The following is a 64,256-nucleotide window of genomic DNA, read 5'->3' as shown; positions in this document are numbered from 1 at the left end:
GGTCGTACTATCATTCATTCTACATATGATTTTTTTTGTTATTGATGTATTAGTTAAATTATTATAACGATCGCTTGTGATCTATTTATTATATTATTGTAGGTATTTACCGTGGTCGGGTGTGACCATATTATTACTAACATAGGTTAAGGCCTCGTATGTATTATTTTCAATTATTTTCAATATTATTCAATTATTTGTCATATTATTCGCTTGTTATTTATCATCCATATTTTAGTCCTATACTGTTGGTAATCTCCTTGAGCAATACTTTGTCGGGCGTACCAGCCGTAACAATTGGATATAATTAAAGAATTGAAAGAAGGCGAAGAGTTAATTTCTACTCTTAAAGGAAAATATAGAAAAATAAAACATAGTTTGATCATGTTTTTTCAATTGGTTATTTGATTGACGTAGTATAATTTAATTTGGCATAGAAATATCAAAATCAACAAAACTGCAGCCATAAGGAAAATATTGAGTAGTATTCGAAATATTTACAAAATATGATCTATTTAGTTCCTTACCAAATAATATTTAGTTAACAATATATTTTTTTATTCAACCCAATTTTGATATGCATGTTACTCATTAATTGTTTGAGTAGCTTTTCACTTACAGTTTTCCTGAACACATATTTACAGAAAATATAATTATACAAGTATTATTGTAAAATCAATGCGTTCCTTTATTTTGTCTAAAGGTAACAATACTGTAGTAAGTTCGGTGTTATGAGTTTTATAGACTTAAATGCTCCAAATAATATTCTGTTTCGGAATCTGAAATAAAAAATGTACCTATCGTTGCATCCAAAGAAGTAAAAAACTCGAAAACTGATGATGACATTATTGTTTATTATTAGTGCTCGGAAGTTGTAGGAGCTAAAAAAGGTAAAATATGCACGAAAAAATTGCAAAATATGCATTAAAAATGTTAAATATGCAAAAATATTATTCTGAATTCCAAAAATTAAAAAGGTACATTAGATATTGACGATATTGCTTACAAATTAATCATATACATAAAAATTATTTATAACTAAAAAAAAAGTATAACTGGTTGGCATTTTGACATCTTATTGAGCTGAAAATAAAATTAATAATATTTTTTCAGTATTTTTTAAATTGTGAAAAAAATACATGTTTTCTAGTACCTGTTGAGGAATTGCATCAAACCACCAATATTTTCTTAAGATTTTCTATTTCAAATGAACGACGATTATTCGATAGAAGATTTTTATATCGAGAAAACGATATTTCAACGTCAGTTGAAGTCATCGGAGCATATTTATAAAATTGACTATGGCGATGATAATATATACCTTCGTTGGTCATTTGGAGTTTTATATTCAATATTAGTTGAAATATACAGGTTAAGAAAGAAAAAAATTAATTTTTTTAGAAAAATATGAAATATGCATAATATGTGTATAAAATCAATGAAATATGCACTTTTTAGCTAAAATTGGCAAAATATGCAAAATATGCATTTTCAATTTTCAATTTTTTAACTCGCAATTGTATATTTCAAATTTCCAGCTAGGTCTACTATAAATTGAGATCATACAGAACAATATGCAATTCCTACAATTTCCGAGCCCAATTTATTATCTTATAATATCTATAATCCATGGCAAAAGCCGATCGCCGTCACTCATAGTAGACGATTCACAATTATTCTTTTTTTCATAATTTACACACATAGTTCATTCTGCTCAAGTAATTTGTATAAATTATATCGATCCTTTCAGTTCGGAGTTAGATGAAGAAAGCAGTTCCTCGATATGATGTCTCCATTTTAGATATGGCCAAGCTATATCTAACCCGAATAGTCGCTGTATAGGTACCTGCGTAAGTTTGATTACTTATTCTTTTGGGGCTTGTATATTTTAGTTTTTAGTTTTAAAATTTAAATGAATTGCCACGGACAATTTGTTGCCCGGGTGATGTAGACGCATATTTTATTCGCGAGCTCTCAACTCAAAAAATACCCTAGCTCAAACTACGACGGCATATACAGGTCGCAGAACGGCAGAACAATAACATATTTATGCAATTAAATAACTATGAATAGTGTTGTACATACTACTATACTAGTATTACTAGCCACACATAACAGTAGTATAAGTAATGTGTACCTATGTAAACAGAAGTTCTTATGTTCCGCCAAAATTCAACAATTTTATTTTTTGTATATTTTAATATTTCATTATGCATTGATGTTTTATGTTTTTATACTAGTTCTCTTAAAATCTCTCTAAAATGTTATTACTACAGGTATAATAGGTATATACTAATAAAATTATACAATATAGTAGGTACATGATTTTATTATACATATTATTATAGCCTATAGGTATTGTTTCCTTTATGTTTATTTAAGTGTAAGTGAACCACATAACAGAGCATACAACCTAAGAACAGTTGAACGTTGCTCATTGAATGTACATTATACAATTCAGTATTATCCTGGATTTATAATTTACGTCAGTCAGCCTAAAATATATATTATATATTATACTTTAATTATTATATACTCGGTTTGAATTAATTCAGTTAAAGTTAGTATAAAAAGTAATGAAAATCAAAACATGCAGGTCGGAATATCAGTTTTTTTCAAAATATTTTTTTAAACTATAAGACAAGTCGTAATAAAATTAATGTACTGGAAAATATATTCAGAAAGATATTTTAAAATAAATAAATATTTAAATTTAATATAATAAACAAGTACAATATTGATGTCCTGAACCACTTTAAAGATTTCATCGATTGACATTACACAGTAAAGTAGTTAATATTAGGAAAATACAAGTAAATGATAATTATTTTCAGCCACTTAAAATTGTAATTTAAATTTATTAAATGAAGAATACAAATTAATTGTACTATTTTACCTATTAAAGATACCATAAATATTTTTATTTTATTTTTTAGACAATTGTGGAGAAAGCTTTATTTTTTTTTAGGTATTTAGTTACTTTTTTACATAAATATGTAGTCCATCTGAAATTTATAAGACAACTTTTTGTTATAATGAAATATTGAAATCTAATGATCAGGTGTTAACAGTCTCTAGGTTGGGATTATTTATTATTGCGATGAACAATAGTATACATGCACAATAATATACACGTGTGTTACTAAGATAGTATACAATAAATAGAAGCACAGAATCCATGTAAAAAAAAAAATGTATGAATTATCATGATCTATCATATCTTTCTCCGCTTCAGATGTATATTTCATAAATAAAAATATTTAGGATTGAAAAAGGAAGTGAAATTAATACTAAGGAATAAGAATATAATGTATTTATGTTATCTTGGTGACATGGATTTAACTTAGATTTATTAAAATGTTATATTGTCATACAACATTGTAAGTATAAATAATATAGGTGTATCATTATAATAATAATGTATGCACGTATTGATAATAGATAAAGTATGCCATTATGCTGGAATTATATCTTATTTAGAACTTTGAACTGGACTGCCAGCTCTGCATGCACCAATCAAACATAAACTCGAAGATCAAATATATTATACAATATATTAAGTATGTACAATGTACTTAACTTAACAAAGACAAAGATTTTTGACTAACCTACGACAAAAAAATTGTCTTTGGTAGAAGTAGACGGTGAGCTGTACTGAGCTCCGATATGTTTTATCTACACATTATGTATATTTTTATTTATTCTTCAAGATGATAAAAAGGTATATAGATAAGAAATATATATATAATAATATTGTACACATAAATAATATAGGTATATTAATATAATAATAATAATAATAATAACAATATGCAATTATATCAAAGCACTTGTTGATAAAAGTTAAAATAGGCCATTGTGCTGGAATTATGTGTTAGAACTGGCCTGGCATGGACTGGTCAGACGTAAACTCGAAGAGCTAATAAACTTTTAACGGTAATTCGGGCTAAGTTTATTTTTATAATTATTACAAGACTTAGTACTTATATTTTTCAATGTACGTCTCATGTATGTACCGCTAACTGTTTGTAATTCATTCAATCCTTTCTGTTTCAACGACTTGTGCCAACTGGTCTTTTAATATAGTTTAGATGTGATTTTTGCAACGAATAAATAACACGACCAAACTATACATACAATTGGTATCAGTAAAATAAATACTATGTCAAACAAAAAATATTGCACATCATTTAATCCCACGGAGTCACTTTTAAGATGTCCAGCTCCTCCATTCCGAATAACATACTCGACCCAATAGATAGCTCGTTCTAAAGGTTTCATCGGTTGATCTCTATAGATACGACTCTGGATTTCGACGTTATTTTTAAACCTAATTCAAGAATATTTAAATTTGTGAGCATATGCAGTGTGGTATAATATATAATAAATTAATTGTGCATACGTTGGATTCGATAATACTTCTTTGATGGCATTTCCAAATGATTCTTCAGTAATATTAAAATAATATACCAGTTTACCATAGCCTTTTCTTTCCACTAATTTGATGTTTAAATGCTGATCGCCAAAACATGGAATAGCAACTACAGGTTTTGCGTGATAAACGGTTTCCTCTAAACTATGTAATCCTCCGTGAGTTATGAAAAGTCTGACTTTTGGATGAGCTGTGTAGTGTACATAAATATTACAATATGTGGAGAAATAAAATCCTAGTATTTTGCATGAGGTATTTTCTGTAGGTATAAGACAAGAACGTCTTTAGAACATAATTAAGGAAATTCAGCGAATGCGATCTTATAAGAACCATTACTTACAAAATTATAAACAATAAATAAAAAGTACCTATGAGTAAATCACACAAAAAAAGGTTGATTGGATCACTCCCCTCAAATACGTTCCAAAGTCGCAGCGAAGGTTATACATATAATATATATGACATATATTTACCTAAAATATCACTTTGAGGAAACCACGAACCAGTCATAACATTTTGAGGTAACTTTACACTAGCATTTGGTGTCCATTTTAGTATTACGTTTTGTTTTAATTTTGCAATAGTGCCAAGAAAAATATTTAATTTTTCTTGAGGTAAGTGATTTAAGTTAACCACCGAACCAAGACTGAAATAAATTACTCCATGTTCCGCTGAATCTACAAAAGTTTGAAGATCCTAAAACAAAAAATAATACAACACATTCTGTAAATATTTTTTTCTTTCATGAAGATGGTATATTTTATTTTAACATGGGCATAGATGCTAGATTGTATACATGCAGTTATACTGTTTTTATATTACCAGCTAAGCTACAAAATGTTAAATACAACTTTATAGATAGGTATATAAAATAATATGACATCACATCATAGTACAAATAGGTATCAGGTATTCAGGTATGCTATTTTCATGTTTTCATTTTATTATCTACTAACTATGTATAATCCGACTTCGCTCGGAAAAAAAATAAAATATGGGGTTATATCGGTTTATCTCGGTCATACTGGTCATAGTGTACTTCAGTTAAACTCTCTTGGTATATATTCAATTAATTCAGTTTTTTCTACCTTTGTAACATCTCTAAGAATAACCTATGAAGTTTTCATCCAAATCGTTCACGTAATTTTTAAGTCTATAGGCTTCAACCATATCGAATAAATAAGAATAATAGTTTTATAAATATACTTAGGTACATACATATTTTGTTATAAGAGAAAATAAACTCATCGATTTGACGCGTGCTTTTATCTCATCTCATACTTAGTAGTAACTATTTATATACAACTACAATTCATAGTGAATCTCAAAATCCTTGTGTGATTATCACCTCTTTAAAATTCTAACTTTGGAAAATCATCTCTTATTGCACCACTTATGGTGCTGGTGTGCTACGAAGGTAACATAAAAATGTTAATATCTCTAGTTATCATAAGAGTTTAGTCTCTAAGTTGATCAGTCAGTCAATCAGAACATGTACGATCAGGGTCGTGCCGTTGAGGGGGGGGGGGGGCTATTGGGCATATGCCCCGGACGCCAAAATTTTTTTTTATAATATTTTAAACTTTACATAAATAAAATATATTAGAAAGATTATTGTTTTTGAATTATTTTGGACCGTTACAAATTTTTTCTGAACACATTTTCCGACTATGTTCGAGTAATAACAATTAATCAACCGCAACATTTTATTCTTGTATCATTTGGTTTTGTAATAAATTATTGTATTCTTTATCTCAAAATCAAATAGGTACAACGAAGATATTGACCAGGAAATAATTAACGAAATCGAATTTTTTAAATATCAAGTAAAAGCAATTTTACCAGACTTAAATGCAACTGCTTTAAATATTTTAAATGCAATTAAAAAATATGAACTTGATTCAACTTGTCCAAACTTAATGATTGCATACCTATAGATTCTTTCTTACCATGCCTGTTACCAAGGCCGTAGCCAGGGTGAGTTTTAGGGTTCAACCCCAGAATTTTTTTTGAAATAAGATTTAATTATTTTTTAAATAAAGATTAATTGAATTTAAATTATATTTTTATATTTTCATATTTTATTATATAATAAAACATATTTATACTCTGACCCCCCTCCCCCCTAAATATTTTTCTGGCTACGGCCTTACATGTTACCGTCGTTTTCGAGGAACGCTCTTTTAGTAAATTGAAATTAACTAAGACGTATTAACGATTAACCATGTTGCAAGAGAGATTAATCAGTTCAGCAATATTGTCAATTGAAAATTAAATAACGAAAAACATCGATTTTGAAGATTTTGCTTCAACAAAGTCCAGGAAAATTATCTTTTAAACTAAGTACCTATATGATACCGTATATGATACCCTCTTATGATACGTTTGATGGCGGAGTGATGCGGAGGGGTGCGCAGAATAGGCGCGTTCTCTCACTGGACAGAGTATGGGTATCATACTATTGTACCTATAGTCTGTCTCACGAGATAAAGGTACCATTTTGCGCATACAGACTGAGCTCCATACCGCTGCTATGCCATCGAATCCCTTCTACATGTAATCTACTTATATAAACATGCATGTGCTTACTTACTAATCTGCTCATGTGTACCAGATAGTGGTGTTGGAAAGGCGATGCAAGGTGTAGGGGATGCGCAATAATGACTGGATTTCGTACAGATGCGGTACCTTTCTATTGTGAGACGGACTATACGTACGCTATACTAAAATAATGAAACGTACCCCAGATAGAGACTTGGACTCTTTTATGTGCATACCACCTACATCAATAACACCTGGAAGATATGGTCTGGATACACCGACCGCATAATGAGAGTTGACTAGTGTTAAGGACACGTTATTCAACATATCTTCAAGCGAAGGCCTGGATTCCCACCCTTTGTATGTGAAGTGTGTATCCATTACTTCCTTCATTTTTGGTAAATATAAGTAATTTTCTACATACAACTGCAACACTCCAGTAATGGTGTTTTTTAAACGTTGCGTGAAACTCATATCGCTTGTTGTTTCCAAAAAGGTGTTTGGTATGTACGAGAATGTGGAAGGAACGTGTATCCATTTGCTAATACTGCTCCAGAGCATGGTTGGTTGCAGCTTAATGATTGGTGCGCTGAATTTATGGCCCAAGACCACCGTATATTCTTGACAACACGATTCTATCATAACTAAATCGAACGAGTCGGAATTTGTTTGGAGGAAGTCTACCATTGATTTATGTTTCAAGACTTTGGTAAATGTTACGCCAAGTTTCCATACTGTCAGAGTCGACGTCAAAAAATTCTTGCCCATCATATCCATAGCATTTCTTTCTAAAACAAATCAGTTATATGTATATACTTATACACAGTATTACTGCATTGGTGTCATTTCAACTTTATTTTTGGTTAAAAATCAAGCAGGCTAATATAAATTGTATCATCTAGTTGGATATGACAAACAATTTTTTAATTTATTTTTAGAATTTGAACCTTTATATTATTTTCTATTTAATAATCTAATATACTATAAATACAGTTTATCTAATAATACTAAGTTTGTATAATGTTTTAAATATTTTAAAAAATGAAAATCCGCACGGTACCTCAGTATCCACAATAAATGTACTTTTCATACCTAACATTATAATTCCTTTAGCAAAAAAATAATTTACTGGTAAGTTACTGGTAAATTACTCTATTTATAAAGCTATTTTCGATTTTTATTAAATTTTGTTTTTAGTTATTAAATTTGATTATTTATAAAACGCCACGTTTTTCGAAAATCGTTCAGACTAATTTTTTGTATGCAATGATTTATGATTGAATTCAAATATCAGACATCCATTATAATAAGTAATGGCATAGTCGACAACAACTGTATAGCACAACTGTTTTAATTTTATATTCCAAAGAATATTATTCGGAGTATTTTGCCATAAAAAAATGGTAAAATGTACCCATTTTTTTTTTAATGTTGTTTTTAACGACTTAAATATTATTATTATGTAAGAAAAATATTTTTAAAAACGTAAGAGTTTCAATTCAGAATTATGATGAAAGCCTAGATTTGAATTAAACACCTGGTAGGTATATATTACACAGGTAACATAAGAGGTATAAATAGGTATTTCCATTTCAAAAATTGTTTCAGCATTATTTTATAAAAATAAGAAAACCACTTTTGTGCTTTTCAAGCAAAAGGCTGATGATTGCCTAATAATGACCTAATAATATGAATACCTAATCAGAAAAAATTACAATTTCAAGTCAGATTAGACTAAATTATAGAATTCAAATATGTATATGTACAGTATACACACGACTAAACGAGTCCTGCAATAAGTTATATGCAAGGCCTAGCTGAGCCTAGGTTTATTTTGATATAATATCTTTATTGTGTTACATATGATATACTTATATTTTAACGGTTTACAAACCATGTTCTTTGGAAACAAATGGTCCTATATCCGTGTAGTTGGCTATCTGACGATTTTGAGGGAACGAACTGACAACGGTCACGTTGTGCCCTCTATGTGACAGCTCTTCGAACAACGGTTGAAATCCATGAAAATGGCTTCTAAACGGTATCGGCATAAACACTAAAATATTCGATGCCTTTACAACAGCGATTATAGCACATGCAATTGTACAAAAAAACATGCTTGGCAACATGTTGTACTAAAAAATGCCAAAACTCAATTTTAAACGAGTAATATTATTTTATTATATAAAATAGTACGATTAATGGAAGGAAAAATTTTGATTTTTTTTATACCTGTATAATATATATTACAGGTTGCACGTTGCATAACACATTTGGCATCTATGGTCGATGTATTATAGTATTATATACTTATATATGTATAATATAACTTAAATAATATAAATGGAATATATTATCTCAACTACGAGATAATAAATGAAGTGCTGCTACAGACGGTCGTCGAGATAGCAAATATGACCTCCCCCACCTGGCATTACGTTCAACTGAAATTATATTGGTCCGTATCTCTTCCTCACCTGTAATAATATTATTCAGGAATAGTTTCGATATGAAATAGTTTAATTTTGTGACTATTGCTTATAGACCTTAGAGCTAGGTACAATAGATTTTAGGCAGACCTATTACCTATGTACTATATAAAGTGAGGCTCGTTCAATAATAATATGTTATCTTCATCAGAACTTCATATTTTATCGCAGTAGGGTTCAGGACCTAAGTAACAATAGTCATTAAAATTTAAAATATAGTCTTATATATATAGAGTGATTCATTAAGCATGATCATGCTCACCCCTATTTTTTCCTTTAGTGAAAAAGTGATTTAAATTCAGATTTAAAGAATTTTTAAATGTTCACCTACAATAAGACCACATTTTCAAATCCTTGTGATTTTTTGTACTATTTAAGGAGTGTTCTATGGTGATAACAAATAATTTTAAAAAAATTAGATCATGCACTTCGCTAGGCACTAAACTACTTTATAAGATGTTTTTATTGCTTACAACATATTTTTACAATCTGAGTAGAGCGATATTGAAGCTATTTTCTATTCAAATTTGTAAGCCCGGGCGTAAACGACTTAAAAAGTTATAGTTAGACTAATTTTAACTTTTTTAAATTTAATTTTCATTCGCTAAAATAATTTTTATTGATGTAAGCTTCATAAATAACGAATTACTTTTAATCAAATTCAAGTTTCGTTAGTTTGTTTTGTAATACTGTTAACTGTTTGAGTTTGACTATAACTGTTAACTTTAAACTGTTTAAAATATTGTTTTCGCCGTTGCCCATCCTACGACTACGGTGGTTTTCGGCAACGACTCACGATCTGTGTTGTGGACGGGAGCGGGAGGGGTTACTCACACAAGTGCACAAAGTATAAGATTATAATAGTAATACAATAATAAGTATTACTATAATATGCGATACAATGAATAATAAAGATAATAATAATAATAGCTAATTCTGAAAACAAAACATGTGTTTTTTACATTAAGTATATAAAATTTCGAACAATATGACCTGACCTCGAGAAGATGGATTGGCTCCAGCTCCACGCTGCAACGGCGACAGTGGCACTTTATTTTTCACACGACAGCTGCGAAACGCGTCAGGCACTCAGGCCTCAACTATCTCGGGGCTTGCGACAATCGTAAAGTTAAGGCTCTGTCAAACAGAGCACGTCATTCACGAGCGTGAAAGCGTTATTGACCGCCGCGTTGTATTCAATTACAAATCATATCGAAACATGGCTCATCGGCGTGATGAACGCGGCGGTATAATTCCATTCAGAATCCTAAATAATTAAAAATTATATTGTTTTATTAACAGACGAAATGCTAAAAAAAAACGGAAAAGCCTATAAGAGACAACTATTTACAATACAAAAAAGAAATAAAAGGTACAACAGGACAAGCCACTAAAAAGTATCAAAATTGGCCGTGGGCAAGTCGGTTACAATTTTTAGACAAAACTTTAGCTCCGAGACAAACGATTTCCAATATTATAACTGAAATTGCATTAGAGATTAAGACACAAGAATTAACATCTCCTACACCGGCTACACGGCTACACATATGACATATAACTTCTCCAAAGGCATCAACATAATTTGTTGACGTCGAAGAATCGGATGATCCAGAATTCTACACGCGTACTGATTCTACTTTACCAGCACGGAAGTTTAATTTTAGTACTTTGTATATGTGCTATGTACTTTGTTTTTAATTAGTTATTTTTATTGCATACTTGAGACAAATTGCAAGTCTTTCCCTTGAGGTTATTGGTTTCCTCCAGTTTGTAATTCTTTTTTTTAATCCTTGGTAAAATTCGTAAAATTCTTCAAAACTATCTTGGGATATCCGGAAGTACAAATAATAACGGTCTTCATGTAATCATGTGACTCCAGTTCACGGCATAAACGGTGGTATTCTCCATAATTTTCTCATTTTTTATTTATTTCATGAACCCAAATTCGCTTCTTTTTGTCGACTTTTAGCTATTGTATATAAAAGTAAAAGTTCTTCTTCGTCTGAACTACTGAACATATTTTTAATTTTTTAATGTAAACTATATCATCTATGATCTATACCTTGCAAATGTACTAGCAACACTGACCACTGCTATAATATCAACTACTATCAACATACAACCTACCTATTTTAACGCGACGCTTTGGTTTCTGTGCGACGTACCTATGTAACGTCCTAGGTTGAGTTAATGACGCATTCTGTTTGACAGAGCCTTTAAGGTTTAAATTGTAGACCGTAAATACCGCACGGAACGATGACTCATCTCCAATCGTTTTGCACACGCGGTTTCTGCTCACAGAGCACATGGAGGCGGCAAGAGCGGACGCACGTTGCGTCTAGCTCGACCGCTGGAAAAAGACAATAACCTTCGCGGACGCCGGGCTGGCTGGTGCCCTGGCGGCTCGGCCATCGGTTGACGAACTGTCACCGGACAGTGGAGGGGGGAGCTTGCCGGACACTTTATCTTCACCACGCCTGTGTTGTCCTGAGCGAATATAGATAGGCGGCAAAAAAAAAAACCGTTCAGCGATCGAACAATATTTTCTAACAACTTACATCAACTCAATAAAAAATTATCATTAATTTGGCCTGCAGGCTTGCAAATTTGAGATTATTAAGAAATGGTTTTTATTTTTTTCAACGGAACTTATCACTTTTCAATATTACATTTTAAAATAAATGTAAACAATTAAACAATTACAAGTAGGTAACAATAATATTAAACTAAGGCTTACACACTTTCACAGTTATAAATATTGTAATAAAATAAATTATTACAATAATATATTATACTATATAGGTATCTATCAACCTACCTACCTAACTTCCTATATATTATTATCATAGCATTATTTATTAGCATTAGTTTAGTTGACCATGTATAGTAGGAAATCGGTGATTGTATTTATACTCATGGATTATAAATAGGTACCTTTAGTCTTAACCTATTTTTTTCATAGACATATATAGACTTATAGAATTCCAACTGCATGAATTTGTTTTTTATTATTAAGTATCCCGGCATAGGAAATTAGTGCTATTAGCTATTATAAGGAGTTACGGTAGGGTTGATAAGGTCGTTGGAAACTTGTGTATGTGTTGCAAGGTTTTTGCCACTAAGAACCCGAGTGATCACCCATCCGGGATTTAGTGTCAGTGGACGGCTGCGTGCCTACTCTCAATCAGTCAATCACATCGTGTGACTGACGACTGATATTGCTCAAAAACCTCACCACGCCAAGCCACACTATTAATGCTACGCATAGATACCCGTAAATATAATATTGTACATAATTTATGGTACCTACACATATACCAAGCAATGAAGCCGTGATGGGAAATGCCGAATTATTGAAATAGAATGTGAATTCATGTGACTTTTAATATAATAATTGATTTAGATATTTAATGTCATATCTATGAACCATTTCTATTCTGAATTCTGACAATCTGACCATTCTGTTCGAAAATCGAATTGCGACTGATGCGATAAATTACAAGACAGTGCTAATGTTCATATTTATTTTGTAATCGCGGCAGGAACGCAGCGTTAAAGATATTAATGTAATAACAAATATTATAATAGACATTTTAAAATAAGGTTTAACTTTGTTTGAGCCTTGGGTATTTCAACAATATAATTGGGTGGCTACCGGCAATGTTACCCCTCTTAGATAGGTACGTGTTTGTATTAGAATATTTATATATATATATATATATTGATTAGGTACTTACCTAGTAATTATAATGCGCACTAACATTAATAAATGAACATAGCCCTCGTATTTTCCAAACCCATTAGGTATCATGAACCGTCCTTAGTACCCTAAGTTAAGAGGACTCTAGTAGGTACGCTACACAGGCATTTCTCGTCTCGGTCTTAGAAGTGTGTAACAAAGCAAATTTACACTCAGCACCTAGATCACGTTTAGCACCGTTAGCTTAAAAATTAGAGTAAATTGACCTAACATGGATCTTGATAGTAAGAACATAATTTGTTTGTATCTGGGCTTTCTTAGGATGATTAAATATTTTAGCAAGTTTTGCGTACATAGTTTAAATTTAATGTTCATAACTCACTTAAAACTGAATTATACTTTTAAAAGACGGAGCCAACAAAATGCGTCCTCTTGAATAACTCAAGAACTAGGATTTCGATACTCCAAAATGTTCAGCTGATTAATTAATAATAGAAATAAAGTTATCTTAATCTTTTAAGTCAATCATAAATGCATAAACCATTGCACACGAAAAACGATTCTAGGCAAATTTTAAGTCAATCATAAATTCATAATTTATTGCATACGAAAAACGATTCTAGGCAAATACGGCCTGTCAGCCTATTTTACTAAGTTATAAGAAGGCATTATTTATGATACAGGTTTTTATTATTAAAGACATCCATTGCATTTGAAAATACTATTCTGTGAAAATATAAAAGTTTCTAATATCTACTCAAAAGTAATGTGACTAACCTACAACAGAGCAACTAAAATGGTTATTCTTGTCGTTTAAATTGTACAGATACCTATCTATTTAATATTTCGTTTTTTTTTTTAATATTAATAGGAATATATTTTAACTAAGGATTAAAACTATTTTAAAATATTACGGTTTCGTTTGTATTTTAAGGTTTTTGTTATTATTTTCATAAAATAGCATAGATATATAATATGTAGGGCGGGGTCCGTTAAATGACTTAGATTTTTTTCAAACTATAAGATAATTTGATTTAGAACTGGAGATTCTTAGGTTTTACACTTTTACGTGTCAGACCGTTGTCACCGTGACAACATTTTAGTTACCTACATATTACTTAATAGTTATTTATCCTAAGTGGCGTGGTGTGACGGTTGCGTACGTGCTCTAAGTTAACGGCGTCGGCACCGGCCGGTGTTACTAGTTTCTGGATGGATGACCGCCCTAGATTTTTAGAAACAAATCCTTGCCACACATATACAAAACGTGTTAAAACCAACCACCCGATATCTAGGCTCAAACAATTAATTGAGTTGACAATCAGAAGTATTTTGTTATTCATTGATAGAGGAGGACAGATTTTAGGACGCAACGTCACAGTGATGATGATTTATTTTTATTTTCCATAGGTTACACCCAACTTGTAGATAATTTAAGTGATTTTAAAAGTAGTTCATAGCAATATCAATATCCGCATCAGAGAAACATATGCAAGTATCGTTGGCAAAGGTCTATTTTTGTTAAGTCAAAATGTGGGATGTCAGCAATGTAAAGATTGAAGAGTGAGTATACTTAAAAACTTTTTCTTACATCTGTCACCTGATTACCTTTTTTTAAGAATGGCTAAACTGCAAACTTCATTTTTCTGTATTTATTTGTAATATTTGCCTATTTATAAATATTTATAATTTATAAATTATAACATATAAAATATTATTGCTTTAATATTAACATTTAAATACTATACACTTGATTAAAATATCCAATTTATGGTATTTAACTTATGTGTATGTTAAATGGTTATTGTTTCTCCTAGTCCTTCAAACAATTAGCAAATTTGAAATCAGTACACATGGAATTTTAAGGTTTAAAATATGGCTAGAAATAAGGTAAGGTATTGCCTCTACCAACTAAGAAGTTGGAGACATTTATTATACACTTCAGACCGGTGTGAGAGTTTACATCTGAAATAACACTAAAAAATACGAAAATAAAAATCTAAAAATTGAATATTATCACCATTATTTAAGTCAATACATAATCAAGTCAATAATAACAAACTTATTTTATCTTAAACAATTTCTAAAAAAATCTTTGTAAAGGCCAACAAAAAAATAAGACGGTGCATTAAAAATGTATGCAATTTTTGTACAGGCTTACATTTAAACCCGATGAATAAATAGTTATTATTATGTACAAAGTAATAATTATTAATATTGATATCTAATCAAATGCAAAACTGTTTTAAATATTTGAAACTGAGATGGAAAAATGCTTGTGTGTAGACTTATCAGGTAATAAATTGTGCGCAACCAAAACTTCTATTGGCATTTGTATAGCGCAAAATGGCTTTGTTCACTTGTCGACCAATTAAAAATAGAAAACAAAATTAAAAAAATTCTCCTAGTTATATTGTTCTGGTAAGACATAAGAAATGTCGTCCCATGGATGACGGTAAAGCCCTTGTTTTAATCTCTTTTGATCCATAAAATGTCCTAAAACAAAACAATTTATATTAATTGAAAATATGTTTTAGTACTTCTTAAGGGGATATCAGAGCACTGATTATTTTCACTCTCTGGCCTTACAAAACAAACCAAACACAATCACATAAAATTATTTTATTTTTGAGTAATTTGAAAGTAATTTATTACCCATTACAAATATGATAAAATTATAGAAATTAATATTTTTGAGAGTGTGACATATCAATTCGTCTAAATACTGTTTCAAAACTATTTAATATCAATTTCAATTTACAAATTTTTCAAATTCTAAAGCCTAATATAAAGTCAATCAATGATAAGATAAAATATAAATTGTCAAACCTTCAAAAACATTACCCCCTACAATTTTTATAGTAGGTGATTTTACTCATGAAAAAATTTAAAAGTGCTCATTTTATTTATGTTTAGCATTGGTATGAAAGAAAAAACAAACATTGCACTGACACCCTCTTAAAAATATCTTTCATATTATGGTATATTACTAACCAATAAATCCAATACTTCTTCCAAGTACAAACAAACTGTTGATTGAGCCCATATCAATGTACTCTTGGGCTTCTTCACGAGTGAAACTTCCACTATTTCTCAACAAATCACAGAATGATACAGCTATACATCCATCAACATTCAATATAAGATTGGGTTTTTTGGATGTGGTGATTTTTTCAACTTCTAAAGCATAGTTCAATAGTGGTGTGGCAGGGAAGTTTTCCAAAACAAAGTCTTTTATGATTTTTACTCTCATATCAGGATTGTTGATCTAAAAAAAAATTATTTTTTAGTACACAATTACCACCATTCATTTTATCATTTATATTTATTAGAAAATTAATGACTCACCGATTTTACACGATGACCAATACCCATAATGAGTGATCCCTTCTTACGCATTTGGTTCACAAATTCCATTGGAATCAATCCAGAGTCATATGCTTCAGTAAATTGTTTAGCGGCTCCATCCAAGGCCCCACCAAATCTGTCTCCAATAGTCAACAATCCAGAAACCAGAGATGAAACTAAATCTTTACCTGCTCTTGCACAGACAATAGTATTGTGTGCGCCAGATACAGCAGGTCCATGATCAGCAGTTACCATAAGACACATTTCAAAGAATTTGCACACATATGGTGGCAAAGAACGTTGGAACCACAAAAGCGATATAACTCCTCCAATACCCATGTCTGCTTTTAGAACATCACTGATTGGCATACCAGCATACAATAACTCTTGTCCACGTTCATCACAAATACTTGTCATAAATGAAGCTGGTTTACGAATTAGGCCAAGTTCACGAGCCCAAGAGTAGTCCATGGGAACAGTTGGCGGTGGTAATTCAGCTTGAGGAATGATAGCACCTTCTTTCACCAATTTCTTGTAAACATCATGAATAATATCACCCAAAAAGTCAAATGAAGTTGGTACAAACGCACCAGCCTCTCGAAGGCTGACATTTTTGGTAGTAGCGGTTTCTTGATCTGAGTTGGCACATGAACCAGCATGACCAAATTGAACTTCAGACGTAAACATACCTGGTAAAAACACATTGTTTTTAACTATATTTTTATTTTGTAGTCTGGTAATGATACGCATGCATGATGTGGTCAAGCAACTGAGAAAATGAAGAAAAATAGTAAAGAAAATATTTGAACTGGTATAAAACAATGACTTGGAAAGTTACCAAAGAAGAACTGATGAAAACCTACGGCAACTGTATAATAAGCCAAGCGTATTATGGTTTTAAGTTAGAAAGAAGTTGGAATGGACAAGACACGTCTCGCAATGAGAAGGCTTACCCATCAAGAAAGTCACGGAAATCAAATGAATGGGAAAAATATCAAGAGACAAACCTAAGAAAAGATGGTATGATACAGTAGAAAAAGATCTAGATAATTAATTCATCGTAGAATATGGAAGCTGGGTATGATAGAGAGAAGAGGAAGGTTATAATAATATAACATCCCCAGGGAAGGACAAGAATGGGCACTTGCCCTCCTTCCTAGAATTTTCAAGCTATTTGCTCTTTGCTCAAATATATTATCTACTCTGTCCACTGTCCATTTTAAATTATCTTTGCTCCCCCCCCTCCCCCATAGAAAAATGTCTAGGGATATAGTTGTGGTGCATAACAGTACGTTTAATGCCTATGAAGAATTGTACTTACTGGCACAAGTTCCAATACACCAGGCAACAAGTGGTTTTGTGATTTTCTTTTGAGTCAAAGCTTCACAAACCTCATACTCTTCAGTTCCCCCAACTTCACCTAACAGTACAATCATTTTAACTTCTGGGTCTGCTTGGTATCGCATAATGTGATCCATAAATGTAGTGCCCGGATAACGGTCACCGCCAATAGCTACTCCTTCATAAACACCATCAGTTGTTCTCGAAATTATGTTATTTAACTCATTAGACATACCACCAGACCGAGAAACATATGCAATACTATAAACACAATTTAAACAAAATATTTAATTTAAGTTTTATAGTCCTTAAGAATTGCCATATAAGTTTGAATATTACCTTCCTGCTCTATATAATTTGGAATGTAAAATATTGTCCATCATACCACCAGTGTTACCAATCTTAAAACCGCCTGGTTTTAATCCACCAACAGTCGCAGGTCCAATAACTGTAACTTTCTTTTCATTGGCCAACAATATTAATTTTCTGGTCATATTTTCAGGAATGCCCTCAGCAATAATAGCAATAGTTCTTATCTATAAAATTTGTAATAATATTAAATTATGCGAAGGTAGAAAAACAGAACGTTTCAGTCTTACTTGAGGATAGTTCAGAGTTTCAATTGTACTGTCATAAGCAGATCGCAAAGATGCAAAGTTTACTAAGACATCAGCATTTTGATGTTTCAACATTGCATCTTCCATTCTTTTGTACACTAGAAATTAGATAGAAATTGTTTACTTAGAGATTTCAAATTTATACAGGTTTAACTTACCAGGAATTAAGACTTCTTTATGTCCCCAGTAAAATTTCAATTTATGGTCACCAGTGAACGGATATACAAGGCATGCAACAGATGGTTCATGTCTTCGGCAAACAAAATCAAAATCAAGCATACTCTGAAAAATAAAATAGTCATATCTTAATTAGGTAAGGCTTCTTTTAAACAAAACATTAAAAATAATGAGCAAAAATAAAATATGATATTTGTTATTTACCTGTACAGCTCTAGTTTGCATTCCCCAAACAATAGCTCTAGTGTTACTTCCAAACAAAGGTTTAACGGAAGGAGCCGTCGAAGTTATCTTAGGTCGTACAGTTGATGTTACTGTTGGACTAGTCGCACCACTTTTAGAACCATCAACAACTTCTTGTTGTGCATTCACAGAATTTGAGTCCTAAACATTTTGTTTTTTTTTAATACTAACAATTAACTTAATTGTATGCCAAGTGTATTATCTTACCTGTCCACCAGGCAACAGAAAATTGGCTGTTACAGATTCCTGTTCAGTTTCTTTTGGTATTGGTTTTTTACCCAGAGCATACCCAACAATAGCTGTCATGTGGGTTTCTGGTCCAAATACATAAATGGGAATACGTAAAGTCTTTCCTACTTCCCTAATAATTCTAAGACCTTCTTGGTAGTTAGGACCAGCACGACGAACGTATATTGTGATATTGTGATCTAAAATTTTAGTCTGGTATTCTGTCAAAGCTGTGACGATACCTTTGAATGTTGCTGCTACATTGGTGAAATTTGCAATACCACCTCCAGTTATTAAAACTTTGCCGTCAGGATGTTTTTCTTGAGTCATTAAACTTAAAATGGTTTTGGCATATTCATAAGTTTGTTGTTCTGATGGAGCACCACTGTATTCTCCATAATTGGCTAATTCGCTAGCACCACCGTAATCACAAATGGTATCAGCATAAATAACAGAGGCACCACCACCAGCAACCATTGTCCAGATACGTCCTTTTTTGTTTAAAATTGTTAACTAAATAAAATGAAAAACAATTTGAAATTATTTGAAAAATCTTTATAAGCTTAGATGAAAACAATCAAAAATATTTAATACTACATTTTTGCTTTATTGTTTACCTTAAGTGAAGCTCCACTTTTAGCATCTAAATCTGCAATGTATGCTTCTTCTGGGAAAGCATCCCGCCCAAATGGTGGTGGGTATTCAATTTCACCCCAAGAAGCACGACAAATAAAATCGGCAGTAGAATCAATTTTTGCAGCCAAATCCAAGATGTATATAGCACTATCTGTTACTACTAATGGATTGATTTCCAAATATGTGAAGTAAAGGTTAACATACATTTTGTATAAAGCAACTATAAATGTTGCAATGGTTCTAAAATATATAAATTTTTATGAATTATAAAAATGTATTAGTTTTTATTTTACAATGATTTTACTTTTGTTTGGCTGGGCTGACTTTGGTCAATAGCTTTTCCAAGATTTGCTCCTCAGTTACATTTTGACCAATTGGTACTTCAAGTTTTAATGCTTTAGCATCAACATCTCCAATGTCTACACCACCCTCATGATGGAAGAGAATTGTATCAGCATGACGATGAGAGTAGATGCATACATATGCTTCTTCTTCCTATACATGACATTTTTTTTAGAGATGTTAATTTATTTTAAACAAGCAAGTTTAAATAAAACATACAGCCTTGTGAGGAATGAATGGTTCAATAATAAAATTTTTCAATTTTCCATTTGCTCGACCAATTTGTTGGTCTTTTCCCAAACGCTCTAGAATCCATTGTTTAGCTCCAGAATAATCAGTCTTTACTTTGATCAAGCCTAGTTTACCACGACGTTTGATCAATTGATCAGGTTTTGCAACTAAACTCTAAAAAATGTAAAAATGTTTATTAAAAATATTAAAATAAATTTAAAATAAAATATTAAAAATGAATACTTCAGCTTTAAGCCATGGGTTATCCAGCACGAGGTCTTCCCATTTTGTGCTTTCATTAACTGAAGCAAATCTGCATTTGACAGCAGACGTTAATGGAGCTAAATTTCTGTTTATGATATCTTTTCCGGTTGCTTCACTTATTGCTTTGGCTGACATAATGAATTAACTGAAAAATAAAATTTAGGTTATTAGAAAAATTACATAAATAATTATAATAATATGGATAGAAACATCCCATATACCCAAGGTTTTTTTTAAATTTTAGGTGTAATACCTATACAATTTGCATTGTTTGATGCAACACAAATATATCGTCTAAAAGTAACAAAAATGACAATATAATGATAAACATTTTTTATGAGCCACATACCAAAGACACTTATTAATTTGCTAGTTTTTTAGATTCTGATGAATGTACTGGAATTTATCGAAATAATACTATGATTTTATACTTCAGTATTTCCTCTAAGGGGAGGGGGGGGGAGTGAATCTAGTTGGTATTTTGGAGAGGTAAAAATGGAAAATTCCTAAGAGTTTTAGTTTTCAAAAGCATAGACAAAAAAAAAATAGGGGTCTTACGCAAACCCAGTTCTTAACAAAATTGATTAGTTTTTTTCAGTGTTAGTGTGTAACTAAAAAACTATTAACTGGAAATGCTTTAAATGTTGATAGATTTTCAGCCATAAATTAACGAATTGTCATCGAAAGATTTTCTAATTTTGTTGTACTTCAAAAACAAATAACTGTAAGTATATTTTCACCAAATTTTTATTTTACCATTTTCTGTACAGGTACAATTTTCAAAATATTTTGAGTTATTTATAGTAATTTTCAATTTTTTTCCTATAAACGTCAAATTTTTTCAGGGTGAATAAGCATGAAAATTGGATGTTGATTCTTGGTAAATTGTTATACTAACAATTAAATATCATTTAATATCAATCCTCATTAATTTCAAACACAATGACCAATTTATTGTAACCTACTGTACAGTAAAGCTGCGTATCCACCCTTTTATTATAGATTTCTTTTCAACTTTATAACAGATAATGAAAAAACCACTTGGGCTTTAAGTCCTTAGGAGAATTACTTGGTATAGTAATAGAAGCAACATTTTTGATTTACATAGAAGTTAAATTAAAAAATTGTTTAAAACATCAAATATAAATAGGCACAATATTTAAATAAAAAATGCCTGATTAACTGACTATTGAGCAATTTATTCTATCAATTTTTATAGTATTAAAAAAATATAGGCGTACATAAAAAATGTAGATAACACAGGGGTCATTAAAGGTCAACTTCATTTATAAGTAAACTTGAACGACCTTAAATATTATATATTGTTCTTAAAAATATATATCAGGCTTCTATATATATATAAGATCCTTATTGAGAATAATTTAATAAAAACAGTTTTTATTATTAAAATATATAGTATTATATGTTATGTTAGGCAAGAGTGAATATCAACAATTTGTTATTTGTCATTGATTCTTCATATTTATTTTATATCCCACTATTCTAATATTATATTTTGAATTCATACATAAAATTACATAATGACTTTGAGGTTTGGAACAAGGATAAATTATGTATGACGTAGAAGTATATTGCACAAATTAATGAACATAATATATTAGATTATTCTAAATACATCAATTTAATCCATGCGTAATTGATTAATTAACAACTCGTTAAAAGCAGTAAGAATGGAACGTGCTTTAAAAATGAATATTAAAACAAAATGTATGTAGTATCCATGATTTTCTATTATTCTTTAATACATTTAATATAGCCCTTCAAATAAGTGGATATACAATATATGTAATGGCACAATAATGTTTTATATTTTTAATATTATTAAAGTAATGTATTATATGAAACTCTTGCTTAAGTAATTGATTATGACACTTATTATGTGATCCTCATATCGATATTGATTGCAATAATTTTATCATTACAAAAAAAATAATATATATATATTATAAATAAACATATTCAGATAAAGATCATATTTTTTTGTTTACTTCAATTACTTAAGTATGTACTTATAATAATTTATAATTTGCCTTATTTTGGTATTGAAAAATTAAATCATTTAAACAATTATTATATTTTCTTATTAAAGATTTAATAAAAAAATATATATTTTGTTAGATTTTAATATTTTAGAAATAAATCAGTTTTTACCTAATATAAGATTCGCTCACCCTTGCGAGACTCACTTTGATACCAGAACAAAATAAGTAGTAATTAAAACCAAATGAACCATAAGCAAAGTAGGAAACGAAAGCAACATTTTTAAAAATTAACTATTAACTTTATTTTGCTATTTTAATTTTACATATTATTATTCATTATTTTAATTTTAGATACATATTTACCTTACACTACAATTACAATATTTGCGATAAATGTGAAGTGTGATAAAGATTGTTGTACATATAATTAATGAATTCAAACCATTACAACACATATAGGTTTTTTGAAACAAATTTATTAAAAAGTTTTACCAAACGTGTCTTTTAAACAATTTCTATCCAACCCCCTCCCCCCTTGAAAGTTCGTGGTTTACACAAAAGTAAAGTCTTCTAACTTCTAACTGTTTTTCAATGATTTTAGATATTTCCGTTCCAGTCAATTTCGAGTCTTATATATAAACGAATGAACCCAGTAGCTGTGAGTCTTATACAAGGCCATACAATGAACTTTCATAATTTGAAATTCTATGGTATTTTCTTAATTACTCGAATATTCCTTATACTAGTAAAAACAACCCATACTAAATTAATTATTGTTTTGTTAGAGATGTTAAAAATAAATTTGAAACTAATTTTTTTAATTAAATTTGTGAATATATTATGCTTTAAGCCATTTAAAAAATAACAATTAGTTTAAAAATGATTATGTTGAATAAAAATAATATAATAAAATAGTATAATATAATAATGATGAAAATATGAAGCTGTCATCAATGACAATTAAGTTCGAGAAAATATTATCAACAGAAAATTACACATAATAAACAAAACGTCAACATTGTAGGCTGTATTTAGGATTATTATTCCACTAAAATGTTTACTAATTATAATCAGTCACTACTTTTGGTTTGTTCTTAGAGGGCGGGCCCACTCAGGAGCTTGACTAAGATCTCAAATCCATAGATCACCAGTCTTGAAAGCACTTGCAAATTGTTTGCTTCAATATTAATTAAATTTTTTCAATTACTACGCCAATATAATTTTTCGAAAATTATAGAATATTAGGATGAGCAACTAGCCTAACTATGGGTAGTATTGTTTAATTTTCATACTAACTTAAAATAACTGAAAAAAAAATGTATTAAACATTAATTGTATCAAACAAACTAAATGTTGTATAATCCAAATAATATATCTAAATAAGAAAAAAACGTATAAAAAGTAAATTACCGTCAGTATAATGTTTATGTTGATTAATGGCTGATTCCGATCAGTGAGATCGTTAAAATATATTGACTGTGTTTTTATGAAAACACAGTATTTAGTTAATAATAACGATTCACGACTATGCAGTTAGCAATGAGGCGAACAGTGAACACCGTCGATGGCGCGAACACAACTGACACGATTGGAGAAAGTTATTAAGCTCGCCCTTTCTTACGTGACCAAGGTCGCAACAATATCCAAAGCAATATTATAACCTATTGACTTAGACCGGTATAGATAATAATGATTAAAGAGTGAGAAGCCTGTTTTGTTGGGTCAATTGATCATAAAAAAGCCGTTGATAGCAAATCTTCAGGTAAATAATAAAACATTTATATTCTAATCAAAATGTTCTTAAAATTTGATTTTACAAAATAATGATAAAAGTGCTGTTATTTTTATACACTATTAACTCTTGAAATAAAAAAGGATTTTAATCACAATACAAAGTGACCTAAGTATTAGAAAATTTCTACTTGGAAGGATAAATGTGATACACAACATAAGTTTAAAATATATTTTATCTATAATATTGATACATCGATATATACTGCTATTACAGAATTCGTACGTCAAAAAATATATACTCAAATTGTATTTCCGACTGCCCTCTAACATATTAAGATTTCTAGATTGGCGGAGATATTTTTTTTAATAATATTAGTTTATACGATCTTAATATATGAGCAAGTTTTTAATTTCCATAAGTTTAAGAATAGGTAGGGTTTTATTTGTAGCTATTTATTCTATTCAAAATAGGTCCTGCAGCTGGTACCTACCTAATTAGTTTTATATGAATATTTTATCATACATGCGGAGTATACAGCATACGATAAAAAACGGACGTGAGAGTGAGATCGGAGTAATAGCATTGTAATACATATTGAAACAAATATTCAATGTTTTAATGACATTAAAACATTATACCTAGGGTACTTGGAAAAAAAATTGAAAATGTTAAGCACAGTTGAAAAAACAACTTTTATTCAATTGAGATAACGGGACGGTTACGAGTTGTAGTTAATTATATATAAAATATAAATACGGTTTAAATAGAAACTTAATTAAAAAATATTTTGAATGTATTACCTGAAAGAATAATTTCTTGTAAATAATAGTACTTACTTAATTTGTTAAAATTAATTTAATATTTTATTCAAACAAAACTTCTCTAAAATTGTTTAAATTTTAATCTTTAACTGTTTAGTATTTGTGATGCTGGACGTGTTACGTGTTTATTTATTTAGTTAATAGGTACAAAGGCCAACTACCACTAAGACTAAGAAGTTGCTTGCAATTAATAGCTGAAGGTCGTCATCATAATTCAAAATTAGACTAGAATTCATTAATATAAAACTTTTAAATAGTACCTATATCTACGTTTTACAAAATACAAGTAGGATGTAGGTATATTATTTCGTTATCATCAAACCAAATTTTAAGTCAGCAAAAAACTCGTCATGTTATAATATGTAGTATTACAAGTTTTTCTACGAGTAAGAATCTGGTTAGACTTAACTTATAAATAAGCAGGAAACCAATGACACGCATGTACTAGATACTTTTCTTTCGACCTTGTTGAAAGACAAGGTCATATTTTTCATAAAAGTTATTAAAATACGAAATTTTTAAATATGACTTTTAGAAGAAACGCAATAATATTAGGCGCTAAAAACATGAATGCCACGATGTATATTACTTGTACCTAACCTACCCCAAATACCTCACGTAAACATTTTAAAAATATTTTACATTTATTATATTCGCATTAAAAACAGAAAATCAAATAACTTTATATTTTCAATATTAACGACTTATTTACAACATATTTGAAGCAGTTTTGGTAAAATGAAGTAAGCTAACTTAATCAAATATAATATTATAATACATTTCTTTTTCATACACTTATGCATTTTTACCGATTTAAGACATATATCATCACAAAATTTTAATTAAAATTAAAATAATGGATATCTAACTAATGGATAATTTTTATTTAAGTTATTATTTCCTAAGAACTAAAATAAATCTTATAACTCTTGCCGATTTCACTTAAGTTATATTATATTATACAACGATAGAAGTGAAAGTAAAACGAGTCAACACGATAAAGTAAACAATATGATGTAAGGACATAGAGAAAACACGGATTAACGAATTATCTATTTTTGTATCATATTTGTCGCTATACAGCTGACATCGAATACTTTTAGACATATAAACTGTTCAGAAGTACAATTAAGTAGGTATACGAGTATTTCATGCGAAAAGCTAACAAATGTATTTAGACTGAATCAATAATAAGGTCAACACACATAAACGAGTGCAAACATACCATTTTACCATTGATGTTATTATAGTTTCACTCTACTATTCAAAACTCAAAATAATAAAACTATATAAAAATATAAAATATAATAAATAATAAGTAATAACCAATTCAAAAATACATAAATATATAGTTAGTCGATAGCAAAAAGTTTATTTAATTTAAAATGTTGATGTGTTTAAAGTACAAGTGTGAGAAATAGATACTAAAATAAATGAACTAAAGTTACTCCAAGGACTCCTTGACATTGATAAACCCTAACCCTGCTGGTATCAATTCGTATTTATAATGTATAGACGCATTACTATCTGACGTATTATTAATACTAAACCCAATAATTAAAGCATTTACGAATCTCAACGTAAGCGAGTAACATCTGTAGTAGATAATACAAGAGGTGTGATTGACTACGGTCGACTTTTTTTCCCATATTACAATAGTCAATGTTATAAATAGTAAATCAGTTCATATGTATGTTTTGTTGTAGCAATTAGTAATAACCAAATCAATTAGTACACAATAGAATACAAATAGTATTGTAATTAATTTAATAATTTACATCGAACACCAAAAAGTATACATAGTTAAGTAAGTCGAAGTAATGCGAAATAGTTTCGTCCCCGGTTATTGGTACAAAATAAAATGTATTTATAAATCAATTATACTTTAATATAAATTACAAGTACCCACAATTATTATTAAAATTACAAATTAAAAAAAAATTATTCTAACTAATTAATCTTTTATGTTTAAAAAAATCATAGTTTATTACTAACATTATTACAAAGCTAATGACTATGTACACACTACACACATATAATATGATATAGATTAATACATTTGATACAATACATTAATAACCAATAAGAGATAACAATACACTTTTGTTAAGAAGGACGACATAAATATTAAGGATAGCCAAATCAAATATTGGATTTAAATAAAATAATTACAGAAAAGACATTAAATATGTCTCTACGGGACAAGCAGAATGTAATGTTATAAATTATAATACGTAAATCATAACATTTGATGAGTTAAAAACAGCCTGTGTTATGTGGGCTCGCTCGGGCCGTAGTATATATTAGTATTATAGTATTTATCGGAGTATTTGTTAAAATGTATACAATTTTCTTTAATTTATAAAATAATAACTAAATCATACAATTTTAAATTTTAAGATTGGTTGAAAATAGCAATGATTACCTTATTCGACTATAGTTTTATGAATTACAATAAGCGATAAGAATTCTAAAAATAGATTTGAATTTGTCATCATGTCTACTTGAGATTAACTTTCCCAAATTTGTAAATCCCCCTATATGCTAAAAATATCGTACTAAAAAAGGAAATGGAATATTACAATTTTCAGAGAAGTTAGTCTATACCTTATTACAGTGATTTGCGATAGGAGAAGCTGAAAAAATATTTCCAGTAGCATTATACTGGGGATTGACTGGCACGTTCAATTTAATTAAATATAAATAATGTATACGAATTATTATCTTTACTTATTTGGATTAAGGCTTCAACTACTAAGGTCATTGGCCTGAAATTGTGCGGGGGAGGGGGAAACGGTTGGTTGGAACACGTTTGTATGTGTGGCAAGGATGTGTTGCTAAAAACCTGGGTGGTCACCCATCTGAGTGCTAGCAACGACGGCCCGGTACGTTCAGGGATAACCGCAGATTGAGCGTACGACCGCACTTCACCAAACCACAAGAATTATTTTATAAATTATATATTCGAAATACGATTAATAATTACCTATATGTTAAAAAATGTTAATTTTTTAAATTATCTTATACCCCAAAAATATAACTACACATTATTTAGATGAATAAACAGATTAAAACAAATGTCACGATGCCACGATATCGAGGGTTATAATAATAATGATTGTATATGTCAATTGAAATGAAATTATTACAATATTACCGAAAATATTAACTAGTTTTTACAGCATTTTCTGATGTTACGAGAAATTGCTTTTAGGAAGTCTTCAACACTTATTTTATTATTTTATACTATCGAATAAAGTTGATTACGTTTATTTCGATTCACGATAGTTGGGAACATAATCTTGAAATATGATTATGATACATACATTTAAAATTGCATTTATTTGATTTTTATATAATTTTAATTATAATTAGTTTGTTGACGGAAACAAAAAAATGTGAAATTAAAAAGATGCCCCACTGGAAACCAGAACATTGAAATACAATCTGTGCCCAGACCATAAATGAAAGAAAGAGTGATGTTGTGACACCTTAGGAGGTGTGTTAAAATGTGGAAAAATTCGTGAAACTATTCACAATGTTTGTTGGATAAGTGGAAATATAATATGTAGGTAGTAGGTACCTCTCCTGGCAAAAAACGAAAAAAAAATGAATCTATGAAGTGTATTTGGAACAACTTTGCTATACATAGTATAAATAAGGTTTCTTTTATAAAGATAAGAATAGACGGTATAATATACGCTGTCAAGTGTGTTTTTGATGTTTCATGGATACCTTTTTAAATTACAAGCAACTTAATTATAATTAATATTATTAATTATGAATTGCGTTGAAAAATTAGTTTATTATTGAACGAGCTTATGGCTTTATAGCCGAGAAATTCTAATTGTATAACAAATAAATAAAACACTTAAATTGAATAAGATTATTATAATTTAATTGATGAATGTAAAACTGTTTAATTTATCCTTATATATAAATACTTGTAAATTCATAAATATTTTATTTAGGTAACAACTTCCAATTCCGAAAAGTTAAAAGGTAATTGCCAAATTGAATAAAATCACGATTGTAATATGCGAGGAGGATCACACAAGGGATACCAATTTTACAATTCAAATTAGTAACCTCTATAATTATATACTGTAATTTTAATACAGTCAAGAATTGGTGAAGAATTTGCAATATTTTTATGTTGCAAGTTACTTACATTGTCTTAGATCGATAAAATTAAAATAAATTAATAGTAAAACTCATTCTATTTGTATAAACAAGATAAAATAACAATAACATTTAAGGGGTCGCTACACGGACATATGTTGTCTCCGTCTTCCAAATGCGCAACATTGCAAATTTTACGCTCAGCAGATCACGTTTAGCTCCGTAAGTTCAAAAACTAAAGTGAATTGATCTCTTGTAAAATTTAAAGGTAAGATTATTATCTCGGGTATCTCGTAGGCTTTTTATTATATTTTAATTTTAACATGAGTTCGAAGTATTTTAAAATGTACAAACAATTTACAATTTTAAAAGACTCATAACTCGCTTCAAAATTAAAATATAATAAAAATTGTATGAGACGCCCTAGATATTAATATAACCTTGAATTTGTATAAGAAATTCACACAAATTTTTAACGGAGCTAAACGTGATCTGCTGAGTGTTAAATTTGCTATGTTACGCACTTGTAAGACGGAGACAAAGAATGTACGTGTAGCGTCCTCTCTTAATGTGCTAGATCTATAATACAATTTAGTAAAATAAGATTATACTAGGCACCTAAGCTTTTTTTTAAAAAAACCTCACTAGCTATTAAGAATAGTCTTAAAATAATTAATAATAAGGTATAATTGTATATATTATATAAAAAAACAATATAAGATAAACCACATATTTTCCACTGAAGTTAAAAATTCAAATAAATTAGACTTCTAGATACATGCAAGTATATAGGTACTCAAGTTATTAAATTTTCTTGTTATTTATTAGAAAAAAATCAATTAAGACAATTAGATAATTATTATTTAATTATTAAGGTAATATTTATATTATTTTTCAATAATGGGCCTTCATTATTACTCTAGTTATCTATAATTTTACATAATAAAACAAATCCCTTTTTTGTGTGTGTTTTGTCTATTAATTAATTGTATAGCCATAAAATTATTGTAAGAGTACCCAGATTATCAGTTTGTGCTTCACAGCTAAAAGTTACTTTCTACAAAAATTATTGGTCCATTTTGAGTACAATTTAAATATTTTAACAATTTTAGAATATTAGGACACGGGCAAATATCATATTTTGTTTGAATGAATAATTACTATCTAACACTTATCTATTATTAAGTACCTATTTATTATGCCAGTGAAGGTTTTAATCACCTAAAAACACTAAAAATGTATCAATACCAAAAAATGACCATATAAAATGTTCTAACATAAAAGAATTAACAAAAATGTTAGATCATAACTGTATGCTTCATAATACCTATATGTAAGTATAATTACAAAATAGAAACAACAACAAATAATCAAGATTAACTAATACTAGGTACAAAAATAATAAAATACACTTAACATTACGTAAGAAAAATACATCTTACTATTTACTATTATAAACTTCCTCTTGTCTGAACTAAGCATACAATTTAAAATCTTAGCTCGGGTAACATAGGTGATATAGTATAATTGATTTGCTACCTATTAAAAAAATTAAGAAAAATAATAAAAATATTTCAACATTAAATTGTATTGTAGGTATATTAAAGCATTTCACGAGACATGAATTTTGAGCAGATTATCAAACAAATAATTTGAAATGAAAACTGTTAAATCTACAAACAGAAATAAGACTGTACATCTTTCAACGCCATAAATAATCAGATACCGAATTACCCACAGTAAAACAAGATCTTTTGAAACTCATCCTATATGATAGGAATGCCCGATAACCTATATTTGAAATTTAACTATTGAGTTTCTGATTTTTATTTAAATAAGACAAGTATGAAGTAGGTAAGTAAAATAATTGATATGAAATTGTTGAATGATGATAAGTAAAAATGACAAATACAGTGTTGGGCCATTACATTTCTAAACAAAAATGGAAGTTCATAACTTTAATATTTAATGTATATGTACTGTGAACTAAAAAGTAAAATATCTTTTGATGTAAAGTCTAATATTGTGACATAAAATTAATATAGGTAAGTTATTATTATGTATATTAGGTATCTAAATAATCATATTGATACAAAATGCAGCTGGTAATGTGTTATCATAATAGTTAATATTTACTATCATTCTTTAGCAATGATTATATTTCCTTATTACTTAGTTAAACTCCTTCCCTTAAACTTACTTAGAAATCCTATAATCTAATACCTGAACTACCTACCTATAGATAGTTTTACACAAATACTGTGTACGTGTATAATGAAATAAAAAGGGTAGGTACTAGTGATAGGTACACTACACACAATTTTGTATAAAATTTATCTAATTTTGAAAAAGACTCCTGAATAAATATAAATAAAATATATATATATAAATATATATTCCTTGATTTATTAATTTAGTTGACAGAAATGTGTAATGTCTGTAAAAATACGATCATATTTTTCATTAATCTCAACTTTTAAATAATTTGTCATTACCTACCCAATGACTTAGCATTAGAATCAAAATTGTACAGTTTGGCTAAGATAAACCACAATACATTTATTTTTTATTTTACAATCATAAACAATTATTATCAATTCATTATATTATACTCCAAATGGGAGTCTTTGCCACCCAATTAAGTGAGGTCAAGAAACCCAAATACGAGAGCAGATCGAGACGTCTTATGCACATTATAAATTATAATACTGCAAATCGTCGTCGTACGTCGGTAGCAATAAAACTTCATCATTATTTATCCATTGATATAATAAAACGACGCGAACAACATCGGCATAATACAAAATAGGTATTGTATAAAATAACAATTGCAAGAAGTAACACAATCATAATATAATAATATAATGTAATATGTCATATGAGTAACGAAATAAAATGCTTACATTGCGAACAATATTAACTGTAGGTGTTGTAGTATCTCGACGTGAACGCGATTTATTCGTACCGCCTTGACGCGGGAGTGTAACAGCACTGTAATTACAGTAATACAATATTAACGTGTTTGGTCTGACGTCGGCGTCGGCAGTTTAAAGCGAAACGAATGTCTTCTAAATTAAATTTGTTCTTGGGACAAATTAGAGACGACGATTCAAAAACAAGTAAACGACTGACCACTGACTTAAAATTGTAAATTTGTAACTACTATTACTATTATTATTATTATTATTATTATTAGTCGATGTCGATGTCGACGTATGGGAAGAATAACCCGTACGGGAGCGATAGTGAATTTTCGGTATTCGATAAAAGTGTGGAACACGAACGAGCGATGGTGATTTAAGCAGTCAGTTAACACATTGCCCGGAACTGGTTGACAGGAGACCCAACAACTACGACAACTCACGCCACCGTAACGGGAAATGTGGCAGGTAAATTGGCCACAGTGGTTGTTATCACGGCGGACGGCTTACAGTGCCGCCAACGTAGCCCGGTTGCCCCCGGTCCAGGATACACTGCAATAGGGCGGACGACTCGTTTTTCAGGCGGGTTTTTTACTTCACAGTTCACACAATCACACTTGACACCCGACGCCCGTCAATCGTCATTACTCATTAGTCATTATTAAAATTTAAAATGCCTTATACCATACACGTACGCGGTACGTCGAGCATAATAGCCCATAATAAGTTATTACCGATTATTCAATTCCTAATTTCTTATGCGATGGCGTCAAAACGGTATTATATTAATTAATAGGTCCACATCAGCAATTCTCGAATTATTTATATTTAAATACTGTATTATACTATGAATTTATGATCTAATAATTAGGTAATATTTATCCAATAGTTACATATCTAGCAGGAATTTATTGAGCTAGGCACAGTGGCATTAACTAGGTACTTGTAAACGATCAGCTTGGAAAATTATTATTTTCAATCACGATTAAAGATATTATTTTAACTATTAGGTACACGGTAGGCAAATGGTTTGTACTTATAGACTATAGTATGGCAATATAGAATCACAATATTCATTGGCAAGTGTATTTTTAGGACTTTATATTTTTCTTATTAATAATCATTCATTATACAGTTAAAAAAAAAATGTATTGTCCAAATTTTCTGCCTTGTCCCAATTGTTGAGGCCGTAGCCCATATATTATATAACCTATATCCTGTCGCTGAACACAGATGATACACTTCATATTATTGTTACTCATTAAGTATTGACGTATTGTATTAATTGTATTGAACATTTATTAGTTCAACAAACGTCCGTCAAAGGTGAATAAGGCAAATAGTGGTAAACTAGTATTCTATTTTATTTAAAAAACGCGTCGTAAAAGACCACATTATTATCAAGTCGTTTCCAATGAAATCTCGTATACAGCGCGTAGTAGATATACGATATGACTATTTTGACGTGTAACATTTAATTCGTATTTAAAACGGTATGTTAATCACAATCCGTTATTGTCTTGTAGAAAACGATTATGAGTAATTCATAAGCAACTAACATAGTCTTATGTGTGCAGGAAATACATTACTTTTTTTTTACAATCTAAAGTAGAGGGGAGTTTTATAGATGACCCATTGTTGTACAATACTGCAGAAATGCAGAATGATAATTGTTAATTAAAGCTAGAGCCAGTAGATTTCTGAAAATTTTTTTTTAGAGGAACATCTTTAATAAATGATATTTATCTGTATTTGATATTAATATATAATTGATACAACTTCGACAAAAAAATCATAAATGTAGAGAAAAAATATTTTTATATTTGTTCAAATTTAAAAAGTGTGTACGGAATACTTTGAGTATTTAATGCAACATAACATTAAAGTAGTTATTATTAATTATACATTTTAGAAAAATTTATTTGAGATTTTATATAAATTGAAATAAAAATGACATATTTTATCCAAAATAAATTTAAAAAAATTCTATGAGTCATTTTTTAATAATTAATTTCACATTTTTCTGTACTTAAAATATTGAATGAAAAAAGGTTTATTGAATAACATTTTTTAAATCTATGTACAAATTTAATAAAATAAATTGTATTTGGTTAAACAACATTGTTTTAGCTAATATGTTCATTAAAATATAAGTGATATTACTAACACAGACAGACTCAAGTATAAACAATTAATTTTATTATAATATAAAGTGTATGTATTAAATATAATTTCTAAACATTACAAATATTTGAGTTTAAAATTGTATGTTCATTGAAATCCTGATCAAATAATTCATCAACAACTTTGACTGATTCTAATACATCATCAATAAATGGTCGTTTAAAATGATCTACTGTTAGCATTACCTTAACTAAATTGTTGACACTCTAAAAATAAAAATAAAACATTTATAATAGTATAAAATATTTCATAAAGAAAGATTTTTAAATCTTATCTACAAAAATTATTACTTCATTAGAATTTGGAGGAAAATATATTTTTCCACTTATCACAGCCAAAGCAACAGAATCTCCGCGTTCATAAACCAAGTCAAAAGGTGACTTTTTATAAAGCATTGCATACAATAAACATCCTAAAGACTAAAGACATTAAAAGTTATCAGTATAATGTTTCAAAATTGAATTTTAAATAAATATTATTTAAAATCCAGAATATAGAAATATATTCATAATTTGCTTTAATTGTATTATCTTAAAATGTTCCTTAATAATGTTTAGTAATAGTTTAAATTTAACTTTAAAATTTAAAAAAGTGGACAGTGGTTAAGAAGAATTTATTATAAAATACCTATATTTTTATTATTTACGCCTTGAGGGCAATATACATTGTTTATATGACATGTGTCACTTTATCAGTGTCATACGGCATACACTACCCCACTAGTTATTATGGTATTATAAATATTAAATATGTATTTAAAAAATAATTGTTATTTGATTTATGAATAATAACAGTTTAATTTATAGTCTCTTTCTTAAATGGACACATAATAAAATAATAATAAAACTTATCTCATATTTCAAGATCTTTTAATAGAGCAGTTAATTGTTATATAATATAATTTAATAACAGTAAAAGTATAAGTATAAATTTTTATTGTAAGACAGTGTTGAGTGTATTACATAATATTATAATATAGTTACTGATTAATACAATTTACTGTTCGTTGGAATCAATATATTATTATTTAAACACAAATATAGTTTTAAATTGCATAATATTCTAAAGTAATCTCACATATTAGAATCAAAATGTGTTAAGTTATAAAGGACAAAAAATGCAACTTCCAATCAAAAAAAAGTATTAATTTGCCTATAACAATTTGTAATATTTTTGTTTAAGCTGAAACAAATAATACAAAGTTTATTGTAATCGGATTTATTTTGAGCTGGGCAACAATTTGAAATCTGGTTCGTCAAAAATGTTTGAACTCAATTCAAAAATGTTGATATTTGGTAGATTGAAAATAATGATTGTTTTAAAAATTATAATGAAATGCCAAAGTAAAAATATTGTCCTAAAAACCACTGTAAAGTAGATATCTAAATAAAAAAATATGTTGTTTTAAACACTAAAAATTAATTTTGAACTTCAATTTCTTTCCTGGTGGCTGGTAAGAAAGCGAATCTAGTTAGTAGTTTGAGTGGAGCAAAAGTGAAAATTCCCAGACATTTTCTCAATAATTGGGAAAAACCAAAAATGGAAATTTTAATGTAAAATCAGTTTTTTACAAAATTTATTTTCTTAGTTTTTTGTAATTCAAAAACAAAAAACCGTAGATTTTGAAATTTTTATACTAGTATTTTTTTATATATTATAATTTTCAAAATACTAACTCTTTTAGCTATTTATAGGTATGAACAATTTAGAATATTTTAAAAAGTTGAAGTATTGTCTATGAATATAATTACTATTTTTTGGGTACTTGGTTCTTACCCAGACATCAATTCGTTCATCAATAACAGAATTAATATCTATATTAAACAATTCTGGAGCTCTGTATGTCATTGAACATCTTTCATTCACATCATCCAGAAGTTCTTGTGCTTCTTTTTTTGAAGTCACTGTTATTTTGGCAGGAGCAGCAGATCCTATAAAATACATTCTTTTAAATAATATTTAAATATATTTTTTAATAGTTTAACAACCTCTCAAATGAAGTAGTCACCTAAGTCAATAATCACTGGTTCATTATTATCATTAAATAATATATTAGCAGGTTTTATATCTCTGTGTGAATAAGATAGATCATGAAATGTCTTTACACTCAAACAAATTGATCGAAAATGTTTCAATACATATTTCAAATCCATATGATAATGAGGTTTAATTAAATTGTCATGTAATGATCCATTCTAGACAAAGTAAATAAAAAAAATAAATTTTATATGTGGTATACAAAGTTCAAATCTTTCCATTCATAATATTTTAGCTATTTTACCTACTTACTTTGTAATAAGGCAATAACATAAGAAATGTATCTGTAGGCGTTTTTGAAAATTCTAATGATTTTTCAATCATTCCACATCCAATTAAATTAAGAACATATTTGTTTCCACTGCTTTGTAAAAGCTGATGGACCTTAGCTTCATTCCAAGCTTTTTCTCGGTCTTTTTGATCATGGCATAAGATACATTTCAATACAAATTTCATATTATCAGTATCTTTTACAAGGAACACTGAACTAAAGCCACTGAAAAATATTTTTAAAAAAACAAAAATTATCATATAGGTAGTTTTATACTTACTAACATGTTACAAGATGGACAAAAGTTGGTTTTACCTTTCATGACACACTGATAGAATAGTTGGATTTTTAGAAAATTAAATAGTATAAATTAGTAGTAGCCAGTAGGTACCTATAAATTGATTGGGGTAGTATGATAAAGTTGTTCTAGTAATGGTAATTGTTATATTGTTTAAGATAATGTCAAGTACCAATATCCAACTTTCAGTATATCTATATTTCATGTAGGTATGAACCTATAGTGATGTACTGATGCGTATTTATGTACCTAACACATATATTAAATTGTATCAAATGACTACTTTGTTAAATCTGATAAAAAAAAATCAGAAATATTGAATCATAATATAGGTATTCATATTGATTTTGAATTTATTTGTGAAGTAAATGTAATTATTTTTTACATTCCATTAAGAACATTTCAATGATATAAAATATCAAGTAAAAATATAGCGTTGTCATTGTCCCATATTGTTTACATTGGCAAATTAGCATTCGAAGCTTTAATGTGTATGAACACTATGAACAGCTGAAATTGTTTTATGACCATACTATAGATCAAGACATTTAAGTGCATTTAATAAAATTACCCTTGTCCAATTTGATCATGCACGTAATACTTGTTATCTTGTATTGTGACATGTTGTTTTTCACAGGCACAACCCATGATTACTTAATGGTTTGGAGTTTGTTCATTAATGGTTAAATGGCATCAATTATTTTATTGCATAGAACATGAAACGAAAATAATAGACAAATAACTAAAACGCATAGGTAATTTTAAAGTGTCGCCAAATTGATTTCGTAACTTATTCAGTAAATAGTAATGTATAAATATTAAAATAATAGATTAATAAGCACTTATTACTTAGGTATGTGTATTTTACATTTCAATCAATTGTTTTCTATCTAAATGATATAAAATTAATTTTTAATATCAAGGTGGATTTGAATATCAATCACGAACTAAGTTAGTGATATCAATCCACCTCGATAGCACTTTATCAATTATAGCTATCGTGATAAAATGATAATAGTATTATATAGTAACAGTGTTACTCTATGTCACAGAAAAATCTAATTCATGAGTGTTATATACAATTTTCGATATTGAAAAATGGAGAGTACCTACATGGCTACATAGGTAGATGAAAATAACAAAAAATGGAAGCACATACAGAAACATATTGTTATATTATTGTACTTAGGTACTGTAAATGTTTATTTTGTTTATTTTGTTTATTTTTGGAAACATCTTTACAATTTAGTACAAGAATTCTCATAAATCAGTCTTACAGCAGCCTAAAAATACCAAAAATACATTGGTACAACATTTGCTATGCGCCTATAGCCTATAGGTACATATTAAATTAAAAGGCTGAAAAAATTGAATATTTAAAATATCAGTAGGTACATTATTACATTAGAATTTATATAACATTTAATAATTACTCATATATTGTTCCGTTCAGGTTATTCTTAAAAAATATATCGATACTTTCAAAAGTTTCAGTTCAGTGGGAAATGAAAACGAAAAAGATAGCTGTTTATTCTTCGGCGGCGGTTTAATGCACCTTAAAATTTTAATACGGCACAAAAAGGTTTCACTGAAAGAGTGAATGAAATTTACCGAAAAAATTTAGAAATCAAGAACATAGCTTATATTGTTACGTTAGGTTAGGTAGCAATAAGTAACTCTGGGGGTGAGAAGGGGGTCAAAAGTAAAAAAAATTCCAATAGTTTTCAAAACCAACAGGAAGAATAAACAAAAAATTTAGGAAAACCTGAGATATTTACTCAAAACCAGTTTTTGAATAAAATTAATTTTGTTTTTTAGTGTAACTCAACTAAAAAATAACCCCATATAGATGAAATTTTAATTGAATGTATACTCAAACAATTTCTGTGTACCGTAACATTTTCGAAAAAATGCTACTCTTTTTGAACTATTTACTATAAAAATGTGAGTTTTATTAGTTTATTTCAAATTTTTTGCTCGATCAAAAAACTTGGAAATGTAATACTACGTTTCTCATAAGTGGTAGTTTGTAGAAATTAAAAAAAAAGTTGAGTGTCTAAGTTAAAAATGTCTCAAAATCACGAAAATTGGCAAATTATTTCGAGTTAGAAATTCATAAAACTGTTATACTTATATTTAAAATTTGAAATTTTAATACATGATTTTACTTAAGTTTTCCTACATTTAACCAAAAAAAAAAACTTTACTTAAAAGTCAAATTAATTTTTGGTAAAGCACGATTCTGTACGTTTTACCTTTTTGGGTCACGATTTCGTACGATTTTGATCAAATAATTATTTGTCAAAATGACCCCCAAAAACAGCACGGTCACGTACGATTTTCTATGCAATGTTGCCATATATTATTATTGTAAATTCCTTTAATTTTCTTTAAGGCTTAGGAACACTGCGACCGGCCTGCAAAATCTGATAGTCTCTTTAGACCTTCACTATAATAATTATGTACATAGTACATACAAAATGACAAAACGTATGTTCCACTTTTAACTTATAACTAAGTCAAATAGTCAAATAGGTACCTACATAAACTTATGGAAATCTGGCAACATTGCACTAAAATCTTGGGTACAAAACGTACGGAATCTTGTGCCCTAAGGTTAGGCACTATTCCGCACGCTGATAAGGAAATCGTGTTCTACCCTTAATTTTTACGAACGTTTGAAATTAGTCATTTTCATCCGTAAATTAACTAATTCTCACACAACGATTTTCTTATTTGGTTGTTATTCAAAAACAAATGATCATAGGTACTTGAAGTTTTCATAAAATGTTTATTTTATCATTTTCCATCACACATGATTAAATTTTCTAAATATTTCGACTCTTATTTATAGACATTTGAATTTTGAATTTTTTTAGTTTTTAGATTCTGAGAGGAGTGATGAATGTATTGATTTTATAACTATGTTTATTTATAATGTTTTTATATTTATTTATTTTTTTGTGTCTGTCATCGGTTCATCACGGTTTCTTGCAATAAAAGTACTTCGATTTTCTTCAACAGCAACTTTTCTGGTAGGAAAGTGAATTTAATTGGTACTTACTGCTAGTCAAAATTTAAAATTCCCAATAGTTTTCAAAAGCAACAGGAAAAACAAACAAACAATTAAGGAAAAACGGGAATTTTTACTCAAAACCATTTTTTGAAAAAATCAAATTTTGGTATTTAGTGTAACTCTAACAAAAATGACCGTAGATACTTGAAATTTTCACTGAATATTTTTGTGAGCATTTTCTATACACCATAAAATTGCTAAAATATTTTGACTTGTGTTGAACTATTTATAGGCATATTAAATTTTCGATTATTATTTGTTTTTTAAACTCAAGTCGATAAAAAATTGTTTGCTCTGTCAAAAAACTTGAAAATGTCATTCAAGTTTCCTTGTAAGTTGTTGTTAATGGAAATTTTTAAAAAAATTGAGCGTAAATCCACAATAGTTGTTTATGAGCGTTTAAACTTAGAATTTTGACAAAATGTGTAAAATCACGAAAATTAACAAATTATATTTAGTTAGGAATTCATAAAAATTTTTCTATTTATGTCTAAGATTTAAAAGTTTTACTACAAGATTTCTTACAAGTTTGTCTACCTTCGTCAAAAAAAAATGTCTACATGAAAGTCAAATTAAATTTTTATGATCGTTTGAAATTGAAATTCTTACATTGGATATCCACTCAATTTCTCTTGTAGCGATTTTCTTATTTTGTTGTAATTCAAAAATGAATTACTGTAGATACTTGAAATTTACATCAAATGTTTATTTCATCAATTTATATGCTTGATAAGATTTTCAAAATATTTTGACTCGTTGTAAGCTGTTAACGGATATTTTCAATTTTTATATTTTTTCTATAAATGTCAATACAATTTTATTGGTTGGGTCAAAATGCATGAAAATTTAATACAAGTCTCTTGACAACTTGTTACAATAGCAGTTGAAAAACACTCCAAATACATAGGCACGATTTTTTACAAGCATTTAAAGTTCAAATGTTGACAATATTTATCAAATTGAAAATTGAAAATGATTTTGTAGTTAAAAATGTATACAATTTTTAATTTTTATAGCTAAGTATGTGTTTATAATAAAATAAATATAATAAATTACGCAATACTTAACAATTATGATTTTAAGTTTTTGATTGTTCTACTAAACATATAATTTAAGTGTTTACCGACAAGCAACTATAAGTCTACAACAATAATAATTGTTATTGTTGTTTTACTAAATTACCTACTATCCAATCATTATCATTTTAAGTTTATATTAATTGTAAATAGTAAATACTAAATTTCATTGATTTGGTTCAAGGGTTAATGTTAATATACTCGTAATTATAGAAAAACAGTTAGTTAATCTACTTGATCACTTTTATAAAAGGAAGACATAACAAGCTGACAGCTGTCATAACCAAATACCAATTTAAAAACAGTAATGAAAGGTCACGTAGTCACGTAGTAACGTTTACAATAATATAGTATTTTAATTCAACAATAAGTCAATATAGTACACGGCTTTAGATAGGTATTACAACAATAGTAGTAAAAAAAACCGTGAATCATAGTCCGTGATATAGTATCTCCCTACATATTCTTCATATTATTCTACATTTTCACTATTCTATTATTCTACCTATTCTATAGAATGAGTATAATTATAATTAAAAAAAAAAACTATTTAATTAGAAGCAAGTACTAATTTAATAACCTCATGGTTGATGCTTAAATAATAATAATAATAATAATAATAATAATAATAAAAATAATTAGAAGTCTACACCCAAAATCCCCTAGAAACGAAAACCGTTGAAAAATCACTTATCGACACGCATAACTCGTTGCAGAACTCGCATAATGTAAATATATAATAATATTTATAACTTCTTAAACAGATTAAAAATAAAAATTACATATTTGCATGTGTTCATTTTAATGTTTCATATCTATTTTCAATCTTGAATATTATTTGAAATCTAAATTTTGGTTAATTGAAATATATTCATAAAAATTAATCATTATAATAACTTAAATAATTTATTTTTAATTATTTTAATAATTTATTATAATACGTGTATTATCGTTCTATAGTTCATCGATTACGATTACCTATAGTCTATACCTATACAGCTATGTATATTGTATCATTGTTGGTACAGTAGCCAGTTGGTATACAAATTAAACATTCTCTTTGATAATATGGTTTATTATACAGTAATTCATTGAAATACTACATAACACAGCTATTTAGGTGTACCTATACAATAAACAATTAATATAGAAAAAAGCAACAATTGAATAAAACCTTTAAAATTATTGATATACATACGAGTACTAATTTTATTTTTAATATTAATTTAGGAACAACTGACAAACTGACTATTATTTAATTTATAAACATAATTGCGTGTACCTATTATTTAAATAATTTAGAATTAATAAAATAATACAATCATTATTATCATAGTTGTATACTTGTGGGTACTGTGTACTGTGTAGGGTCCAAACACTCCAAACTTAAAATAATAACGTTTTACAATATTTAAAATAATATCACAGAAATAAACATTTCAAACATTATATTTTCTAGATGTTTGCAAGTTATTATAAAAAAAGATAAGCTTATATAATAAAGATTAAAGAAAGAGATAGAAGCTACTGATTAAAAGTATTTTTTTTTTCTCACGCTTCGAAGAGTTAAAACGTGATACACATTTTATATGACACATGTTTATAATATTTACTACCTACTACCTAGTATAGTATAAATGTATAATAATATATACTTTATTACGATATCGTATATATTTTATAACTGGCATTAAAACTAACCATAACTGTGACTAAAATTAGAAATATAGAATAAACATAACAACATTATATTATTCTAATGTAATCTATATAAATAAAAATAAAAATAAATTTATATTTTATTGGTGACGCTCATGAAGAATAAAGATATCTTTATTCTTCATGGTGACGCTATAACTTGGAAACGGCTGGACCGATTTGATTATTTTTTTTCTTCAAATGTTGAAAATAGTTTAATGAATGTTTTTACCGAGAAACATACGGTGATTATTGATTGGGTAATGTATTAAGATTTCATTATTGGTATTTGGTGATCTTTCTTATTGTTTATAGTTTACTTATTGCATATTCATAACTGTAAAGACTAAAGAGTATTCAATGAGTACAGTTGACATAGATTGCTTACTTATAGGCTATAGCCTATAGGTGGCTATATATTGGCCCTTACTGTAGCTCATCGTCGTTTTCGCAAATTCATCTCAGGTGGGTCACCTATCTGAGAGTCTTTGCTTTAATGTCTCCGATCTGACGTAGGTAGTCGAACTATCTACCTAAGTGACCAAGCTGCATTTTGCACGCCAATAGGTTTTCACTCTATGATACTGAGTTGTTAGATAAATGAAACAAAAAATTTAAAAAACCACTAAAGTAAATTGATAAAAGCTTTAATGTAAGTTAATCGCTTTAAATGTGATGAAATGTGCGAAATATAATTATTGCGTTGAAAATTAAATAAAGACCAAAGTTAAACTTAATTTTTTTCTTTTTCCTCAAGTTTTGAACATTCTTACACCGAGTATTGAATAAAGAATTGAATAACATTTTATCATATAAAATGTGGCGCCTTTTTACCGGCAAGTTAGTGCATGGACAGAGACAGCTAGTTATTAATAAAAATAGTATACCCAAACTAAAAAATGTTTAAAACTAATACATTCAACACTAAATCTAAGATATTCAAAAACCATTACATCACATAAAATTATAATATAATTTCACATAGTAAAATATTCAGTGGCACCGAAGACATATTTCTCAGGTGTAGTAAGGTTTGTTTTACACACTTACCTACACATAAGAAGTTACTAAATAGTAAATATTTTTCTTTGATTATTCTCATTCCCTTATTTCCAATGTGCAGCTGCAGCGACCGTTACACAAAGTAATAGGATTGGGGCCACCATCAAAAAAAATATTGTGCTAGTTGATGGTAGACCAAAATATCCTAGTACTATACTACGGCTAGTACCTACTGTGATACAAATTTATTCCATTCAGTTAGTAAAGTACCTAATATGTCTTAATATCTTATAATAATTTACTCACCTAACTCAGGCATGGACACTCACCCCCAACAAAATCTTTAAAGGTCTAGTGGTTGCTAATGGCTAAAATCTAAAGAGATTCATATCACATTTCAATGATAATCAAAAAATTAATCCATCGAATTAACTACTATAGAATTTTTCTTAATTTTGTATTAAGCCTCCAACCCACCACACCCAGGAATTGCGCTTTCACACACTACATATTATTATTATACAATATAATATTATAATATATAGATTTCTATTCGCCGGACGATTATATATTTAACACGTTAGATTAAACGCTTCTCCTTGGAAGTTTTCTCGAGTGGTATACATTATTATATATTTACACGGTGGAGGGGAACACCTTGGTGTACAGAAAGATTTATATAGTATAGCATTATATACACCACATAATATACTCTTATCCACACAAACCGTTTGGTCGACTTGTGATGCTAGGAGGACGACAAATTTATGTGCATATACAACACACACTCACACACAAACACATACGTTCGTAACAGAAGCGAGTTTGCTGGTTTTGTTACCGAAAACTTTGAAGGAGTCCGCGCGAGGCCGGGCAAGCGGACCTGAGGCGGTGGCGTAGAGTGGGAGACGGCGGCGGACCAACACCACCGCGGAAGGACACACAGTCGAACAATAATTATCTCCTCGAAGGCATCTCCGTTGTCCGACTGTGTGTGTGTGTGTGTATTGTACCTCTACGCGGACTTTATGTATACATAAATCAATACCCTAGACCGCTGTCCGTGGACGGGTGGTGGACAGTGGTGGCGGTGGCGGTGGTGGTGGTCGCCGTCGTTGAAGGAGTCGGAAGGGATCTACTGTTGGGGGGCTTAGTGTGCACGGGCGCGCGCGTGTGTTGTGTTTACACGCGCGTGTGTGTGTGCGCGCGTGTACTCCGCGCCACCTCGACCGCGTGCGTCGTTGTAATTTGCATTTCACTTCCTCTTCGTCGTCGCGCCGTCGTCTCCATCCCATTGTTGTGTGTCCGTCCATCCGTTCGCCTTGTCCATATGCATGTAAGACGGCGGCGGCGGTCCTAGCCCGGCCAAACTACCCTTCTCAAGGATCTCCTCGGACATCGGTTTCTCATCCTCCTACTCCTCTTCTTCGGCCTCTCCCTCGTTCTCTCCGCCGCCACCACCACGCTGTCCAGTTTCTCTCACTAAAATCCCTCGGGGGCCCCTAACAACGGACACCTCCCGCCCGGCACAACTACAGTACACGACGCACACCCCGCCCGCTCCCTCCGCACGTTCACCGCCCCGGCCGCCCGTAATAGTCGTCACCGTTCTCGTCGGTATTACACCACGCGCGCAGAGTCCCATCGCAGATAACATATCGTGAATAATAACCAGGCGGCCACCGCACTTCCTCGTCCGTCGCCCACTAATTCCCGTTCCGGCATAGGCCCCTTTATTATAATATATATTTATACACGTGGGTTATATATAATATTATACAAGACGCAGTAGTGGTATAATAGCAGTAGTCGTCTCCGAAGGTGCCCGCACCAACTTCTGTACAAAGTCCGTTGCGTTGCGTCAGGTTTATTACTGTGTAATATATTGTTATACACAATGTGTATAGTACGTATATTGTGATATATGACGCTATATACCGCCGTCGTATGATAACGCGTATAATAATATTAATGTCAATCGGATTCGCCGCCGAGCTTTTATATACCATAAAATATGTATTATATCATACTGAATATTATAGATAATTCGTAATACAACTCCAAGTCTCACACGTATTTTATCGTTTTATTTGTAAAATATTAATAGCATGACGGGTAATTTGGTATTAATAAAATAGGTACAAAAAATACTGTTATCGAAAATGAATAATAATTATCATTCAAAAGGATAATGAGAATTAATAAGCCAATTAAATCAATACCTATACCACACCTGTATATTATAATAATTAGTCGATAATGTTTGTGCTAGGTGCAATTTATTCCTTATACAATTTGATGTTCTATGTTAATGAACAAAATTAATCCATATTTTAAACAAAACTAATAATAACTATGATTATATTATAATATAATTTCCGTTTGAATAAATATTTAAGTTACGTTTTTTTCACATTTTGTAGCTCGTTGAAATACTAATAGATGTCGCTGTAATAACTAAGGAGGTATTTTTTTTTTATTAGTTTGTCTTATTATGTCCTATATTTTTTAAAGTTACGTATCTATAAATCAATAGCCATACTTATTAATTTCTGCAAATGAATAAAATTATCTATGATCTCGACAATGCCTCACATAGTTATTATTTTTAATCATAATAAACTCAAACACTTTTTATTTCAATATATATTTAACTAGTTATACACTTACAGCCTATGAGTTTGGGTGTACCTCACTTCGAGCGTACAGAAATGTTTTAAATGCTAAACTGCTAAAGTGACGTACAAACGTCTAGAAGGTCAGTTATATGAGTTAAATATTTCAATAGAGAATATCATCGGTGGAAAAAATGTAATCCTAATTCGGTTGATTGGATACAACGTTTTGTTGGTATTTCTGGTTATTTTTTAAACAAAAGTGTATAGATATTTGCTTATTTTTGGCGTAGTTATCAGTTATCTAATTATATACAGTTGGCAATAAATTGTTGTTGACTCCTTAACTAGAGACGTGGCAAGACAATGGTGCGATGAAGTGTATTATGACCTGGTGTCTAACGGTCTGCAGTCGTTTGCATTCAATCGCACTATGGGAAAATCAGTAATCAACCGTATTATCGGTAACCACTGGCTTAGTGTCACCAAAAAAGAGAATTAAAGTCAGTTTATTATACGTAGGTTATCCGGCTATAGGTATGAACACATTTAATAATCAAACTAGGAATAAATGATGATACTGTTTCGCATTTCTTATGAATAATAATTGTGTATATAAGTATATCATGCGAATAAAATATTATATGGTGTATATAATTACTTAATTTGTGTATACAGTATACCTGTATACCAATTAAACCATTATGTAACGTAAACTATAGTTGTTATTTATGATATCACATTTCATAATATTATATATTTAACATAACAAAAGAGATACCTGTAAAAATAACTCACGACATTGGTGTAGCTAAATGGTCTATTTAGAACGCCGCACGATGATAGTTGTATTATTGAAATTCTTTAACAAATGAGAAAAGTTGCATTAAAAGTGTGAATTGAGTATAATATTATTATACAGTGAAACCTCCCCTAACGTAAATCTCTAAATAGCGATAACCTATGAATAATGGACATAACTTAGTGACTGGAAGTGTCCGGTATTCAGAGTTTTCACTGTATATAATATATATGTATTTTTTTATAATATGTTATCGGTGGCTGGGGTTTTTGTTTGTGCTACAAAAATAACTAAATGGTTTGTACTTCTGTACTCACTGTGGATACCTAGATGAAAGCAATTATTCATTCTGTAAAAAACGAGAAAATAAGATGATATATTGTTTAAAACCACATTATTAAGATTATTAAATTATTAATAACTGTACTGTATTTTGTACATTTGTGTTATTTTTTACAAATTCGTAGAATTCCTACTTAAGACTCATTTTCTATTAAAAGTAATTGTATAAGATAGGTATCTTTTATTGATTATTGATTAATATTTAATAGTAATATTTTTCTAAATCTTATTCCAGAATACCTATGTATAGATGTATTGATCTTGATCTATATTAAGAGGATACTATTCAAATAGTAGGTAAATATTTAATAAAATTCAAAATTCAAATGATTAAGTGAAAGTAATGTTGACTATAATTATAAAACTTTAATTATTTTAAATAAAACATTGCAATATGAGTTAAAAGTTAAAAACAATTTATTATAATATTTAGGCTATATCTGTACCTATTTTGACTGTAGGGTAAACAAGAAATTAGTTAATTATTTATTATTCATCAATAGAGTGAGGCAGTTGCTTAATTATAATTTGTTTGCAAAAAAATAGGTTATATTGTGTGGTATAATAATACTGAAACTTTAGACGCATGACATTTAAAATATGATATCATATATTTTTACAATATTTTTAAACCAACTTGACACATTGATTAAATTAATTGTAACCTGCACGAGCTGCTTCCATAACACAACAAGAAAAAATCTCCACTCAGAATTGTATAAATTATACTCCATAACTTATAAATTTAATTACAACACTGCAACTTTAATACATCCGTTTTCAGTGGCTTGCCCGTAGTTTTAGTATAAACTATAAAGGGAATGTATCTGGCCTTTAAGTTATTAGTGTTTTTTTTTCTGATCGTAAAAATATTTTGAATTTGTACGTTTTGTATCATAGTACCTACATACTCAAGTTACTTAATAAATTGAACAATATCTGATCACAAAACATTATGTCATAAGTCAGAAACTCTATTACCAATTGAATATTTTAATACAGAAGTAATTTTATAATAGAAATTTACCATGATAATATTTTGAAATTTATTTAACTCTATTTGATTTTATCCAGTTGGAAAAGTACAATACATGTTGTCCATACTATATTATCTATGCGGGCAAGTTAAAAGTGGTTCAACCAAATTAAATGTATAGAAACAGTAATGTATAAGGAGTAGAGACCATAATAATATAGTTTTGTAAATCCGGCTTAGGTATAATAAGGGTACCTAATAGAAATCGGGCAAAAGCGATTATACAGACGATTTGATTTCCATTTCATACATTATGATTTAACGGGCTAGCTTAAGGATTAATCATGACACGCAGATAGTAATATGTTGTTAAACATTCGAAATGGTTTTCTTTAAAAAAAAAAATATTATTCCTATAATAAATATAGCCAATATAGGTATGTGGTAGTCGGTACTTGGTAGATGCTAGATAGTATTAGTTAAATAAACCAGATTGAATCTTGTGTGCATATGTCAATGTATTTGTAGTCTGTAATAGTGTAATTATATTATTTGAAAATAGTAAATATGGTGTATTAGTACCTGTCAATTGTCAATCGTATTGAAACTATTTTTGATCGAAAGTTAGGTTTTAAATTATATGACGCGTTATAATGTTTTTCATAATTCATTACCCATTAGCATTAAATTGTTGTACATTAATAGTTGTTGATTGTATAATTGTTAGATACTGACAAGAAGATTTTGAAAGCTTATATTTTGGAAATGATAAAATTTATTGAAATACATACTTTTAAATTTAAATATCTGAAATAATGTCTTTTATTATAATATAAATTTATTTCCTTGTAATGCTGGTTGGTTCTCGTTAAAAATAACCGTGTATTATTAATTATGTTTTATACAATGTGAAATATAATAATTTTCTTCTGCACAGTGTTGAACGACAACTGTTAGGATAATGTTTAATACTATATTATACGCATTTTAATATTATTAGTAATACTGTATGGATTGGAGATTTATGAGATTTTACATTATTATTGTTTATTGGTGACAGCTTAAACTAAAAAGTATCATGACGAACAAAATGCGTTTCAGCGAATTAAGAATAATTTTGAACTTCCTTCACGTTCTCTCACTTTCTCCCTCCCTTATTATAACGATCATATATATTTTTCTTTGACGACTATACAGCTATTATAGAAATAATTATTTAGACCGTATATTATATAAATTATGAAAATAGATTCGTCGTTTTCGCAAGGCATCTCTGGGCGTGTGTGTTTCAAACAACATTCACTACCGAGCGTACCTATCTATTTAAGTGTGTGAGTAGGTAGTACCTACGCAGAAAGTAGGTATTCTCGATGGACCATTATGTGACAACAACAACAAAAACAACGATAACGACAGTGATAACAACAACAAAAACAATAACAATAATAATAATAATAATAATAATAATAATAATAATAATAATAATAACAGCAATAATAATAATTATACAGACTCAGGGTTGTTTAAAAATCATTTTGCTTTTTAGTAGGTACCTACACAGCGCGATTTTTTTATTCGCTTGTACCTATGACGCCGAAATCTTAACGTTGAGTTATCTGTTTTTTTTTCTTACAAATATAAATATGACGTTATGTCAAAGAAAATACTACGGAGGAGGCGGTGGCAGTAGTGGTGGTGGAGAATAAAAGAGCTTTGCTCCAGAGCTGACGGGCGAAAAAGAGAAATGACGCTTTCTTTGCATGCACGGCCAACGACTATATAGCGTATACGCGGCACGGCGGGGGAGGGAAATTAATTATATTTGGATTTCGAACGGGCGCCGCCGCCGCGCGCACTGCTCCTCTGCCGCCGCCGTGGTCCGTCACCCGCTTGCGGAATGGAAATTAAGAATAAGCGAGAGCAGTGCGAGGGTCTTGATGAGCGGCCATATTTTCTTTTCCGTCACCGCCGCCGCCTTCGCTTTTACTCTTTTTTTTTTCTTTAACTATACACGCGCGCACACGGAGATCTCGCCCGAAAGAAAATTCCTCTCCTCGTTTCATCCCCTGCACCCAACTCCCGAGCCACCAGCTTTTCATCCTTTCTCCTCCCCTTCCTCCTCTGACGATGGTCCGTTATATATATAATATACATAATATTATATATGTATACGTTTCCCCCCTCGTTGTTTAAAAAAAATAAAAAATAAAAACTACTCGCCCCGCGAATTACGTGTGCCGACGCTGCCACTATATAATATATATATGTATATACATTCTTCGCATTATACGAACGGGCCATCCTGCAGCCACCCACACACCCGATTGTGTCCGCTACCCATCGACGACGACGACGACGACGACGACGACATCGTCGCGAGGGAGAGAAAAAACACACACACACAATGGACCCAGCGGCGGCTCACGATAATAATAATTATTGCCACTACACGTGCCACCGGTTCGCCGCCGCCGTTGAATATTCATACAGTCGCTCGTAAGACGATGATGTACATATATATATATATATATATAATTATGCGTCGTGTAAAATATATATTTATATACCTTTGGTCTTTGAATACGCGTCGCGGTCTCCCGCCCGAAGGGATCGAACGCAACCTCCCCTGCGGTCTATAACCGACCCAATAAAATCATTTCGATATCGTTTTCTCTTGCTCTCGAGAAGTTGTAATATTTTATGTAGGTAAGTGCGAGTCTTTATATAGGTAGGTAGTGTATAAGTACGACCACCAAGTCTCGGCGGTCGTATTGTATATACAGGCAAGTTATTACGCCTCGAGACATGCGGTGATCGACCGTCACAAAAATTAAATCATCTGTATTAAACTACCGGTGGGACACGACCAGATCGGCAGCACGTTGTTTTGTTCTCTAAAATCAAACTTTATACAAGTTGTTAAACGTACGATTTTTAAGAAATCAAATTAATATTTGAATTTTTGGAAAATATCATACCCGTAACAGATTTTAATATATAGGTGTATAGTGCATGCAGCACCGTCTTCAGTACACATAGACATACCTAATGACTAATGAGTAATGACTAATCTTCAGATTTTCTGAAAATACAGGTAATGAAGTGTGTAATATTATTAGGTATATAACTTATAATATGTCTGCTGTAAAATATATAAATAAATAAATACATATTATTTATATGTTGAGGATTCAATCAGAAATTCATTCAATGAAAATGTCAGGGCATACTCGATACATCCACACACGATACACACTTTGCTGGTTTGGGATTTTTTCTTGGTTCATTTAATTCAAATTAACAGTTGTAGGAAAGAAACTTATTTAATGATGTTCAAAATTAAATAGACATTGATGCATTAATTATATTAACTGGGGAGTTAAATGAAAATATGTGTTCAATAATTATTTTGTTATGTTTAAAAGTTATCATACATTTCATATATAAATTTCTCCCATACGCATTTGGAAGTTTTAATCATTTCGAAATAATTATATTTCTAACTGATTTTTACCATTTTAAATACTCAAAGCCTGTAGCTATAATGTTGCTTATATATTGTAAATATTATAAAACACAGAAACTGAGACTCGTGTCTTATTTTATTATTAATTACTTCAATTTCTTCGTGATAAACTTTTTAGTTTTTATGGTGTACCATTAATCACACAAGATTTTAAACGATTCGATAAATTAAATAAATACCTCTGTTTTTATTCACGATTGATTAATTCGTGGAAATTATTTTTTATATCTTTCATAATAGGGAAGTATAGTTTTAATTATAAATAATATGTAGGTACCTAGTGGTTATTAATTATTATTTAATTTGTGACTTTGGTTTATTTATACTATTTATAATATCAGTTCAAAATAAATATGTTCTAGAAAGTTAAGAGTTCATAAAAATTCTGTAGTAATTAATTTCTAATTAGGATTTTTCCATCGTATAAGTGTATTTTTCGAGTACTTTTTATTTCTACTCTACTTTAATATGCTTTCTCGTTCAATTATTTTAATATTGTCATATTAAAAATTACATACCAAAAAAACATCTCTAAAAAACTTTATTGACAAAATCGGTATTAAAAAGATAATTATATTCCATTAAAATATTTTTCATAAGTATTTTTTGACCGAAATAAGTAAAATATATTTGTCACTTTTAAATGTAGTTAATATAATGTCTCATAAGGTTATTTTAGGAACATAAGTTATACAATAAAAATATAGGATAATAGGAATGTTTATCTATTTAGATATATATTTGAAACTTAATGTTAATAGTAGGATAGAGGTATCTATAGTAAGGATATTGGAGTTCAAGAACAAAACATCAGTGAATTTGGTTGGTCAGTTTAAAAAGCTTTGATGGGTTGGAACTTGCCTTGGGCCCTTAAGTTGGAGACCTTGGGTGTTAAGTAAATAGTCTATATAGATTCTCAATAAACTAGTTTATAATCTAAGCCATAAGCATATTGAAAAACATGAAATATTTTTAATAAATCTGAGAGTATGTAAGCCGTTGTAATATTTCAGGCGATCACAAATTTGTAATTTCACAGTTCGTTGTTTACAATTATACTCGTTATTAAGTGATTATATTTTTGCTGGATTAACTTATTACATGTATGATAAAAACATTAACTCACTTTCAATAAAAAAATGTAAGTCTACTAACAATTATGGTGGATTGTAATATACCGTGTTTATTAAATTACTATAGTATTGTAGTTTTATTTTACCACAAGTTTAATGCAGTTTAACTAACACTTTTTGCAAAGGGATTTTTATCCGACCACTCATCCACCTTCTTAAACTTACTTATCATTTAAATTTTAGAACAACAAACATGAAAAATGAAATTATCTTAAGTGACTTAAAGAAAATATGTTTGTGATCCCAATATAATATATAGCGCATTAATGTCTCTACGGTCTTCTTGGGGCTAGATTATAGAGTTGAAATATTAACTCAACATTTATTGAATTATGGTATTCTAAAAACGAGTCTGATTTTAGCTCAGTGTATAAAAAGTACCAATCAGGTTTTTTTAAAAATATTGTAATAATAACCTATAAAACACCACATTACTTTTAGTTTTTTTATTTGCATGAATCAACATTTACACGAAAGAAAATTAAGCTGGTGTAGTATTTTAGTGTAAAAATTAGTAAAACGTGTCTTCCTACCAGAAAAAATGCCGTTGAAGAAAATCAAAGCACTTTTACTGTCCCAAAATGTGATGACTAACACAAACAAAAACACAAACATTATTGTAAAATCAATTCATTCATCGCGCCTCTCAAAATCTAAAAGGTGGGCAAGTGGATACCGCAATGCTGTACACTAGTTGTCAAATGCGCCATTTTAATGAATGCTTTAGATTTAAATTCATCAATAAATCATTGCATACGAAAAACAATTCTGAGCAGATACGGTGTGTCATCCTACCATACATATGTATAAATAATACAATTTAATAACTAAAAACCTGTTGATATCAAATATCATAAACATTTAATGATATATCTATTGAACTTTTTTTTTTTTGATAAAGGTAGAAAAACTTGTTGGGAATCTTCTATTAAGATTTCTAATGTTAGCTATAAAAATAACAATTTTCATTAATTTCTAACTTAAAAATAATTTGCACATTTTGGATGAATGTTGTCAAAATATGAACTTTAAGTGCATATAAAAAATAATCACGCCTATGTATCTTTTATATTTCTGAACTACTATTAAAGCAACTGAAGAGAACTTTTGCATTAAATGTTGAAACTTTTGAAAAAGTTTTTATCGACATTAATTAAAAAATTAAAATTTCTCATGGCTATAAATAGCCCAAAAAGAGTCAAAATATTTTAAAAGTTTTACCATGTAGGTATTGAAAATAGTAATACAAATGCTTGGTGAAGGTTTTAATAGTTTATGAATTAGTTTTTGAATTACGAAAAAATCAAAAAAATTGATCAGGTAATATTTAATTTACCTCTAATTATCTCAATAATTTAAAATTCCAAGACTCATAAAAAATGTATGTCATACATTCCGATAAACTTTTTTTTATATCAAAGGTAGAACAACTTGTGAAGGATCTTCCATTTAAATGTCTAATGACAGCCACAAAAATAAATTTTTTTATGAATTTGTAAGCGAAAAAAATTTAAAAATGTTCGGGATTTTGACGAATTTTGTCAAAATTCGAACTTTTAATGTACCTATATGTAAATAATAATCATGCCCACCGCCTACGTATGATGTATAATTAATATTGTTGAATTGCTACTAAAGTATCTTACTAGAACCATTGCATTAAATAGTCAAGCGTTTTTAGTAAGTGAAAAAGTTTTGAAATTGGTGTATTGATTGTTACACGAATTTGTTCCGCACACTACCTACCAGAAAAGTCCAATGAATAATTGCAGCATAAAAATTTTGCCGGAATTAATTTTGAAAAATCACTTTTAAACGTCTATTGTTCATTTCATTTTTATAATATTATACTATCACCATAATATAATAGGTAGGTACCTAAGTTTATAATATTATTATTTTCTACACGAAGACGGCTCAATGTCATCATATTGTAACGTTATCGTAATCACAGACCGACCGAAGTATGTATCACGAACGTTGCTCGGCGGTGTGCGTGTTTACTACCGGATTCTAATCACTATCCGCAGAAGGAGACGTGGCACTATACTTTGGCGCGTACTGGACGTAAACACACACACACACACACACACACACACACACACACACACACACAAACATCGTTTATGGGCAAGTTGAGGTACTGGTAATGTGGGTACTATAGTACTATTGGACAAAGGGGGTGAAACGCGCAGTTTAGTTTTTTATTCTTTTACATCGGTACGAGTAGGGTAGATGAGTAGGTTAGGTTAGGTATAGGTGAGTTAGAAATGTATATTTATTATATATATATATTTTATACTATAAAAAAAAAAAATAGTCGACGACGCCGCAGACGCGGGTGCGCAAGTTGCTTCACATGTGCGTTATCTTCGGGGGTAATAAAACCGAAACCCGTGGCACTCGTAAACCGACGGTCGGCCGAGGTCCGACGTGCCGACCCGGGTACGCCATTTAATATAATTAAAAATATATACTTACATATTATTGCAGTGTATAATATTATCTTTCGAGTGATTCGCGCACTGGCGGCCAAGCGGCTAAAACGGCGCGACGCGGCGGCGACGGCGACCGCGCCCAGAAACACGGGAATGTGATTTCCAAAATTATTGCTCGCATGACTGAAACGACTAAAGAAAACCTTGCAGTCTACGCATATACATAGACATATATATAATATATATATACACATAATAGTATAATACATATTATATTATCATACTTATGTAGTAATATGATCCATATATATATATATATAATACCTTTATTCAGTTGAAGAAATTAAAATGTAGTAAGTGTAAGCGTACTGTATAGTGTATAGGTACCCACGTTTTTAAAGTAATAATTAATTAGTCATACAATATATTGTAATACTGTAACATACTTTTGGTATATTATTAAAATGATAGAGATTCGTCGAGTTGTGTTTAAATAAGCATTACCTTTATTTTTTTTTTTATGCAAATATAAGTAGGTATTTGATTATTTTCATAAAACTCTGAATATTATACTTGGGTAATGTGTATGCATAAAATTCATTTTGAGACTTTGAGTAATTAAAAATAAAACGCTATTCATCCGCGAGACTCTTACAATATTTATAAATAACAGTGTACATGGTAATATAAGAGCTGCGAGTAAAAAAATCGAATTTTTCGACATCAAAAACTTTGATTGTGTGTTTTTGTAACGGGAATTTTAGTGTGTGCCTATGTAAACCTGGTACTGAAAAGTATCAAAGAGTTTCTTGAAAAATAATTAAATGAAAATGTTTATCTTATAAAAAGAGTAATTTTTTTTAAATCTTTATCATTCAGAAAAATATACCCATGTATAAAAACACTGAGAAAGTTTAATTTATCAGAATATTTACCTACTATTACCTAATTAAAATGTTTAATCTATAAATTATTATGAAATATTACCTTTTATATTTTGATGTCGTTATTTATTACAAAATAAATATTTTTATATTCTATTAACATTTTTCATTCTAAAAAATAAAACATACACCTAATACCTATTATATTATTTGTTTTAATATGAGTAAGCTTCAAAGACCATTTTTTTTTATATATTTTGAATATTTTATTAATTTTTACGTATTATTAATGCATATTAGGCACTCATTTCATTATTTATGAATTTAATTTTTCTTTAAACGTCTCATAAAAAAAGAATTACCGAATAATACTTTCAAAAAGTTTTTATACACTAGGTATATAATTCTCGTATATATAGTTGTGCAACATTTTACAGTTGAGATTATTAACCACAGTCCACAACTAACATTTTTTTGTTAAATACATGTGCATGGTACGATTTCATTAGTGTTACGTAGACGGGATTCTTTAATCAGTTGGCTATAATGTGTCTATCAGTATTTTTTAACTATTACTACCTATTAATTCAACATTTTAATTTTGAAAATAGTGAAATAGATAAATAATTTTTTTTTATTATTTCTTTATTAATTAACATTATGATTTTATTTTGGTCTTACATAACTGTATAAATGTATATTTCAATGTATTTTGGGTTTTATTAATGTATAGGTAATTTTGTGTGTAATCAGGCCATTTCGCATAATTTTAGTGCATGCTCGGGCATTTTTTTAGAGCATAAATACATGCATATTTTAAGGCAATTTGGAGCAACAAACCGCACACAATACCTTGTCTTGTTTATTTGTAATATTTAATAACGATGAGGAATAAATACGATTTAATATCTAGTAATTAGCTTATAATGATTATATTTATTAATTAATAATTTTGTGGTTTTGTTTGCGATATTTAATATTTTCTAAAATAAATTTTAGACACACAGCTACAATCAATTTTTCAATATCTAGCGATCGTATTCGTTATTGTTCATTGTAAAAACAAAATAAACAACAAGATCTCTAGGTAGATGAACCGCAATAGAAGTTAGTAAATAATTTCAGTTACAACGGCTATTTCATAAAGTTAAATATTCATTGCCGGACACTTATTGACAGAGCATCTCGGACTTAACCGGGTCTGCGGTGTTAGCACTCAATTCGTCAGCATTTGTCTTGTTTGTACGTCGATACTGTAGTAATGGGGTTTTCAGTCTTGACCCTTGTTGTGTTGAAGACAAACGACTGAAATGGAGAAATGTATACATACAACAAATTTCTCGCACAACGAATGGTTTGCATATTACATAATAATATATTGTTTAAAACGCCTCAACCCGTTTGTTATTATCATCATTACTAAGAAGTAACAATACATCTGAATACATTAGACCACGAAAACGATGTTATATAAATTAAATTATACCAGAAACTTTTTATTCCGTTTTTAGTATACATTTCTGGATTCTACGCCAAAACATTAAAATTCATTTTTACTAATAAGGTACATAAAGGCTAATTATAAGAAACATAAGAATATGAAGTACCTATTTGGGTAAACAACCTAATTGTATCCTAGTATTTTTTAGGGTATATAGTATATACTAATGTAAAACATATAAAATTAAAAAAAAAAAAATATTATTTACTATGAAATTTTATTTTCCTTCCCATTTAACATAACATTTTTTTTAAATTGTACTATTTATCTTTAAATACAAATTTATACTATGGCATTGGTTAAACCTTGTTTGACTTTTTTTTTACAAAATTGAATTTGCACATCTGTAACTGTCATCATTAAACAGTCAACTATAGTAAAATATAATAGACTCATATAAATAAATAACACTACATTAATAATATGTAAATACGTGTATATTTTATAAATTTATATTATGAATATTGACTGTCGTTATTTTTAAACGTGCGACATAGGTTTGAATATATTATGATAGACACATCTTAAAATTGTAAATATTAGTCGGCCTGCAACTAGAGGATATAATGAAAAAAAAATCTGTATATAAACTCGGACTTAGAATACAACTCGTATTATACAACTTCGGATTAGACCTTTTTTCGCAGTTATCTTTGGGATGAAACTAGAATGCAGCCAATATTATATAGGTCGGATCGGTTCAAATACCTTAAATTATAAGTCCTTTTAAAATAAATGAGCCGACGTCTACATTATATTGTATTTTAAGTCGGAAACGGATGTGTTGGACCGGAACGTACCGGAAAAAATATCTCTTCGAGAATAATTTCCACGGATTCTAAAACGCGTTCTGATCCATATCGCAATCGTCATAAAACGATAGTACCTATATACGATTCTGGGGATAATGATTTCTGATTTCGATATGAAACTCCAGGTATAAGAAGTACATAATTTGACGTTTGTTAGTATACTTAAGTCGAAGTACCTACTAAACATTGCACATTGAGTGTGTAAAATATGTTATATTTAAACATATAAGCGTGTTGTTTAAATATTTTATACAAGTTTAAGATGTTCATAATATACACTAAAAAATAATGATCTTAAATATTTTAAATTAATACAAAATAGGAACATTAATAGAAAAAAAGCCGGAGACACTTCTGCTGTATATTAGGTGCCTAGAGAGTCACTATAGATAATGGATGTGTTAAATACTTAAATTTGAACTCAATGATATAAAAACATTGTATACAAAAACGATTTTGATCGAAGACGGTCTTTCAGGCTCAGTTCATAATATTACAATTTACAAAGTATATTGGATGATATTATTGGGAATTAAAATTAAAGTGATTTATTTTACTATTAAGCATTAGTACTACAGTAATTTTAATTCATTTTTGCCCAAAAAATTTGCATTTGAAAATGTCATTGTGTGTATATAATAGCATAATAATATTATACTCTTAAAGTTTCAAGTGTCCTCTACTAATATTTTTAAATTACAACAAAATAACTATTTTAGTATATTATTCTTGGTTTGAATATGTAATTGCGTCCAAATTTTAACTCAACGAAAACATTTTTATTGAAATTTATAAAAAATTGAAATTTTCAAATGTCCTATAAACAACTCCAAATTTTTTAAAAATGTATCATGTATAGAAAACGATAAAGTAAACATTTGATGCAAATATCAAGTAACTACGGTTAATAGTTATTGAATTACAACAAAATAAGGAAATTGTCCCAAAATATTTGGTTATTTACTAGAGAATATTCAATGTCTAACTTAACACTTATACAATTTTTTTTTTTACTTTTTAGTCAACTTATTTTTTAATGTAGGAAAAAAATTTAAATTTCTCTTATGGAGAATCTATAGTATTACATTTTCAAATCTTGGATATACATTTAACATTTTTATGTATTTTTAACTAAAAATAATTGAAAATTTTCGTGATTTTGATGAATTTTGTCAAAATTATAACTTTAAACTCTCATAAAAACTATTGTGAAATTAAGATCAATTTTTTTAATTTAATTTCCACTAAAATGCTTGTACGGAACCTTGCATTGACTTTTTAAGTTTTTGACCAAGCTAATTTATCGACGATAAAAAATTGTTTTATGCTTATAAACATGTTTAAAAACAGTCAAAATATTTTGTAAATGTGTTGTTTTCCTAAAGCAAATAACAATATATAAACATTTTCTGAAAATTGTACGTATCTACAGTTTTTCTTTAATTTGTTATTTTTCCTGAAGCTTTTGATGACTACTAGAATTTTTTTAGTTTTGACTCCCTAATGTAAGTACTAGCTAGATTAAATTTTATTTTAGAAAACATGTTGAAGTAGAAAATTAAAGCATCTTAAGGCTCTAAAAATTGAAAACAGATACAAATACAAATAAAAATCACATAATTGTAAAACCAATACATTCATCGCTTCGCACAGGATCTAATAAATCCAACGAATATATTTACTGTTTTATGTGTAATGAATTGCGATGAGTTAGTTAAACATTTCGGTTCGCATGGAAAATTTTGTTTTATATTCTGTTGAAAACGTCAGAAATATTATTTCTCTAATTTTTGTATTCACCTATCCACCCTGTTAATATCGAAATAATGTTATGTAAACAATTAATGCACCATTTTACTACGAATTAGTTACGTCGTAAAACTTTAAAACGTATAAATTTCAATCTCGCAGCCTATCTTTTTTAATTTAGCCCGAAAAAATATGCACCAATGCACTTAAATTATGCAATAACCTTAATGTGAAAATACAACTCATAGAGTACCTCAGATCAGTCAGATCTCTAATTACGAGCACAATTTAACAGTGTCGATGCGAGACACACGCGTGCAATCGTTTCGGAAGTGTTTATGAAAGTTTTGACGTGTAGTTTGCGGAAGGGTGGCTGGCGTGTGAGTGTGTGTACGTGCGCTGTGAACGAGTACAACGAGGGAATTGTTGGGGTAAAATAACGGTCGGGATAACGTGTGTGTTCATGTTTGTGTATGTGTACGTATATTGTGAGTGTAAGGAACGCGCGGGAAAACGCGTGGAAAGCCTGCACCGCCGCCGTATCGCGTATGCACCGCAGTATATATAGGTAAAACGTATATATGACGGCGTCGGTGGTGAAAGCGACACACACTCGTGTGGCGGGAAACTCCCGTTTTCCTCTATACCCCGTGCAGGCTCACCCGTCATCCCGTCCTACCCTCAAACCGCCTCTCCTATATGGGGTTCCACACACAAAACACACCGCCACGCCGTCTAGTACTCAATATTATGTCTGCGAGGTATTTCCTTTTTGTGTCTGCCGACGTACGCACACACACACACACACACACACACACACATACATGAGATTCCGTAATTTGTTCCGCTCGCTATATACATCGTATACACACGCGCACACATAACGTCCTCTACCCCCCTCAGACTCTTCTTCACCGACGCCTTCACATATATATGTGACTGTGTGTGTGTGCACTCTCTTTCACACCTGTTTGTATGAATGAACGCCGTCGCAGACTACGACGATACATATAATATTATACATAATATTATTTTGTGAATGAAACTCACGATCATCGTCGTGTTTTCCGAGTGTACACGTAAAACATTATTATGTTACGTTCCTCTAGCTACATGTATAATATTATATAAAATGTGTATGTATGTATGTATGTATGTATGTATGTATGTATGTATGTATGTATGTATGTATGTATGTATGCGCGTGTATATGTGTGTGTGTGTGTTTTTTTTAATATCACGTTAAAAATATTTTTCTGATGATAAAATAAAATATAAAAAACGTCCGTGACGGACGCGAGGTTTCCCTCCCACCCCCTATCTACTGACCATTTCATCGAGATTATCGAGATTTCCGAGCGGAAACCTTGAACCGAATGTTCACACGAGTCCGCTCCGTAGAGACGGACAACGCACACTCGTTTTTATCGATGGAATACATAATTTTTTTGACTTTTTTATCGTATATTTTCTTCATATTATTATTATATATACTCTCGTCTTATCATTCTCTCTCTCTCTCCTTATATCTAGCTCTTTTCTCTGTCCATCTTGTAAGTTTTTCTTTCCGTCAGCAGAATCACGATAACGGATTCGTGTTGTTACATACAAATATATACACAATTTGTGCCCCGGTTCGTACGCGATTATTGTTTTTTTTTTTAACTCCTCCGCACTACAAATATTTCACAGTTTATACAACAAATTTCCATCCAACGAATTTCGTTTGGTTCAACAGTAGTTCAATCCTAACATGTCATTCATTGTCTTCAAAAATAATAATTATCATAATATCTTTTTAATTATAATATAAACACTTGGTTAGCTGAATTATGAGTGTAGTAGTGTATGCAATACGCGTGTAGGTTATATTTACATTATATTGCTATATTATAGGTTATGATTTTATGAAATTACAATTTATAACTTTAAGTTTATAGTTTATAAAAAGTATACTGAGTAAAAGGCATTGAAAAAATACATTTCATCATTTTATATCACAATTGTTTATTATTTGTATTTTATAAAGTTAGAATTTTCTTCGGCGATGTCGCATGATTTTTTACGGTTCATACAGTTGAACATAGAATGAATATAAAGAAATCAAGAATTATAACAGTAGGCATATACTGTATACATGTTTATTAAATGTATTTGAGATACTTTGTTACTTGCGATAATTTTTTAACACGTTGAGCTCCGCGGCTATTATCTGCGCGGAGCACGTGTCGCCGCGCCGAATATACGGCCGGTCGACTAAGCGTCCTGCGCTCTGGAAAAAAGTTTATCCTGTGTATATAATTAATAATAAGTAAAGAGTTGAAGTAAATAAAATATTAATACTGATGGTACTGCTCGTAATATTTTTTGTTTTTTTTCAACAATCGTTTTGAATGAAATATTAATATAAATAATGTGACAAAAATAATTTAATATTTTTCAATCACTCTGTATATTGAAGGAACACACTGTATACTTGTTATGCTATAATTCCAAGTTAATAATGTTATTAAATTAAAAACGTCCAGACATAACAAAAATAATATACATATAGCATATTATATGATACGTTAATGTTATCGACGTTCGACGACGGCGTCATTTCAGGGAAAATATTAATATCAAAACTAAAAATAAACCAAAAAAAAAACCAATTATATCCTTAGATTCTTGAGACATTACCTGGGGGGCTATTCAGAAACTCATACGAAAAAGATCCGTATACGAACGATTCACACGATTCGTTTCCGTATACGAACGAAAAATACTATTCACAAAATATTTATATTCGTATACGAATCCGCGATCCGTATGGGAATGATTTTCACACGATGAACAGCGGCAACATCGCAAATTGTTGTTTTTATCATGGAAGAGAAAACTATTTGCGTTGTTTTATTACATATTTTCCGCGTTTTAATAAAACTGTTTTACCGTTTTCTTTTTTTCGTCATCGATTCGAAATAACTTTTTTTAAATGTCGGTCGAAAAAAGAAATAAATCAAAATCTGTCACTAATGACCAAAAATCGGCTATGGTTGATTTTTTGAAAAGCCACGAGGAGTTGGCTAAAGGCAAACATTCCTCGACTTTCACTCAAGCCATAGCCAAGCAACAGTGGGAAGAACTAACGGGGATATTAAATTCAATTCCGGGCCCTATTAAGGATTGGAAGTCCTGGCGCCGGGTAAATTAAGAATTTAATTTAAATTTAAAATGTTAGAGTAACTTCCAAGTATTATTTTTTCATATTTGCACGCTTATTGAATACTCCATGCATATATTATAATTATATGTATTTAATAAATATACATATTGTTTTAATTGTTTACAATAGATAAATTACACCTAGATATCGGTTTTGTTCATATTATATGTACCTAGTTAATTTTGTTGCATAATTTACCTAAAATGATGTTAAATTAAACTTAAAACTAAATTTATTAAAAAATATTAGTACTAATAGTACAGTACACAATATAATGCAATAATATAAGATACATTATATATTACTAATATTCTATGATTAAAGAAAGTAGCACAAGGAATATATTTAACAGTAAAAACTTACCTATGTTTAATTTAGTAAATAAAAAATATTTAATTTAATTTATAAAGCCATTTTTATATTTATAAATTATTTAT

The 64,256-nt window shown here is 29.4% G+C and overlaps 4 protein-coding genes across 9 annotated transcripts in view; 1 reads left to right on the top strand and 3 right to left on the bottom strand.

The window, feature by feature from the left end:
* Positions 1-3,851: 3,851 nt before the first annotated feature.
* LOC111041777 (UDP-glucuronosyltransferase 2C1-like) lies at positions 3,852-10,665 on the bottom strand. Of its 4 annotated transcripts, none has more exons than XM_022326184.1 (8): positions 10,461-10,665; positions 9,560-9,646; positions 9,206-9,450; positions 8,868-9,108; positions 7,175-7,761; positions 4,906-5,128; positions 4,403-4,622; positions 3,852-4,330 (listed from the first exon to the last, which is right to left on the bottom strand). In XM_022326184.1, exons 3-8 carry the CDS (start codon positions 9,251-9,253, stop codon positions 4,078-4,080), a joined length of 1,572 nt encoding a protein of 523 aa, XP_022181876.1. In that variant the 5' UTR covers positions 9,254-9,450; positions 9,560-9,646; positions 10,461-10,665; the 3' UTR covers positions 3,852-4,077. The 4 variants fall into 4 exon arrangements, with proteins under 4 accessions (XP_022181876.1, XP_022181877.1, XP_022181878.1 ...); XM_022326185.1 differs by lacking the exon at positions 10,461-10,665 and having other exon boundaries at positions 4,906-5,006; positions 5,037-5,128; positions 9,560-9,656; XM_022326186.1 differs by lacking the exon at positions 10,461-10,665 and having other exon boundaries at positions 7,217-7,761; positions 9,560-9,656.
* A 4,383-nt stretch (positions 10,666-15,048) lies between these two features.
* Positions 15,049-32,620, bottom strand: LOC111041780 (ATP-citrate synthase). Of its 2 annotated transcripts, none has more exons than XM_022326192.1 (14): positions 24,003-24,185; positions 20,569-20,734; positions 20,314-20,499; positions 20,057-20,247; positions 19,734-19,992; positions 19,096-19,629; positions 18,850-19,029; positions 18,627-18,750; positions 18,451-18,566; positions 18,191-18,387; positions 17,832-18,112; positions 16,511-17,199; positions 16,157-16,430; positions 15,049-15,658 (listed from the first exon to the last, which is right to left on the bottom strand). In XM_022326192.1, exons 2-14 carry the CDS (start codon positions 20,722-20,724, stop codon positions 15,567-15,569), a joined length of 3,279 nt encoding a protein of 1,092 aa, XP_022181884.1. In that variant the 5' UTR covers positions 20,725-20,734; positions 24,003-24,185; the 3' UTR covers positions 15,049-15,566. The 2 variants fall into 2 exon arrangements, with proteins under 2 accessions (XP_022181884.1, XP_022181885.1); XM_022326193.1 differs by lacking the exon at positions 24,003-24,185 and adding an exon at positions 32,174-32,620 and having other exon boundaries at positions 15,373-15,658.
* A 1,753-nt stretch (positions 32,621-34,373) lies between these two features.
* LOC111041778 (serine/threonine-protein kinase 16) lies at positions 34,374-37,887 on the bottom strand. Of its 2 annotated transcripts, none has more exons than XM_022326188.1 (6): positions 37,553-37,887; positions 36,665-36,908; positions 36,384-36,570; positions 36,152-36,306; positions 34,666-34,794; positions 34,374-34,581 (listed from the first exon to the last, which is right to left on the bottom strand). In XM_022326188.1, the coding sequence occupies exons 1-6, from the start codon at positions 37,627-37,629 to the stop codon at positions 34,426-34,428; spliced, it is 948 nt and encodes a 315-aa protein (XP_022181880.1). In that variant the 5' UTR covers positions 37,630-37,887; the 3' UTR covers positions 34,374-34,425. The 2 variants fall into 2 exon arrangements, with proteins under 2 accessions (XP_022181880.1, XP_022181881.1); XM_022326189.1 differs by lacking the exon at positions 37,553-37,887 and adding an exon at positions 36,999-37,281.
* Positions 37,888-63,309: 25,422 nt separating this feature from the next.
* LOC111041779 overlaps positions 63,310-64,256 on the top strand; it is a 1,692-nt gene continuing 745 nt past the window's right edge. The window contains exon 1 of the mRNA XM_022326191.1: positions 63,310-63,798. Within this exon, the coding sequence (XP_022181883.1) occupies positions 63,589-63,798 (210 nt within the window). The 5' untranslated portion in view covers positions 63,310-63,588. The remainder of the gene's footprint in view (positions 63,799-64,256) is intronic.

This window comes from Myzus persicae, unplaced genomic scaffold, assembly GCF_001856785.1.
Source record: "Myzus persicae strain clone G006 unplaced genomic scaffold, MPER_G0061.0, whole genome shotgun sequence".
Classification (NCBI taxonomy): Eukaryota; Metazoa; Arthropoda; class Insecta; order Hemiptera; family Aphididae; genus Myzus; species Myzus persicae.
The sequence above is the reverse complement of the archived record's forward strand: the minus strand, read 5'-3'. Positions and strand labels throughout refer to the sequence as shown.

Excerpts from the sequence above, each read along its gene's own strand:
- LOC111041777 (XM_022326184.1), bottom strand. The coding sequence starts at position 9,253 with ATGCCAAATGTGTTATGCAACGTGCAACCTGTAATATATATTATACAG. Across the intron at positions 4,623-4,905 it reads TCCTCAAAGTGATATTTTAG|CTCATCCAAAAGTCAGACTT; the intron begins GTAAATATATGT and ends TACACTACACAG. Across the intron at positions 4,331-4,402 it reads GAAGTATTATCGAATCCAAC|GTTTAAAAATAACGTCGAAA; the intron begins GTATGCACAATT and ends TTCTTGAATTAG.
- LOC111041780 (XM_022326193.1), bottom strand. The coding sequence starts at position 20,724 with ATGTCAGCCAAAGCAATAAGTGAAGCAACCGGAAAAGATATCATAAAC. Across the intron at positions 19,993-20,056 it reads GTCAGCCCAGCCAAACAAAA|AACCATTGCAACATTTATAG; the intron begins GTAAAATCATTG and ends TATATATTTTAG. Across the intron at positions 17,200-17,831 it reads GTGTATTGGAACTTGTGCCA|GTATGTTTACGTCTGAAGTT; the intron begins GTAAGTACAATT and ends TGTTTTTACCAG.
- LOC111041778 (XM_022326188.1), bottom strand. The coding sequence starts at position 37,629 with ATGGGTTGTGCCTGTGAAAAACAACATGTCACAATACAAGATAACAAG. Across the intron at positions 36,307-36,383 it reads ACCAGTGATTATTGACTTAG|GATCTGCTGCTCCTGCCAAA; the intron begins GTGACTACTTCA and ends TGTATTTTATAG. Across the intron at positions 34,582-34,665 it reads TTCCTCCAAATTCTAATGAA|AGTGTCAACAATTTAGTTAA; the intron begins GTAATAATTTTT and ends TTTTATTTTTAG.